Consider the following 72,089-nt stretch of genomic DNA (forward strand, 5'->3'; position numbering starts at 1 on the left):
GCTGCTTCCCTCTCTGTGACACAGTCAGCTACTGCTTGCTTCTCTGCATAAGCTCAGAGTTTTACCAGTTTGGGGAAAGAAAAGAGATGGAGCAGCTTGACTGCCAGCATTTAAAATTGTCCTCTGCGGGTGCTTTAAATTCTTCTGAAGGATTCTTGTTCTGGATAGGCTAGGTTTGCTTTCTGAAATCATAGATCCCCAAAAAAGTGTGTAGAGGCGCATCAACTGAGCCACACCTGGCTTGCTCCTGTTTTGCCAGGTGTAGACACAGTTCAGCTGTGCTTTTCAAACAATGGTTTTTTTCTCTGTTGGATTAGCTTCTAGGACTGATCCACCTGGATGTCAGCTAGACATGTCTGAACTACCCAGTGCCTTTTCAAAACATCATTAGTATTGGAAGTGCTTGTCATTCATAGATACGTACAGTTCAATATTATATTCATACGTCTTCATATAAACAAGTGATTTCCACCATTAAAATGAAAGCTAAGCAGCTCACAGATTTTTTTGAAAGTCCTGTTTTCCAGGAACTTGAATTTATGAAATTACTTGCATTATTCTTAAACTTCGGTAAATTTGCAGCAAAAGTAGTGCCTGGGTTGCAGCAGGATAAAAATGTGTATTTGTACATGCGTGTTGCTATGATTGCATTACTGTCAAAAAGCAGACTCCACAACAGTGGACCAGGAGACAGCCTGCCAAGTAAGATGGTGACGTCACTGTCATTGGAGATACTCCAATCTATAAGGTTTGGGCTGGGATTAATATGGGTAAACACGCTGCTCTTCAAAGGTGTGGAATAAAGAACTGCAGAAAGGTCTTCTTCCAGCTCTAATGCTTCTGTGGAAGGCTGTCTGGAAAGTAGATTAAATGGCAAACAACCCAGTGTACTCATGGTGTTGCTGAAAATAGCAAACGGTGTATGGTTTCAGTTAAAAGCTACATGGAAAGTTGTGTATGCTGGAATTGTGGGATTATGGTTGACAGCAATTGCTCATCCCAATGAGTCTTGAAACATCTCTATGTTGGAAAAAATAATAATCTTATACCCTATATGTTTAGTGCCTAGCTGTATGTGCCAAGAGTAGGCAAGGTTGTCTGTCCATAAGCATTTTCCAACAAAAGAAGGCAAAACCTTGGGTTGTCTGACTCACATCAGGCTCCTCAAAGGCAAATAAAGTGTGGAGCAAGTCCTGTGAACTGATGTAACTTAGGCTAAGTATGTGTGCAGAAAAGGATTTCAACATTTAGCTGCTCAGGATTTTTATCTGTAGAAATTTAAATTGAATTATTAATACATTTTAGAAGAAGGGGAAGATGTGTTGTGACTTCTTTCTGGAATGGCCCCATTTCATCTGAAAGGGTATCCGCTGTGGAAAGGAGAAAGGAAATCCCCTTTCATGTGTCCTGCTTGGCAGAGCTGTGCAGTATAATGTCTCTGGCTTAAAAAGATTTGTGGCAAGCAGATAATTTCTTCAAGGGGAACAAGTAACCTCTTAAAAGATGCCCTTTATATACCAGAACTCTAAAAAGCCTTGGCAGCACAGCCTTAGCAGCAGATGAAACACAGGCTAAACTGTGTGCTAGCAAAGGAGCCTGAGTTGATTTAAGGAGACAAAGATGAATTCAGGTAAGCCTCGCAGAGGCTTCAAGTCACCAGCATCACTTTTTCTTCTGTTTAAGGCTGTTTTTTATAAGTTGTTTTCTTCACCAGTCTTTCAATGTATGGAAAATGCAAGATATTGCAAAATGTGTGGCCAAATACCATTTATTTGCAACCTTCCTGCAGCAACTGCAGCTGTTCCTTATGTGGAAAAGTGATATATCCTGTTAGCTATGCTAAATCTGATGTAACTAGGGGAAATTCTTCTCAGGCTGCCAGCAGCATATAAATGTCCTGCTCCAAGGAATGAAAGAAAATACAAAAAAGCTGGGAATGCCTCTGGTGATAGCCAAATAATAATAATAATAAAAAAAACATTCTCCAAAACATAAGTCCCTTTCATACATGGTTTTCCCCTTTCATCACGGGTAGGGTTCAAAACTCCAGTAACAACTGTTCCATCTATTCTAGTGATGTCAGTAGATTTTGCTCATTGTTTGTATGATCTGCAGAAGCTGTTTCCCAGCTAATTTCTCTGGAGGTTTCTGAAAATCAAAGTTTTATAAAACTGTGAGCTGACATGATTCTTACTCTTACCTTCCATGCTGGTGCACTGACATTTTCACAGTTTCTTCACCTAACTCAGCTGATAAATCCTCAATGTATGAGGTACAGTCAAAAAGTGAGCTTTAGGGCAGACAGATGTTGATACTGTGGATAGAAGTACTGTTTGAGATAGATCCCAGAGGCTATTATAAATAGGCCCATCAACAATTTGAGTACACAGAGGTAGTGAGTGTGTTCATCAGCTGTTGAGCACTTGAATACCTGAATGGCAATCGAGAGTACAGGAACATGGCAATGTAATTTTTAAAAGGCACTGGAGAATTTCAGCAATTGGATCTTTGTCGGTTCCTTTTGGAAACCCTTTGAAACCTATAAAAAGATGGAATTTTGGCTTTGATCTCAAAGAAATAAATGTGTTTAGAAAAGTTGCTTTCGTTAAAGACTGAACTCCTGTAAAATACAGGAATAGCTGGTTAATTGTTGAAATCACAGTGGGACCAACTTGGATTAATGGCATACTCTCTTCTGTTTTGGTAAATTGAAGTAGACAGAGAGCTATTGGTCCTTCTTTTAGCCTGGGGATAGAAGTTTGAATTGCTTTGTCTAGCTGGAATGTACTGTGCATCCGTAGGGATAAAACAGAAGTGAATAGAGAAAAGGGAACTGTACTAAATAAATAATATAATATGGCATGTTTCATAGTGATCACAGTCAAAGGTTTATATATAATGTACAAACTTGGACTATTAAAAAGTGATGCTGGAGTGGTATGCTTGCTTGACTCACATTGATGGCATGTTTATCTTCAATGTGTTTCAATGGTTCTGTAATTTTAATGCTAATAGGCCATTCCTGTGGTTTGCTTTATTATATGGAACCTGAACAGTGTTTTATAAGTCATTTTGGCATGTATTCCAGTTGGACAAGAGAAGCTATTCCAGTTGGATGAGAGAATTGATTGAAAGCTGAAAACCAAAACATATCGGAGAAAATGCCAGCCAGAGAACACAGTGTGAGTGATGTTGAAGCCAATATACTATTGCTACAGGGTTAATACTATTACTAGGGGTAATGAATTCTGAATGCTGTTCATTTTTAATCTCTGTCTTCTCTGAGCAGTGAAGTGCTTGGGTCAAAGTCATAAAGCGTAAGCATAAAATAGAAGGAGCTTGAAACAGAATATCCTGAGCTAACCCATACATGTATATGCAGAAGAATGAGATAATATATGTAGTTGCTGGAACTATTTGCATATTTGTATGAAGGATTTTATATAATGTTACCAGGAGAGACTTGTTTGATGTCGGTCTTAAGAGCTGGCAAAGCATGGGGGCAGGTTGGCTCTAGTTCAGGAAAGTGTAGCATTATGCATTCAGGAGGATTTACTTGCATCCTTAAAGTCAAACACATGTTTAAGTGTCCTTCTGGCCTGGGGCCCATTTGTTTAGTACCTTGCAGAACCAACTTCAAAATGGTTGAGTGGGCAGAGGAATATTAGCTAATGTTATCGCAACCAATGCTTGGAAATAGATGTGGTATACTTGCCTTAAGTCCCAGCCTCTTCTTTCTTTCTTTTTCTTTTCCTTTCCTAAGCCAAGGACTAATCTAGGACTTTTCCAAATTGCCTGGGGAAACATTGTAGGACTGAGCCCTGTATCTTCATCTTCCAGGCTTATGTAGAGCTCTTGTTGACTTCACTGGGGCAGGGTTTTCCAGTTGGTGTTTAAAGCTTAATCAGAAAGGAATACTTATCCTGCAAAAAGGGAAATATTTTGGTGCCTGTAACTGTCTATTGGCTCAATGAACTTGTTCTCCTGCTGATGACAGAAGATCAGCTGCTCTGTGGGCCCTGGGGTGGTGTGCTCTTACACAGCTGGCTCTTGTGGGCAATAGTGAGCATGGGCACTACCCATGTGCCTGCCACCAGGTTCTGCTGCCCTTGCCTTTCTAGCTGCCACTGCAGCCATACCACAGACACTTGGTTTTACTGTGGCAAATCTACACGTAAACTTAAAAACATTAAAAACTTTCCCAGTGATAGGTAGTTATGTGCTGGGTTCTGTGATCTTGTGAACCTGAAGCCGAAAGTTTACCATTTCTGTTATGGCTGAACAATTATGCAGTGGGATTTTTGTTCTTGTTCTTTTAGTCTATCAGGAGATTGCTTCCTTTGGTATAACACAATTGCAGTGTTCTCCATGGAATGTTATGTCTGGCAAGAGTGGAAATGATAGAACTGAGGTTTGGAGCACCTTCTATCTTCACAGTGGGGAGGCTGAATTACTGCTAAAGGGAAAAATCTTTATTCATTTATTAATGTATTTTTGTCAGATATAGCCAACCACAGCTTGTTTTCTCAGACACGTACATGTGGAAATACTCTGTTTTGAATATGCTCTCACATAAAATGTGTATAACACTGCACAAGTACTAATAATCCAACTAAAACCAGCTTCTACTTGCAGTTCTTTCTAGAAGGCCATTTGCTGTTTTATGTTTGAATATAATTTTCCCATTTGCCAAGGGTGTTAAACACAAAACTAATCTAGCTCTGAAAAGCCCAAGCTTTGATTTAATGGTCGAGTGAGCAGAGTATGGATTTGAGAGAGGAAATCGTCTTCAGCTAGTATCTCCTTTGACTTCAGACAGTTCCCATTGGCTCTCAGAGTCTGCATGTTTAAATTGCATGTAATTAATTAGTTTGTGAAATTTTTGATACCAGAATATTTTATAAGAATTCTTGATTTACGGTTTGTCTACTTATTGAAGAGAATCATACTCTTGCTAAGGAAATAAGTCCTAAGTTAACTGTCTTTCATCATGCTGTATAATCACATGTTCTGGCTTTGAAAGTCTAAGGATGTTCCCAGAAGGCTGCATATTAACACAAGTGCAGTCCTAAGATAGCTCAAGGGTGGTCAAACCTTGAAGATGTGAGTAGCAAAATGATCACAGATGGAGACTGTGGCTTCATGTGTCCTTGGACTGTTAATCCTCTCCACCAGTTAAGACATCCCATTACCTCAGACTGCTGCTCTTTACTTGGCCTGTTATTTAATGCAGCCCTGGAGGAATCACCACTTTCATTCATTTGCAAGTCTGTTTGGTGTAACAACTTTGTAAATCCACATTACAAGATATTTCTAGTCGCTAATACTCCTTTTTATGTGTCCTTTTGCTCAACCCAAGTTTGAGAAGGAAAGCACAATTTTAATTTGTTGATTATTAAGGAGCATAAGAAATGAGTTGGCAAGAAAACATGCTAACTTGTGAGTTAGAGCTCCTTGTGGGATCAGCTTGAGCAGTGTTATACCATAATACCAACATTCATCATGTGCTTTCTCATCCAACTGGTTTCCTCAGCCTCCCTGCAGCCTCGGTGACTCTTCTTCCACACTTTCTCATAACTTTTACAAAACGTTATGCCAGTGGGAATTTTTTTGTTGGTACTGACAGAGAAAACAGGAGTTTTTTATTTCTGCTGTTTTCTGATCAGAATTAGGAGGACAAGAGATGTTTGGAACATTCTATTGAGGGTGACCTCTTTCTTTGATGTGGTGTACGATGTTTTTCTTATGCAGCCATCTAAGCTGCAAAAGGCTCAGTGCACCGTTTCACTCTCCCATGATGCAGAATGGAGATTTGCAAAATATGCTAACCGGAGTAAAGCATGAGTGAAGTTGTGGGGTGAAACCTGTTTCATTTTTATTTTATTACTTTTTTTTTCTTTTTTTCCTTTTTTTTTTTCTTCTCCAAAATAGAACTAGAGTATGTTTTTAAAAGTTTACCCACTATTTTTCTCCAGTCAAAACAAGCTAATGAAGTTGCCGTGCATCTAGAAAAGTACTTAACCAACTCACATCAGCATTTCTGATGGTGTTCAGATTTTTCATTTTGTTCTGATCTCTGTTTTAAGATTTAGTTATTGAACATTTCTGTAAAGATAAGCTAACGAAGATGATAGAGTTCCAGTTATATCTTTTAAGACTTGTGCAAATAGTATGCTATTCATAATTATTTTTCTGTGTAAGAATAAATCCCAGGCTTGCTGCAATGTTTTTACAGTGTTTTAAATGCAGAAAATGAACCTGTCAATCCAGCATTCTTGGAGAGTCTGTACCTTTGGAGTTCTTGTCATTTCTTCCATCTCCTGAAGCGGCAGGCATGGCCTCTTGGCCTCACTCTCTAAACAACCTAAATGGATTTAAAACAGATTTCAGCATGGTCAGTGTGCATTGTTCCTTGCCAGTCAAAAAAACAGAATGATCATGACATAACGCTCTTATCCTGTCTTTGCTTTCAAAGGTCCCTGTGCCTTTTACCTGTTCCTTTTGTGGCACAAACTGTACAGCATGGGTGTCCAACCTTTTGGCTTGCTTGGGCCACACTGTGTGAAAAATTGCCTAGGGCCCATCTACAAAGGTTGCTCTGAAAGTAATGTCTCCTAATTATTTCTGTTGAAACTACAACCAACAGAAAGAGTACAATAACACTAATAGAGCAAATTCTCAGCTACAAAACACTCTTTCAACACAGTCACCACCATTAGCTATGTATTTTCACCACCAATGAACTAGAGTCTGCATGCTACACTCGTAACAATCTTCACCAGTGAAGGTGATCCATTGTTGGTTTTGCCACTGCTGAAATGGACTGCCCACTGCCTCACTATGCTCACATCCATTGTTTGGTCTCCATAGATGTTTGGCAAGTGCTGATGAATGTCAGTAAGTGCCTTTTTTTTTTTTTTTTTTTGGCATGAAGGAGTTCAACGACACGCATCCCTTTACTTCATACACACTTCCATGTCAGATGCCATTCCGCCAGTCTGTCCCTCTTCTGTCAACTGTCATGCAGCAAGAAAATGTAATGAGATATTTGTGGGAAGGTTCAACCTCTACTGCCATGCCACCAACGTCCATGTCTGACATCATGGGCCAACATCATTAAATAGGAGGCATTACTTTTGAAGCAGCCCTCATATAATGTATCACATACTTAACATATGTAAGTGACAAAACATAATTTTAATTTTTTAAAAAATTAAAACGTAAAAAATTAAGCAACAAAACCACAAAACTAGTGGGATATGTGACTTTGTTTTTGTGAAACTGATGCCTCAGTCTGGTTCAGTGGCAATGGCTGCAATTCTCAGTGAGCTCTCAATGTGTTTCTTACAGATTTTTGCTGAAATTTTACTCTCTCTGCACCTCATCCTTGAGAAGAATTTTTCACAGATGTATGTATTGCCAAAAAGCAGTGACATGAGTAAGGTGTGATTGTGAAATGAGGAATATTTCTCTCTGGTAAGAGAAGGCTTATAGAGGTTGGGTAAAGAGACATGGTCAAATTCTGTACTGCAACTGTACATTTTATCTGAAAATTTGCAAGTAATGTATTTATGTTGACTGAGAACAGAAAGCACAGACATTATTTTTTGCTTTCACAGGACTGTTTAGCCAATCTATCAAAATCCATAAACTTATCTGCCATAACTTGAGTCAGCACTGCGCTGCACTCTCCTCTGTCCCGTTTCAGTCCAGTATGTACCAATTACACATGAATGTTTTGTTGTTGTGAGTGATGGGTGTGTGCCTGGGATCAGGCAGGGCAGCTCACTGGGGCAGAGCTGTTGCCATGACGGCATGGGGCGGCTGCAGAATGAGCTGGGCCAGGCCACTTGCAGCCTGCGGGCTGGGTTGGATGTTCCTGCTGTATGGCAAACTATATGGTTAGTTTTCAGCTAGAGGGACAGTCTTTATTAACACAACTGAAGAGATAACTGTCCCAAGAAAATGATCAGCAATCAGCTCGAGTTGGTTGTAGGACAAAAATATCCAAGCTCAATTGTCTGGAAAAGAGCTGAGATGATCAGAGTTTGGGTCTACTAATAAAGTGTTGATGCAGGGGTTCAGAGTACTTCAACACTTGCTGAAGGAAGAAAAAGTTGTAACAGAAAGTGTTTGCATAAATATCACCTTTACCTGAATCTGTTATATCAACTAAAATGAAGCATTAGTTTTTCAAGGTGGATTATTGCCCCAGAAGTAAGAGGCATTCTTATGTTACTTATATTCAATTAATCTGTATGGCTACATCTCTTCAACTTCCAGTAATCTGCAGTGAAGGGAAGATTTCTTAGAAGAATCTGGGAAAGCTAAGATTAATCCAGAGGTTAAATTCCATTCTTTTTCCTTGCTTGGTGGACATGGCAAAACGCACATTTAATGAGAAGACTGATTTTCACCACAGAGTGGAGGTACAGTTCTATGAACTGAAAGAACTGATATCTCTTGTACCATAAGTAAAAATGGCCCTGGTTTGACTTTTTAGTATGTTTATCATGTAGTTTAGAGAAGCAATTCTTGTTTTTTGAACAACAGAATTTTAAAACGTTAAATCCTGATTGGTGTCATTGGAGTGAATTTGTGTCTTTGCAGTTGGTTGGTTCTGTATGTGCTGGTGTAATTGGCTGTAAATCCACTAGCTGAAACCAGCCTATGCATTGGTTATTGAGTTATTGTTCAGTACCATACCACAGAGATCACATGAGGTGTAATCCTAAATGATTTATCATATGACACTGTATTGAGCTGTAACTGCAATACTTTTAGAGGAACTATTGTTTTCATGGTATGTTTGTATATACAGTAATAAAATAATTTAAGGAAACTGTGCATAAACAGGTAAAAAGGAAAAAACATGTATGTTGTATTAGCATATGTGGTACCATTTGTCCTACTGATATATGACAGGACTGTTTTCTAGTCTGGAAGCTGAGATGAAAAGTGAAAAGCAGTGGGGTTTTTTATGCCTGTGGGGAAGAGTTTGAACACACATTCTGATGTGTCTTCTGCTTGCCAAAAGGGTGATCATTCTGTGCAAAATGTAGGTAATTGTAATAAGACACTTTCTACTTTGATCAAAACTGTATGCTATTAGAAGATTACATTCTCCAGTGCTGTCAGCCAGGCTTTGCTGATGTCAGCAAAATTTGATTTACTCCAGACGAGAATCTAGAACATTTTTGGGCTTTAAGGCTGAGTTAGAAGAATTTATTTGACAACACATCCATTTTATTAGGTATCAGTATGATTAAACAATCCAAATACAGCCTATCAGCCAGAATTCTGACAGGAAGAGATGGATGAATGAAAAATCAACTGGAGATGGAAATGAGAACATTTTTTTCATTGGGATTTCCAAAGAAAAAAAATAAAAAGAAACGTAGCTTGGGAAATTTCTCAGTAGAAAGCTAAATGCCTAATGAAATACATGTGAGAGACAACTGTCACAGAGATCTTAAATGATGTAAACAAAAAGTAACTAAGATTGAGCCTTGAGATTCATTCCAATTTCCATTTGAGTCAATTGAAAGACTGCATTGAGTTCACTGAGAGATGGCCAGAGTCCAAACTCTTCAAATATGGCTAAGGGCTCTCAGTGGATAACTCTTGGCTTTTTCTAGCCCATCACTAACATCTGTCCATTGGGATATCTGTTCTATGGTGCAAAGAGCTCTTCTGTCAAACGAAGTGTGGGAGATCTGCTCGTTTCTCTGTCCCTCTGTACACATGAACTTGTACTTGCTAAGCATGAGACCTCTGAGGACTCTGTTTCACCGTACTGAATATTTGTCTCTTTCTTACCCCTTGACTTTTCACGGAAGGATTTCCCGCTCTCTCCTGCCTCTTAACAGTGAGACAATATAGCATTACAGACTGATTATGGAAACACTTTGGTGGTCACTTTTTTAGGAGGCCAAATTCACTGCCTGTTTGTAAAATGTAGTCAGTTTTTGTTTCTAAGACGGACTTTGTCAGATTTTATCATCTTTATACATTGCATTCCCTTGTGATTAACCAAGAGTTTCAGTCTTTCTCCTGCCTGTGTCATAGCTCCAGACAATAGACTTGGAAATTTCCATCCACGCGAGCTTGGAAGTGGTGGAAATTACCATTTTTGAAAGGGGTTAATAATATCTCAGAGAGTCCAACAGAACATCTGAAACATTTGCCAAATCCTTGCAGAATGGCTGAAACACTAGCTCTCCCAGGGAAGCATTTTTACTGAATCTCTTCACGTCAAATAAAACACACCTCTGGGTAAGCTTGTGTTTCAGTATTTTTAATAAGAGTAGATATTATACCCCTGCTGAGGAAATAAGGATTTAGTGTTTTAGAACAGTCTGCCAAAAAAAGAAAGGAGGAGGTATTAATAGAACTCTCTTCAGGACAAAAATGGAGAAAACTTAATCAGAGTGAGAATTTTGGCAAATCTGAATAAGGGAACCTTAGTAATGCTCATGGTTAGCTTGGGTGGTAGGAGTAGTAATCTCATATTAGGAAATTCCCATGACATTTGATTGGAATGAAAAATTAGATAAACATATTTAATTGAGCCTGAGAGGATTTCATTTTTTTCTTGCTTGTACAGTTTGTAAAATGATTCTTGTCACCTTAACCAAAAGTAGAGGAAAAGTCAGAACCAAGAAAACAGAGGCTTGGAATCTCTCCTCCCCTACAGATAACCTTGAATGCCTTAAATCAGTCATTTATCATTTGTTCTCCTGAGCTCTTCTTCTGGGGACTTGAAGTAGACTAATTGAACTGTCCATATTCCCAAACATAAGTGGAGTCTCTGAAAAGATCACAGATAACTTTGGATACATTCATTCTCTGATGCCTCTTCCTGCCAGGTCTCCTTTACCTCATTCTTTTTATTTATTTATTATTTTATGTATTTACTTATTTTTATTCTGTGGGTGATGAGATTAGAAAGTAGAAACTGTTGTTTCTACTATAAGAATGCAGAATGAAGAAGACTTCAGAGCTACTGGACACTTCAGATTCTGTCTGTGTGGCATGGGTGGGACATAGATTATGTGCATGAAGATGTAGGAGGGTTGGTGATGTGGGTTTGCATGTCCAGATGAGGGAGACAGTTACCATTCTAAACAAAGGGCTAGATTTGAAGAGGGGAAAGCCATCCTCATCTGGAATGAAGGTATGTTGCATGGAGAACTGCTGTAATATTCTCGAAGGTTAGATTTAAGAAGTGAACCTGGCTGAGGTTGAGCAGTTCATTTTTCATCCTAAAATGCCCACTTGAAGAGGTCAGCAGTTTTGCCTTCTTCCCAGGCTATGGATTCATTGGATTCAAGACACAAATAAGCAACAGATCTTCAAGCTGAAATGCTGTCTTTTGGGACGTGCAAACACTGCAAAGACAGGATGATTTGTTCAACTGGTTCTGAAAAGGGACTCTCCGCAGGCCAGAACTCTGAATCTGAATCAGGCTGAATTTGAATGAACTGTAGGAGCAAAGTGATGCTCCTTCCAAGAAAAAGAGCCATGGACCAGCAAGGCTTTCAGAGCATTTAAGAGAAGTTTCAGGGGTGCTTGAGATTTTGCCTAGGAGTTTGTGATTTTGCAAAACCATTGTAGGAGTCAAATACTACTAGAATATGGAGTTGAAGTGTCTGCAATCATGTCCCTCCAGTAATTCCTTCCGTTCAGCTATCCTGATATAGTGCCAGTGTCGATGGGCACTTGTGAACTTGAACCAGCTTTGCTATACAGAGAGTTTCTAGAATAAGGTGAAAGCATTTCCAGAGATGGCAATTTCTTACTAACAGATTTCGAGTGTTTTCCAGTACTTTCCACAGTTTTTCATGAAATTGAAAACATTACAAGTCTCCCTTTCAAGTGCATTTTTCATGACCATGTGAAAAAAATCCAGCTAATGTGGTTCACATTTTTATAGTAATGAGCATAGTATTAAAATATGCATGTCTCAAAACTGCATAATGATCATAAGAATTTTATTCAGAGACAGACAATAGCAATATTAATGAAGCTCAGACATCTGTCAAACTAATCTGCAGTTTAAAGTTCAGGAAACAAAGGCAGGATTTACATTTTTTTTAGCTGTGATTTCCCATTTCTGTCAAATTCTGATTGACTGTGAGTTGTTCAAAACAGATTAATTTATATTTTTCAGGAGTTTGTAGAACCATGTTAGTGAGGAACTTAAAAGAGTTGATATAGTGAGCTGTCAGAGGAAACACTCCCTGAAGTTGCCACATTGGTATGGGAAATCTGGAGCAGTTCATACAATGTAAAATTACAGCAGAAATGTTGGAAGTAGCCTCCATGGGAATAATGCTGCACTAGTGTGTAGAAAAACTTGCAATCATTCAAATTCAAGGGATATCTTCTATTAGTTTCCTGGAAATGGAGTTTCACTCTATTCCTATAAAGGTTGTCAGTTTCTCCTCTTAGAGTTCTGAGGTTGCAAGGGGAGAGGAACAGCCTGCTATTCATTTCACAGTTTAGAGTTAAAGCAAAATCTGAATGTTGAGGATGAAGCAAGACATTAGCATACATATTTTCTTTTGTCTCATTCATTTTCCTTGCCTTTTTTTTCCTCTTTATCAGTTCTATGAAACTCTACATACAACGTGAGAGGGGATTAAGTCAGTATGGCTGTAAAATTTAGTGTGAGCACTGGGAACTGCAGATTAAGGTCTCACTAGCTCTAGCTGAGACAAGGAGAGACTGCTGCAATGCACATCCCAGCACTGCCCAGAGCAGCCTGGGGCTGTTGGACCCAAGGTATGCTCCTCTGATCCCCTAGCGATCTCACAGCCTCCTGATGAACAGCCTGTCTGGGTAATAAATGCATGCACCTGTTAGAGTTTGGGAAAGGAGGGTTTGAAATATGATGCATACATAGAGCCAGTACCATGCCTTGAATGGAAGATTTAGGGCTGCCTGAAACAGAAGAGTGCATTAAATTAATGAGCCTTTAAAAGCCCTCCCTTTGCTGAGAGAAAAGTTTCCACCAAAGTACCTCTGTTACCACCAGTGAAATGCTCTCAGTTTAAGCCTTGCATCCTTTCAGTGTATTATAAGGATTTATAGGATTTCTACTCTCTGATAGCCTCCTACATACTCTACTTTCATTGCGTGGTGTAATTAATCTAGCTCTTTCATTTTTCTCCAATAAAAATAAGTGACATAGCAAGGACGTACAAACTCAAGAAAGTAAGAAAATCCTTGACAGAGCTCTTCAACAGTTGTCAGTTTCACAGAGTGTGGCCACTATGAGTGCTGTGGAAAACTATATGAATAATCAGCTCAGAGAAATCACAGGTCTGACATGCCTTGAAAATCAATTTGATCTTGCAGGGCATCTCTGCAGCCTGGCTGGGTTTGAGTTTGCAGTCATAAGAACACAGCAGAGGTTCCTCCAGCACTAAGTGCCGTGCTCTGCCTCTAAAATAGGCCGTGGGCTGAGAAGTGAAGCTTGTTGGAAAAGAAGCAATAACATTGGTTAGGTGGGTTCCACACACATTTTGTAGATTTTTCCTTTGGCAGAAGGCAGGAAAATGACTCTCTATCTTGAGGAATGCAGTTCCTGCTTACACAGCCTTAGTTTTGCAAGTTGACAGGGAGTCATCCACTTGCACACATGTTCAGATTCAGCTTCTGAATTTAATGCATTCTGTTTGCTGGTTGGATATATTGCCATGAGCATCCATTAGATTACCCGAGGCACTCAGGGAGAGTGGAAATCATTCACTGAATCCTATTCTGAGCAGCTGTAGTGCTACACATCTCTTGCAGAGCTGTACAAAGTAAGTTGTTAAGAGGTCTCTGTTTCTGTTGAGTCAGAAAGTACTGGTTTATTGAAAAAAAATATCACAGAAGATGTTCAAAGGCAAAGTTCTTCTGGGGTTCAGGCTTGAATTTTTGCTCAAATTCCATTAGCATACCTTTGAATGAATAATTAATGTTACTCTTTTTGAGAAATCAGGTTAGCATGCTACTCAACAAAAAGATTTTGTAGAAGTTTTCATCCACCTGAAAGACTTTTGAGTGATTGACTCTTCTTTACTTTCACTTATCTCCCGTAGCTCTACTCTTCATTTTGGTTATTGTTTGGCTGCTACTTATGTTAGTGTGCGCCTTCTTTTAAATAGTACTCAGACTTCTCATAGAATCATAGAATCATAGGATGGCTTGGGTTGAAATGGACTGCAAGGATCATGAAGCTCTAACCCCCCTGCCACAGGCAAGGCCACCAACTTCCGTATCTAATACTAGACCAGGCTGCCCAGGGCCTCATCCAATCTGGCCTTGAACACTTCCAGGGATGGGGCATCCACAACCTCTCTGGCAGCCTGTTCCAGCACCTCGCCACTCTCTTAGTGAAGAACTTTCCGACATCCAACCTAAATCTTCCCTCCTTCGACTTAAAACCATTTCCACTTGTCCTGCCGTTATCTACCCTTATAAAGAGTTGACTTCCTTCCTGTTTGTAGGCTCCCTCGAGCTACTGGGAAGCTGAAATGAGATCACCCTACTGCCTTCTTTTTTCTAGGCTGAGCCCAGCTCCCTCAGCCTGTCTTCATAGCAGAGGTGCTCCAGACCTCTGACTATGTTTGTGGATCTTCTCTGGACCCTCTCCAACAGCTTCCTGTCTTTCTTTTATTGGGGGCACCAGACCTGGATGCACTACTCCAGATGGGGCCTCACAAGGGCAGAGTAGAGAGGGACAATCACCTCCCTGTCATTGCTGGCCACCCTTCTTCTGATGGAGCCCAGGATCCCATTTGCTTTCCAAGCCACAAGGGCACACTGCTGGCTCATGTTAAATTTTTCATCCACTAGGACCCTCTTCTCTGCTAAGACTGTCTGTATAAATAGATGAAGTTATGATAAAATTTTTACAAAGAATATTTGATTCTCACATGCAATCCTTCTCTATTTACATGTGGAATAATCAGAGTTGAATTACTGTTCTGGAGTTCAGACATCTGGAAGTAAAGACAGGTTTGCTACTTCTCCTGGCATGGGAGAGTCACCAAGATCAATGAGGTTGGATAGAAATATTCTGAGAAGTCCTGTATAAAATAATTATGTGGCGTTATTCAAATGTCCTGGTAATGAGTATGTTGCCTATGGCATTATTTTAGTGATGCAAGTTCAAAATACTCTGAAATCATCCACTGAACTTTGCTGAACTACAGTATGGCAATTGCCAGAAAGAGATGCCTGCTAGTTGCCATCGTCAGCTCAAAACTAGTCACCTTGAAGAGATGTTTGTGCTCCACTATTCATCATTTTATCATTTTATTGGCCTTTTGTGCTTCTTTTTTCAGATTAGTTTTGCAAGTGAATTGATAATAAGTTATGTCTAGCAGTCTCAACACAGGATTTAGCAGCCAAAGCCTCTTGGCCTCTAGTCACTTATCTGACAGTGGGTACGTTTCAGTTTGAGCAGTTCACTCAATTTCTTTGAGTTACAGTTTTTAATATACTCTGTCTTGCTTAGCTTTGCTTATCATGAGAGTATAATGGAAAAGACTACATTCATTATTTATAAAAACTGCAGTGTAATAAATGTTAATTGTAGATTCCAAATATTTTTTCAGGTAGGATAACAAATAATAATGATGTGGTTATATGTGAAGGAAATGATGAAACACAAGTGATGACTTTGAAATTAATAGTGTGTGAACACAGGAAGTTACAGGAGTGGGGAAGAGGTTGGAAGTAGGTTAATCATAGAATCATTAAGGTTGGAAAAGACCTCTAAGATCATCTAGTCCAACCATCCACCTACCAACAGTGTTGCTCACTAAACCATATTCCTTAGTACCACATCTACACATTTCTTGAACATCAAGGGGGATGATGACTCCACCTCTGCTCTAGAGTCCAACCACTTTGAGAAGTTTTTCCTAATATCCAATCTGAAATTAATGTGTAATTACTAATTCTTGGCAGAAGAGAATTTGCAGTCATTTAAATAGCTTATCTTAGCTAATAACTTGTAGTCCATAGTTAACTTTTTGGTTGTTTTTTTGAAGTCATTTGCACGGACAATATAGTGACTAAATGGCCATAACTCAATTTCTTTCTTGATCCTGGTTGTTCTCTTCATTAGAAAGTGTATTACCTATTAGCCATAAATCATCAGCACACACTTGTCTGTGTATGTTCTTAAACACACACATTATTGAAGTCCCTGGGTCAAAATTTGCCTGCCTAAGATGCCAACAGTGTTTTTTATGCAGGACAAATATTTACAGTGACTATCTTACTTTAGACATAATTAGGTATACATCAGTCAAAAGCTGATGAGAACAGTATTTGTTCTATTTGATACCTACTGGATGTACATACTAGAACTCCTATTCCTGCATCACATGCTCAACACTGAAGGTGTCTACGTTGTGGGTGCTACTTCCTCTAGACTGCATCAAGAACATCCCCAGCAATATTTAAATAATGATTTACCCTAAGTCCAGCTGTTAATATGACAACTGCATGTTTTTCAGCCCCACTCCCAATTTAGCTCATCTAGCAAAGTCTGCGGTATGCAGTAAATAATTCCAGGTCACTAGAACATGTTGTATATGTATGGAATTCTGAAAATCAAACAAAAAAAAAGTTAATTCCAAACTAATTCAAGACAACATTAAAAAAAATCTAATATATTTATAGGAGACAGAGGCCTCTGAAATATTTACCATCCGATATTGTATCAACAGTTAAAAATAAATTTGATTTCTCAGTTTTTAGGCACTCTTCTATATTGATCCCCCTCCGTACTTTGTCATGATTTACTGAAGAAAGACACCTCCTTTGCATTTTTTCTAGCTCTTTAAACAGTTAAAACTTAATCTCTCTGCCAAGAGAAAAGAGAGAAAGATAACTCCTAACTTGCTGAATTGTTGCCAGCAATTGGTAGCTTGGCTGAGCTTGGCAGTCAGTGCAATTGTTACTTTAACCTCCATTTTATTACATCCATAGCTCCAGCTTTGCCCTAGTAATGACATGAAAAGATTACACATTTACTGTGTTTTTCTTCACAGGTTTTCTGTATTTTTCTTCCTATGAGTTATTTTTCAGAACATACTTTCAGGGAAACACCACAATCAGGCCTGATCCATCCATCCCTGTCATTCAATTACAAGACCCGTTAAATAAAGTTTCAGTAAGTTGGCAGTACAAAGATACCCTTTCAATGGTTGGACTAGATGATCTTAGTGTTCTTCCCAACCTTTCAATTCTGTAATTATAGAGCATTTACGTTACTGCTTTACTGCTTTAGGAATGAAATCATAGGTGTTTCTAAAGATTTTACCACAGTCTTGCCTGAGGTTCAGAACTTCAGAAAGTAGAATCTTGTCTGTGCAACTTTTCTCAATTATTTGAGTATATCTTTAAAACAAACAAACAAACAAAAAAAAAAACTAAGGAAAATAGGACATCAGTGTTTCTGCTGGGATCAGTCATATTGTGAGATGTTGCTGGAATTAGAAGGTAGGGTTTTTTTTGTTTGTTTTCATTTTTGTTGTATCTTTCCTCAGCAGAATAGTCATTGCAAGCCTTAAGGTTATTGTGGTTGGCTTTTACAAAGCTGTTATTTATCCTTAAAACAGTTCCATAAAATTATTATGTGCTCACCTAGGTCTGCAGGCTTGACTGTGCCAAAATAAAGGACCTATGTAAATGATTGAGCAGTGACTGCATGTGCTGGTGGCTTAACCTTTCCACTGCAAAGGATTCAGCTTTTTGTAAACTGTTTAAAAGCAGCTATGAGTTGGGTACTTCTATGAATTACACTGCTGCATTAGTCTGACATCTAAAAAACAAACAAACAAACAATCAAACAAAAAAACAACTCAAGAAACTGTCAGAAAAAAAAATAAATAAATAAAACCTCAGCCCCCTTAACCTCTCTTAGTGATCTAAGGTTGGGATTGCAATCAGAAAGATTTAGTAAGATTTACTGGGTGACTGGATTGCACCAATGCAAGTAAAATAAGGAAAATGCAACAACTTCCATGGAAGTTTGTGCTTGTCACAATAGTGCCTGGGGGCATTGCTGAACAGTGTGTAAACATGCAGCTACACTACAGTCCACAGGCTGGAATGAGTAATGGTAGCTAGCTGCAAATGGTGTCTGGGTTAGCCTCACTCTCCTGCTGGGTATTTTCTGTTGGAGCTTTCAGCACAAACTCCTTATTCAGTTCCCAGACTGTTTGATTTTTCTTCTATGATAAATATGATTGTGAAGTAGAGCAGAAGGAGGACTTCAAGTTTGTTCAGCTCTTCCTGTGAAGGAGTTTGAAGACATCAAAGATGTTCCCATGGCAGACAACTGGCACAGCCTGTGTTTAGTTTCCCTGGCACACAGAGGAAACTGCCAGATTTTGGCTGTTCACTGGTGGATTAATTCATAACCCTGCAAGCCAGGAAAAAGTTAGCAGAAGTCAGTGGTCCTATGGCAGTATAAAACCAAAGCAAAAAGAAAAAGTGGACCAGAGTGAATACAACTACAGGATGGGATGTTTTATCAAGTCCATTCTCACCCTGACAGACCAGACTAGGAAATAAGCAGTAGGTATCTACAGTATCTGTTTTCAAAGTACTGGCTCTGTGTCAAGGACTGGCAGTGGACATTTCAAAGAGGTGTTGTTCCAAGGTAAGGGCAGATCACGGGAGGAAAAATACATAACTCCTTTTTATGTTACTATGGTTTTATGTGAAACTAGATCAGAGAGGCCTAAAGTGATGTGTCCAAGGACACTTAATGAGTAAGAGAAGTCAGCAATAAGTCTGGCAGAACTTTCTATCCTCTGCTGCTCATGAAAATGCCCGAAATTTGTCAAGAAATAATTTCTGTGCTTGTTTTGGACAAAGGTTAAAACCACTCCTTCTGTCAGGTCACCTAATATCCATGTGAGAATCTTCCCTCAGGAGCAGCAGAAGTATTCATTTGGGACACTGTTTTACTAGCGTTCTGCTGTTTCTGAAGTACAGAGATGATTCCTGTTTACTGAAATACTGAAATATTTTGATAATGTAGTAACAACGTTGGAGCCATGATCCCTTCCCCCTTCCCCTACCCCCTCCTCTCCCCTCCCCTCCCCTCCCTTCCCTTTCCTCCCCCTTGTAAGTCTTGTACCCAGTGAGTTTTGGTACATCTCCCTCAGTCTGTGTCCTTAAGGAATTCTTGGACATATAAAACTGGATCATGAGTTCTTTGGTCTCAGCAATCTGGCTAATTGCTCTGATTAGGAGTATTCAACCAGCCATGACTCCATAGTTGCTTATTTTCTCTCTCACCTTCTTTGATGTGACCTAGAATCCTCTGGGCTTGTTCCCTCAGAGCTTCAAAGCATGCATGCAGGAATAGGTGCTATGATTTATAGAATGCTGCTGGTAGTGGAGGAGGACCAAGCAAGTCTGTTTCAGTGGAAGTCCAGAGATGGTGAAAGGGTTTGAGATTTGCTACCCTCAGGCAACGTCATGACCTGTACTTTTATAAACTTCTGGCTTAAAATGTTGCTGGAATGTACAAGGTCTTAGCAGGTATTTTAAGAGATAGGAGATAGTAACATGTTTGCAACAAGAAAAGCAGACGTTATCTCACTTCTGAAAACACACTGAAAAGAGATAATAAAACTCCTACACACATTGTAACTACTTTTGCTTCTCTAGCCTGCCTTCAAGACTTGTGTTGCCCTCAGTGTGTTTTGGATTAGTATCCTAGATAAGGAGGCAAATCTCAGCCCAAGGAGAAAGAATAGAGAGTATTAGTGCAGGTTACATTGTTAGAAGTTGAAATACTGGGGGGAAAAAAAAATAATACAATTCTGTTGTAGTGATTGCACAAACTATAAGTGAGCCTCTTCTAGAAGAGCAAACATATTTCCTTGTTTCGCCTGTGCCTTCCTGAATTTTGGTACTGTGTTTAGCTTTCAGCCATGCAGCCCAAATGAATTCCATATTGTAGGAACTCAACAGTTACAGTGAGAACACATCCACTTAGTGCTGAAATTGGAAATAAACTGTATCTTCATTGAGTTGGTATGGGGGATAGGGATCTACATGGTACCTCCATGTGGTAAATATATATCCAAGTAGCATTTAGCATAAGTGCATTGAGAGAATATTGCAAGATTGGGTTTTGTCACTAAAGGACTATGGTTATCTTTTTCCTACTTTACCTTCTAGTTTCCTGGATATTTAATTCCCTATAAAATACTCAAGAGAAATAAGATCACGGACCCACAGATGATCACAGTTTCTCTGTACTGATTAAAGGAAACTTTGAGTCTTGCAACAAGATACACTGGTCTCAAACATGCTTGATGTTGTTCCACAGAGTCAAACCAACCTCTGGCAAGACCTATCATGGGCAGAACAAAGATAGATGTACTGCATAGAATCTTAGCACTGAAGCCTATCTGATCACTACTGTCATACTGTGCTGTAAACACACTGTAATATTGAGCAAAAACAGCACACTGCAAAACACAGCAATGAAGAATGGGAGACATATGCACCATTTAAATCCTGCTCAGATCCGCTTACTTTCACGCAATTAGGTGGGCTAATTTATGTATGATTTGTTGCCAAGCCTCAGCTCCACTGAGGAGAAAGGGGAAAGATAAAACACGAGTGCCCTTTTAATTGAAATACTTAGGTAGTACTTAAAGACTTTCCATGTTGAAAGGAAGTCCAGAATGCCTCAGCCAAATGGAAGGTATTATTTTTCATGGCAACTTCTGTGTTTTGAAAACTATTTTCTTTCTTTTTGAAGTGAAAGCAAATCTATGGTATTTTTGTGAAAAAAAGGTATATCTTCTACTGATGTTTCATAGCTGCTGGTACTAGTGTAGAACATAAAATATGCAGCCTTCCATCACAACTTCCATCACAACTTCCATCACAACATCACCTTCCATCTAACAAAGACCAAAACTCAACAGTGCATGCAGCAAGGTCTAGCAGTGGGTGCATCTTCCCAGAAAAGTGCCCAAATCTGGTGCCAATCAAACAGGTGTGTTTTCTTTGTTACCTCATCAAAAATGTCCTCCTGTCAGAACACAACATTATTTTAATGGAAAGGCTTTATTGTGAAAATATTTTGACAATTCTGTAAATGTTCCTTTGAACTTCCAATGACAGTGTGGGTTCTGTATGTTCCCAATAACATCAGAGTAGTTAGCTACAAATTTAGACAAAAGTAACTCACACAATGAAACATTGAATTAAGCTTCTATTTACCTCTTGACAAACTGCAACATCCATATTTGACTGTAAAATGTTAAAATACTTTTGTAATTAATTTTTAATTTAATTTTGCTTTTGTAACTAACTCCTTTGTTTTAAATTACCTTCTGGCTCATAGAATCTGCACATCTGCCTATAGCTCCCTATGCATGGCTAATAAGCAATTTCCAAAGAGTCACAAAATATCCATGGAATTAAACATGAGAAATGTACTGCAAATAACCAATTAAATTAGTACTAATTATTCAGATTATATGATTATTTTCATAATGAGTCTTCCCTACACAGCTTAGTGAGGACTTCTCTGGCAATTTTTAGTGGTTTCTGTATTCTTCATGGCACATCAATTTTCAGCCTCCTGCAAACCTAATGAAAATTGAACATGTACATATATGTACATGAATGTATGGAAATTGGAGAAAAGATGCAAAAAATAATGTTTGCTGGAGCTTCCCCAGTTATGAAGAAAATCCCTGATTACATGCAATCTGTTCACTGAGGTGCACTTAAAGTCATTCTTTCTTGAAACAGAGCACCTGTGTTGGCAGTATGACCCAATCTGAAGCTCAGCGACTGAGGAACAATTCCACTCACTAACATGGCATTTGACACAGCAGCCTCCACAGCCTCTGCTTTTCTGTTCACTGCTTATCTGAGGATGGATTTTCAGTTAGTGATTTCTCCATCTTTGGTGTCTCCAAAACTGCATTGATTGCCTTTCTGCTAGGTCTGCTACTCTCCAGCATTTGTTACTGGTTTTAGCACAGAAGGAACCTTGTAGCCTGTCCTAAACAGGAGCTCAGGTGACAAAATCAATATAGTTTCTTTTGATTTTGCATTTACAAATATTTGTTTTACAGTATTCACTCACTAGAGAATTCACAGAAATTATTTATGTTGTTGTTTTTAATAAAATCACATCTCTCCAATTCTCATATCCTAGTAATTAATCCTAATGAGATATAGTTCCAATTGTTTACTGAGATTTTTGGACTTAGCAACTCTTAAGCTGTATTTTATTAGAAATATCGTTACTTGCAACATTGGAAAAAAACATTTTCATGATCCATTTGATACCTATAGTTAGCGAGAGAATTTATCTCATTCCCTGTACTTTTTAGAAGACGGCAGTTTTGGATCATGATGGTGCAGGGGGGCAAACTTATTATATTAAACATGTAAGAAAATAACATTAGGTTGTATTTTTCAGTAACATGACAGCAAGAAATACCTTCAAAGAACCTTTCCTGGAGTTTCTGGTTTTATCAGGGTATTTGGTCTCCCTGGTTCAGTGCCTAGTAAAAATAGTCCAGCTTTAATAAAGCACAGATGTTGACATATTCACTCACCTTCATCATTGCATGGATGCATTTCATACTGAATTTCACCTAAGGAATTTTAGACTTTACAGATAATAATCAAAAACACTTCTGACTTCCCTTTGGGATCATTGCTGTTTTTTTCAGATCAAAGATGCCCCATCAACATAATGATTTGAGATGGAAAGTTGTGATTTTTTTATGTACTAATGAAAAGATTAATGTGGCTTAAGTATGGCAAGTTTAGCACCTCAATTTCTTAACCTTGTTTAGCCCTTCTGCTATCAGACCATATTTTTGCAATTCTTTTCCCCAAATCCTTCTTTGTCCTTTGCTATCAGCAAGGGTAGTCATCTATAATAAAGTTAGGATTCTGTTTCAATATAATTAAATGCATTTTCTTGCTGAATACATTCCAAGCATTCCTTGGAATACTTCCTTTTTCATGTAGAGAAAGCCTGGTATGTTTAAATTTCAAACAGTGCCATTAGTATACAATCCAGTACTTTATTTCTAATGATACGTCAGATCTGGAAATTCCTCAGCCAGTTCAAGACAAGCAAAGGGGCAGGTTTTCAAAGAAGCATGCTGGAGGTACACCCACAAAATCCTTATAATTGTTAGCAGATTTTTATATTTTGCTTTGAAGATTTATCCCTTTCATACTGAGCATGCTCTGTAGACCATAATAGATTGTTAGCAGTGATTAAAAATAAATCCCATTCCAATGGCATACTGCCTTTAGCAGGAAGAATGTTTTAGAGTGGTCACTGTAATGGACATGTTGGTGAGGGATAGCTGAAAAGATGAAGTGAAATTATCCAATTCTGAAATCATGAGAGATTTGGATGTTTTACTTTGTATGAATCCCTTGCTCATGAATCCTCAAATACTGACTCAGAGAGAATCTCCATCAGACAGTGGAACAAATAAATAAAGATGTTTGTAATATTATATATATATTATATTTGTGAAAAAGATTTTTGTTCTCTTTTACCCCAACAGTCACGTTGAGTTCAAGCTGAAATTTCACTGAATTCACTGAAATACAAATGAGAGTGTATAATTAAGCAGAAGCCCCAGAGGAAGCAGTCTCATTGCTAGGCAGGAATCTGTGATATACAGTTGTACGTTCATTGCTATCAGATTTGCTTATGGCCTACATGGACGACCACATAGCGCTTCTAATTAAGAAGATCTAGTCTAAGATCTGAACATTAAAAGGAAGGTATATTGATCTTATTACTGTTCATTGCTTCCTAAGCAGTTTGATTTATAATTCTATGATTCTATGATTTCTTTCTTTCCAGACCTCTGTTTCCTTCCATCCTTCTGATGTCAAAGTTCAAAATTCACATTGGTAGATCAGGGTAAACTATATCACACAAGTGTGATAAGTATCTCAGAGTGCTGTACTGGTAGCACAGGAAGTTGAACATTAAGAGCTGAATGTATAAACTACGGATATTTATATACGAATTATGCTTAATCATATGTATGGTGATGAAGGCATGAGGCATTACTGCAATGCAAAGTTTGTTGTCCAAAGTGAGACTGTCCTCATTAAATGGGCTGTTGTGTTTTTCTTGGGAGGGAGAAGGCAGCTATACAAAAATGCTCACTGACTCAGGATTGTTATAGCTTCAATTCTTGCTGCAATAAAGGTGAGCATTTTGAAAGAGGGTTGCTTGTTCAACCTGTAAAAAATTGTTGTTGTTGTTGTGAGCCACATGTAACCAGCATTAGCAGCAGTATCACCAGCAGGTCAAGAAAAGTTTTATGCATCTTTAGCGAGTACTTATGGTAACCCTCCAGTGTAGCAGGTCCAGGTTTGGGTAAACCAGTAGCATAAACAGCAACAAAATGGAGAAAGCAGTGGGCTTCTAGGATGGCTAAGCAGCTGGAGGTTATGATTGTTCAAGGACAAGCTCAGGGATTGGCATTTGTTTAACCTGGGGAAAAGAAGGCAGATGTGTGAGCTAATCATCTTTTATAGCCTAATACGGGAGGTCTTGATTAGCTGAAGCCAAGTTCTTTTAGGATGTGCAAAGTGAAAGGACAAGAGGTACCAGTCATGAGTTATTGCAGAGGAAAATCTAATTAGATCTTAAGAAAAAAAAATTACTTGCCAGAAGAGTGGCTCAGCACAGAAGATTCGTGGAGAGGCTCTGAACTCTCCATCCTCAAATATTTTCAAACATTGCCTAGATGACATCCAGTGCAACCTCATCTAAATGGTAAGTTTGCCTGTTTGGAATAGAATCTTGGATGAGGTGATCTCCGGAGATGTCTTCCAAACTAAGTTTGTCTGTTATTCTGCAAAGAATGGGGAAGGAGAACTGATTGCCAACATTAGAATTAGAACTTGCTGGTGTGTAGCCTACGTGCAGATGCCAATGAATGAAAACTGTGATGAATCTGAAGGATACATTTTATTCTGGCAAGATCTTCCATGAAGTTTAGATGGCACGTCTCACAGCACTGAATTTGGGTAATTGTCTGTTTTAATTTTAATTGAAATGGATTCATGGTGCAAGATTTTGTATGAATTTGTTTGGCTTTGGGAAGGTAATTCTTCACTTTCATAATACTGTAACACCCTAGAAGATATATGGGGTTATCTATATGCAACAAGACAAGTAAAATGTGGTTCTAAATGCAAGACTCACCTATACCATTCTTAAGAGTGCTTTGTCAATACAATATTCTTGAAATAAGGAGAGATTCTCATTCTCCTATGTTGGTTTCTGCCTTGTGCTTCCTTTCTTGTTGTTTTTTGTTGTTGTTGGTATTGGCTGAGTATATGTATACTAAAACAAAATAAAGGATTTATCCTTCAAACTACTGGCACTGCAAGGGACTGGCACAACTTCCTGTGATTCCTTGAGACCAGTCTGTCGTTATAGTATTTTGTTTGTTTTACTTATTATTAGGCATTATTCTCTGCATCTCTCTCAAGTCTTAGGACTGCTATGGCATAGCAGAACAAAAAAAGCATTTAGAAGGTGTCTTTTTAATTACATACAGTTGTACATTGATTAAAGATTCCAAATGTGATAAAGTCATAATAATAACAGCAAACAGTAAAGTCTATTATTCAGTCTATTAAGTTCAAGTAAGCTACTAAACAAACTAGGAAAGCCTGCAGATAATAAGATCTTAATGTTAAGAGAACCCTTGCAATGTCACCATACCCATTTCTCCAACTGTGGTAGGATCAAACTGCTTTTAAAAACCCGCAGGGGTGGATACTGCCCAGTTCTTCTGGCAAGCAGTTCAATTGCCTGGCTACCCTTCCATGAGAAAGTCTTTCCCAAGGATACAATCTGATTTTTTTTTCTGCCATTTAAGCCTGCTACATTCTGAATATCTTTGGAAATGAAGAACAGGCTAAACTCAACTGCCATACTGTAGTCTTTCACAAAGATGAAGACTTCTAGCATGTTTTATTTCTTTTTGCTACCACCTTCCTGCAGTTCTTGTTCCTTCAAATGCCACATATTTAAGCAAATTCCTTTTGTTGTTTTTCTGTATGTGCTGCAATTTGTCTGCAACTTTATTTAAGTCTAGTGTCAAGCTGGAGAGTGGATCTCACTTGGGATCCTCCCAATGCTTAGCAGAGTAGAAGGATTTCCTCCTGTTCCTTGAATCAGAATCTAATGTTCAGATTTTTTGCTATTCCTTGGAAATGATTTTTTAAATTCTTATTTTGACAACTGAACAAAATGAAACCCACATCCATTTGTTTTCTCCTATAGAAAAAGCTCATTTCTAATGAACTGCCAAAACTTCACATGGAAGCAAGTTTAACAGCCATACTCAGCAAAGTTTTCAGAAATTTTAACATCATATATGATGTACTCGAGATTTGGCCCTCAGTAGACATTAGTTCTTGATATAATTAATGAGTTCTGCTGTCTGTTATTAATTGCAGGACATAGCAGTTTGCAGGTCCATGGCTAACCTTTTGCCTGATTACTCAAGAAGAAATTGAAGTAGGATGCGATTATGTAGCTCACAATAGCATGCAAGTCTTGGAAGAAATGCCTTCCTTCTAGGAAAATTAGAATAGATCTGCATGAGAGTCAGTCTTTTCTGCTACGCAAGGAAAATCCTAGCCTTGAACATATAGGCTCTCCCTTGCAGTGAAGCTTGAATTTCCCTAACTGAGTAGTCCATTACTTTGATTGTGTTCCATGTGTACAGGACAATCCAACCAATCTGTTACTTGTGACTTAAACCTTGAGTGTTATAAATAAATGCAGTGCAACTGCTGGCTAAGGGACAAATCACAACATTAAGACGATTAAGAGAAAGCAGAGCGTCAGTCCAACTACAATAAAGCTAATATCATTCAGTCCACTGTAATCTAAAACAGCTGTCAGCTAGTCCTGGCTTGTGATACAACAGGCCGAATTCTTGGACACTGAGTTATTCTTAGAAATATGCATACAGGCATTGGCAAGTCATGCTGCAAATTGCCTGCTGCCAGCACCCTGTCAGTTCTATGTGCCAACAGATATAAAAGCTATTGTTCTAGTTCATGAAAAATAACTTCAAGTTTTTAATTTCAAATTACTCAGAGGCTGGGGGGAAATGGGAGCCAATGCATTTTAAACTGAATCTCATGCAGATGACAAATAATTTGACAAATTCGATTCATTCAAACACTAATGGAGGTCCCATTCATTCATTGTAATGAGCGGTGTGTGACCCAGACTGGTCACCTCAAATGAGGGATGGGAAGAAAGGGAGAAGGACTGCGTGCCTCAGAATGAAGAATAACAGCGCTGCAAAATAAGTAGGCATCATACCTTCCATAATAGTTAGAATACATATTATTTTGATTCTGATGTGTTGAAATGTACGCTCTCACCTACTTCATCTACACTTTCTTCCAAAGATCTATGCAGCTACCGGCATGTCCTGTGTAATATCACTTAGGAAAGTGAAAACATAAGTGGAATTTTCAATAAAAATATTGTTTGATATGGAGTTATTCCTACATACATCACACTTTCAGCTTGAAGATTGGCATCACTGTCTTAGCTAAGATTTGTATTAGGGATTGAACACATTTTTCCTTTGTCTTGTTCATGGAAATACCTGATTCACAGCATTTCACAAGTCCTTTCTCCTTGTTTTTGTCCTTCTCTATGGCTCCTTAAGTGCATGCTTGTACTTTTACATTTCTGTGAGCAGTATTTATGATTTGGGAAATAGGGATGATAGGAAACGTATCATTGTAGTATTCACAGGATGCATTGATGAAGTAATGCTGAACACAGGAATATTGCAATTTTTATTATGTTTTTCATGTAAAGTGGAATAGAAAACTGGTGGCTGTTAAAAAAACAAGAAATGCTGTTGCACTTCATGAGATATCCAGATTCTTTCTTATGTTATGTATATTCTGAAACTGCTCAACCTTCAGTAAGTGGAGGAACTTAGCTGCGTTTCTAGGTGTGGGATAGAATGATGCTCAGTTCTGTCAAGGATGTAACACATCACATTTCTATGTGCATGTATGGACTCCTGGGAAAATCTGGGGTTAGAAACAGCGGAGCTGTTGAAATTTAGGCACCTCCATGAGTGACTGATCTGTGGTTTTGGGGTTGCAGTCCTCCTTTGTCCTTCAGTCTAAATTCCATTTAGTTGTAATGGCATTCTAACGCCAAAGTAAATAAAAAGTGGATTACAAACAGTCCTCGTTGTATCTGAAATATTTTTTTTCACACTGGTTTCTAATTATTTTATGGTCTGATGGCTTTGATGGTTTCTTTTCTCAGGACTGATGAAAAACTTTTGTTCTAATCTGTTTCTATCACTGTTTATTTTGAGGATTAGGCTTGAACAAAAATCCCTCATTTGCTGAATTTCATCTGGTCTCTCTTATGATGCAAAAGCTTCAGACAGCAGCCATTATAAGTACCTGCAAAAGTAATAAGCAGGTTTATAAGCTGTCAGGCTTAGAAAAAGAATAATCTTGTTGCTAGCTCAGAAGACAGTCACAAATCAATCACATGTTGTTTGTTTATAGGGTGCCATTGAAGGCTTTTAGACTAATTGGAGTCTAGTGTATCAAATGTGAAAAGAGATTATTTTCAAATGCAAAGAATTATTAAGGCTAAATTTCCGAGCCCATGACTGAATGAGATCTCTTTGGAGGTGGAAAAAATGATAGAAATAGTTGAACTGTTTCTGTTTTGTAATAGTACTTACAATTAGTAAATGATCATTTGCAATGCTGCACGAGGGAGTCTTTCTGCTTCACAAGTGTGTGAAGTAAGGCTCACAACATGAGACATTGCTCTCATGTGGCAGATGGAAGAAGCTGGGTGTAGAGAAGTGAAGTGCTCCCACAGGAAGCCTTTGGCAGAACCAAATGAGAAGAGTCCTGATTCATGGTCTGTGCAACAGTTGCTTGATTACATTTTTCTTTTCTTCTTGCCTTGTTTGCTGGTGAATCATGATTGTGGGTGACCCCAGTTTTATACTGCAGATGGTAACATTTAAATCTCATGAAAGTTTTCATCTAATGAACTTTTTTTTCCCTCCCCTCCCCTCCCCTCCCCTCCCCTCCCCTCCCCTCTCTCTCCCTTTCCCCCTTCCCCCTTTCCTTCCCAGAAATATAGCTGCAAAATAAGGCACTTCCCTGTATATTATCATGAATCTGGTCTACTGGTTTTATATTCTGCACTTGGCTAAATGAATAAGCCATTTTGAGAAATTTTATCAATTTTTTCCTCCATTTTTCGGTCATGTTTCTTCTTCCTGCCTTTCCTTTCTCTCTCTCCATCTTTCATAAGGAAACCACAACTATGGTTATGTTGTGGTCTGTCCAGGTAATATTTTAACAGTGAACTTCCTGATTCCTCTCAAAGTCATTATTAACGAATTAATAATTTTCTTTAAGGATTTGTTTTCTTTTTCTTTGCTATCACAAAGTGACAGTGAGCTGAACTATATTTTAACTTCTACCATGGTGGATTCAACACTATCATACTGATGGCAATTACTTTATCTATGACTATTAGGTGAGGATAGGATTTTCCTTAATAATTTGCTTATAAGCTGTGATGCCACAGTAGTATGAGGGTTGATTCGGGCTGGATGGAAAACCTGAAGCTCTGCCCACCTCCCAGCTGGAGAGTCATGGGCATAATCACACCATAGATGCTTTCTATATACTGTGAATACCACAGGCCACTTCATGTTCCTGCTACTGAAATCCTTTGATTTTCTTTGATAGAAAAGGAGTCTCTCTACATACTTTCTAAAAACTATGAACTCATTGCAAAGAGAAAACAAATGGATGGCATAGAACATTTCTTAATAGCTTAGTTGAAAAGAGTTTTTCCTCAAAAAAACCTTTTTTCTAAGGGAAAACTTTAAGCTTGATTGCAATACAAGCACAGCATGGAGCAATTAATGAAGATGGTTAATACTGGCACCATTTAAACAAGGTGCTATTTTGTCCTTACAAGCCTTGTGGGGAATGAATAAGCATAAACTCTGGTTTGCTGGCTTCCTGAAAAGCAAAACAGGCAGCTTTAACAGCTGAACAAGAGCTGTGGGGATAAGGAAAGTAACAGAGGAGATGGGCCACTTTGAAATTACCAGTTATCAGGTAGCATTTAAAAAAGTAAACATTTATCTACCTTTGTGAGGCCCCATCTGGAGTACTGCGTCCAAACCTGGGGTCCCCAACACAAGAAAGCCATTGAACTGTTGGAACAGGTCCAGAGGAGGACCATGAAAATGATCAGAGGACTGGAGCATATCTCCTATAAAGGCTGAGGGAGATGGGTTTGTTTAGCCTGGAAAATGGAAGGCTCTGGGGAGATCTTACTGTGCCTTCCAGTGCTTTAATGAAGTTTATAAAAAGGAAGGAGATAGAATTTTACAGAATCTGATAGGATGGGAAAAAGGGGAGCAGTTTTAAACTAAAAGAGGGGATATTTAGATTAGATATCAGGAAGAAATTCTTTACTCAGAGGGTGGTGAGGCACTGGCACAAGTGCCCAGAAACACTATGGTGCCCCATCCCTGGAGGCTTCAAGGCCAGGTTGGATGGGGCCCTGGGCAACCATCTGAGCTGGTGGGTGGCAGCCCTGCCCATGGCAGGGGGTTGGAACTGGTTGGGCTTTAAGGTCCTTTCCAACCCAAGCCATTTTATGATTCTGTGATTGATCTCCTAATTTTCATTTATGAGTTTGTAACCTAATGAGCAGAATAGTGGACATTTGCCCTTACTGTGTCAAAATGCTCCTTCTGAATGTAGGTGATGAAAAATACTTTGAGGAAAGAGGTTTTGTGAGGAGACCTGTGGTCTACAGACACAGTCTTTGTGGAGCAGCATTTCTGTGCATGCATCTCATGGGCAAGAGAAAGAGAATGTGAATCAGCCCTCCTCCATGCCCGTGGAGAACACCATTTTAATTGCAACATGCATGACTCAGATCAGACACTAGAAAAAATTCTTTAAAGGCCAAGAGACCATGACATGAGAGTAGATCACCCAGGGATGTTGTGGAATTGTGTCTGGAGGATTTTTGAGCAGTTAGACAAGCAGCTGCCAGAAGTGATGGTAAGCATAGCAGATCCTGCCCTGGGGCAGAGGGATGGACTAACTGACCTCTCAAGGTCTTTTCCAGCCCACATGGCTGTGATTGAGGGAAAGGTCCAATTACTTATGATGGGAGCAATGGAGTGAGTTGACAGCGGAGGAAATTCATGATGAATGGCACCTTATCTAGTTCTCTTATCATTTTCTCTGCTTGCAGGCCTTTTCAGTATGGTGTGACTATACATTTGATTGCAGTGCTTGACTATATTTCTCTTCACACAGTTAAAGAGAAGAACATACCTTTTTTAACTTTTAAATTTTTGTGGTAATTTTTAAAAACATTTCACTTTCTACGCTAAACATTTTCTCTTGCAGCTGATTAATTTTGAAACTTTGTTCTTAAAGTCTGTTGCTGGGGGCCTGCAGAGATCTATGTATCTATAGCAGCTGATGAGCATCACTGAAAACTTTAATAGCTTTTCAAATCCAAATAATAACCAACACAATTGATTTAAAAGCATTTGGTTTATTTCTCTGATGTTGTTAGTAAACTAGAAAAAAGCATCCAAAAACAGGCTTTGCTCTACAATGCTTCTTAAAACATCTCTGAAATGCAGTGTGCTTGAGAAAGAGAAATCTCTTTCTTAAAAGAAATATTTTTCCAGTGTTTGCAAGATGTCACAAACTGTTTTATGCATAGAGAAAAATGGAACATCTGTGCCATTCATATTTATTTTCCCAACATAGCCTACCAGAAAATAAAAGAGAAGGGGGAGGGTTTATTTTGCAATTTCTCCACAGCTGTTTGTGTGAATGTCCAAGGCTGCCAAAAAAGAAACTAAAAGAAACAATCAAATAACTTCCAAGATTTAAACAAAATGGAGAAAAATAATTTAGAAAGGAGAACCCAGCATTTATTTTCTAACATTTCATGTAATTTATCAGAGCAGCTACACACGGCAGCTTGACTGTCTATAGTGCTTTCTGATGCGGTGTGGAAAGCAATTCTGAGGAAGGTTTCCAAAGAGTAGGTTAGATGACCCCAGACCTGCAGATTCATTTCTAATGTTCCCACATAAAAGGCTATTGTCAACTTAGTCCTCCACATGCTCCCCTCCCCTCTCCCTCACACCTGTGATAACTCTATTATAAGGTTGCACCCCCCCTTGAAGGTTGCTCATCCCTTTTGATGTTGACTGAAAAGAATCACTGAATTATTCAGCAGTGAGATCATCATGGCAGATCTCGTATTGCGTCGAGCAATTATTGTATGCTGTCCCTGGGAAAGTCCTGCTTGCACAATGGCCTAATTCCATCCTGATGGCTCTTACACCCACTTTCGTGCTGTCTTGCTAAGGCTCCAAAGAAGCAAAGCTCCTGCTATTAGCTCTATAGTAAGTGTGGCCTCCAGTCTCTCAGTCTGGAGCTGGAGGAAGATGCTCTGACTTCTCACTGACCCATGAGTAGATGAAAAGCTGGCTGGTGTGAGTCCCAACCCCAAGCCTCTGCTAGCTGGAAGGAATGCATTTCTTGGCACTCTGTATGGTTGATAGACAATGCCCTCACATACAGTGGGACCATGAATACACATTGGAATGGCTTGAGAAGACAAAGAACAGATGTTGGAGCATAACAAACCGTGCTGCAAGAGGCACACCTCTAACACATCAGTAACTTTGCATCTATTTTCGCTCAAGGTGAGGGTAAACACTAGCATCTGTATGGCACGGGGAGTGGCCATTAGCTCTGTATCAAACCCTATAGAACTATCTAAACACTCTTGTCAATGCTTCATAAGATGAATTTTTGCGTCCAATAGCATGATGACTTTTTTGAAGTCTAAAATGGGTAGCTTTTGTAGAATGAATCACAATGTACTCAGATTAAGGAAAAAAAAAAAAGAAATGAACATGTCTTGAGAAAGAAAAGAGTGCTTCCTCAGAAGCAAGCCGAGAAGGACAGTGTAAATAGTCTGTTAAAAATACACAGCCAAGGTATTAAGAAGTAGCAGCAGAAGAATCTCACGTAGACGAGGTTTATGGAAGTTGTCAGGAGCAGAGAATGAGACTGAAAACTGAGAAGCCAAAGTGAGAGTGAGAAACTAGTTCTGCTGTGATTGAAGAAAAAATCTGAGGTGACATCAGTGACTTAAAAAAAATAACGGGCAGGAGGGGATAAAGTGAGGTAACAGGAGTTATTTTAAATTACTCAGAAATTGCAGGAATTAGTGGAAATGTGGAGACCAGATGCAGCTGTACTGCAAAGTAACACTCATAAAAATGACTTCTTGGTGTGCTAAGGCACCATTCAGTACTCCTGTTGGCAAGGAGAATGTAGATTCAGGTCTCTTCCCCAGGTAGGTCTCTTCCTGAACTGGCCTGGTTGGCTGTATTTTATTAGAAAATACTACATTTCTAAGGCTGACATTCTGAGGGTGACTTTATACACTGGACTTCTTACAGTACTTCTTCCAGGGCCACAAGGGAGGCTTAAAGCTGAATGCAAAATTTAGACTAAGGATTGCATTGTGTTGGTTCCAGTGAAGATTTTCTACTAAAAACAGGATTTTAAGATATATTGGTAGTTCAGGGACAGACAGTGGGATACACAAGCTAGCAGACAGGGTTCATAAACACAATGCATCACTGCTGCCTGCAGGGACTGCTCTTGGCTTGAGGCTGCCCAGGAGGAGGCAGCATCGTCTGTGGGGTGGCCAAGTGTCCTACATCTGGGGGCAAAGAAGGGGGATGAGCAGTATTGTTTTCTGTCCTCATGTCATGCTGATCTGGGCAAGGGATGGAGCACACCCAAAGTGGTGGCATTTGCACCATCAGCTGCTGCAATCCAAGAGCTAAAGAAGGTTGCAGGCTCTGAGCTTCTACTTGTCCCTCAGTCAGTTCTTTTGAGTCTACAATGCTGAGGACTTAGGGCAAAGTCATGGCACAGCTACAGCTTCAGCTGTCCCAGCCCCTTTTCTCTTGTTCTTAGGAAGTCTTCAACTCAATTATAAGCCATGACAGCTGATGTCCTTACAGGGCCACTGGTTCTTTGCCTTTTTGCATGTTTCCAAAGTCCCATCCTTTTAGCTGGCGTGCAATGTGTATGTGTCTATGTGGGCTTGTGAAGAGGCCCACTGGCTCCAGACATGCTCTGGGTGGAGGGAGAGGAGGGTGTACCTGCCCCTGGGTGTTTCATAGCTGGGGCCAAATAAGCCCAGCCCTAAGCATGGCCTCTGCCAGGCTGCCCAGCAGTCTACAGCAGAGGACATGGAGGACATCTTTCAGAGAATACAGACTGTTGGTACAGCAGCTGCCTGAACTAGCAGCCTGCTGCTCTGGTGGTGTGGCAGAGACTGGTGTAAAGAGGGGCATCACTGTAGGGTACATTGTTTTCCTGCCAGATGCAATTTGCCTGGGCTGCACTGAAGCTTGAGATCAGGCCAGCACCCACAGGTATGTGTTTAAACCCTCTTCACGGAGCTGCAGTCAAATTGTAGAGATAGCATCTGTATTTCTCATACTGTGACAAAACTTGGCTTCATATCCCTGCTATAAGAAGACTGAGAGGAATACCAAGCTCGCTCTGATGTAAATGCAACTGAACCCACAATATATGTTGACTGAAGTTCTGTGACTAATAGTGCAGAAAGCATCTGATAGGAGTGGAAAACACCAGCAATGCAAAGAATGAACAGTCTTGATGACAGAGGGACTTGGGGCTGCAAGTGCTAGGGCAAACCACACTGGTGTGCCAAAAGCGTCATTAGAAACTTATTCACAGAAAAGGGTGTTTTGCACCTGTGTTATCTGAACTCGAACCTTGCTGGAGCTGGTCAGCAGTCATCAGGTCACCTGCATGGCCTGGTTTAACTGGGTGACTGACCAAGCTGGGCCGCTTGCTGTTAGGCCTTCCAAGTCCACCTCATTTCTCCGAGGGCATCTTGAACATAAATCCAGAGAGAGGTTTAATGCCGTCATCCAGACAGCAAGCTGTTTCACTTTCAGAAATGATTGCCATGAGGAAAGGGGAGATTAGGCCCTGCCAGCCAGCCCTCCAAGTGGTTCTGACACAAAAATGTTGTTATCAGTGCTTTTAACCAGGCTAATTGATCACTTGTTAACAGTGGCCCTGACCAGTGAGGTCTGGGAGGGGCAAACTTGTTAAAATGATGGCTGCTGATTGATTTTTTAAATTTGGGGTAGATAAAGCCAATTTGCCCGTGACACAGAGCTTAACATTGCATTGTTTTGAGAAGTGCTGCGGGATTATTGGTGACCTCCAGGGGTCAGAGCCAGTGGTTTTTCCATGTCATCTGACAGGGAGAGACCTCATTAACACAGACCAGGCAGCTTCTACATGGATGGTAAATTAATGATGATACAGAGGAAAGAGTGCTATCTGCAAAATGCATGCTGTCATTTCCTTTGGTCTGTGGCATTTCCTTTTCCATCTCCTTCACAATGTTCTTTAGCTTTCAGCAGAAATGGCCTACCATGGGCTGTGTCCCACATACATGCAAAACAGGTAACGGGATGTGCAAAGGAGTTTTCCAAGGCTGGGTGTGCACTTTTGTGCTATCTCCATGAAATCTAAGGAAGATTGACAGCTGATGGATTGTGATAGGTTGCTGTATTTTCTTTTGCTCCTCTCCCCTTGCCACTTCTAATTATCTGAGCTGTCAAGTCTGGGATCCCTCAGTCTGACAAAAGTGACACTGGGAATGGAGAGGCTGAACAACTTGCTTACATGCAGCTCTTCAGGTGTAATCAAAGATTGGCTTTTCTGTATCTTTCACATGAGATTGTTTGACTCAAAACAGTGGTCATTTAAGCTGAAAGCAGTAGCGAGAAAACAAATAAAAAATAAGAGTTGTAAACAGACCTAAGTTCCTCCTCTTGACTCCTGGGTCATCTCACCAGCCTCCAGGTACCGTGGGCTGTTTACATTAGTCTTACAGAAAAGAAGCCAGGAGCTTGCGACTCCCTACCATTGCATTCCCATCAGTGTTTGGCAGAGTCTTTAACCTCTGCTCCTCAGGACAGAGAGCAGCTGGCTGATATTATTGTGCATGTGCCAGAAAGTGTATGAAAAAAAGCACTGAAAATTTGGTGGGATTATACTTGGGTCACTGAGATGAGGAAGGTAGGGGCAATATGAAGAATGGTGCTGGAGCAGGAGATGGGGACAGGAAGTGAGATGCAGAAGGAACAGAATACAGAAGAAACCACGCTTGGGTGGGCCAGAAACAGGCCTGGGGCCTTATCCACTAAAGAGGAGCTTATGAAAGTCTCTCCTCCTTAGTGGGAAAGGACAGTGTAATCTTGTCTGCCTGTTTCCCTGTTGAAGACTTACCTAGAGGTCAGAGTGATTCCACCTCAGAGTGTAACAGGGCTGAGAGGTTATCTGTACCATCCCTGTAGTGCCTTGGTTGGAACTCACTGGTATGTCTGCTTTTTCAGATAGTTGTTTTAAAAGCCCAGTTAAGTGCACACCAAAAATACATTAGAAGAATGCCGTGATTGTCAAGCTGTGGTCTCACAAATTAGGAAATAACAACACTACCAATCTGCAGCTTGAATGCACACTGTGGGGAGGCATTCTGGTGCCTGTCTTCACCTATAGTATCATAGATACATAGACATCCCTTTCTGTATTGTTAAAAATATCCTTGATTGTTAATTCAAGGCCACGGCCTGGAAAACAAAACCCCTCCCAAAATATAACTGCTTTAACTCTAATTCCATTTGTGTGGTGCTGAAGGGCGCACAAACAATATTAATCCACAGAATAAATAAATGCACTCATGTGCCAGGCTGATCACATGTATCATGTCTCACATCGGTACACAAACAGTTCTGCTTGCAAACACAGGCTCCCTTTTCCACTGGGGAATTTCACACCATTGGCTGTGCAAGACTGAGTCCTTGTAATGTTCTTTCTAGGCAAGGAGAGGCAACTGTACAGTTGCTAATACACTTGGGCAGTTTTGTAAAGGGTATATATTTATGCCTTTCCTCTTAAAAAGAAAAAGATGGTTACCACAATCTGTGGAAAAATTATCTGTGAGACTTCTACACACAATGTGGAATATAACAGTGAATTGGGAACCAGATTATAGTCACATACCATGACCCATTTGAATCTATTCTGTGTGCCTGATCCCAATAAAAAATGTATGCTCCTGTCAGATATAATAACAGTTCCTTTTCTCTCCTTCTCTGAAAGGTCAAATCCAGATTGCTAAAATGTGGAGATAGGAGTGCAGGGGGCAGTGCTGTCACCTTTCTGAGATCTTGAAATGGCCTGCCATGAGTGGAAGCGCCGTTACTCCAGGTGAGGTGAGCCTTAGCCAATGATCACCCACTCAAGCACGTAGGCTGACTGACATATGAGTAAATCTATACTTAAGTGTAAAACGCCTGGTGCACGTGCATTTGTCAAACCTTCAAAAGACAGCAAAAGCAAAAGTGTTTAATAATATAAGCATGCTGGTAAAGATAGGTAAAAGATAAGGTGAAACCTTATGTTGAAGCTGCAGGGTATTTTGAGTTGTAATGACTGTCTCCTTGCTATTTAATTGGAAACAATCTTTTCAGTTCAGCATCTTAGACACAAATATGGGTCAAAAATAGAAACATAGGCAATTGTAGATACCTGAAGACATGTTCATTAATGTACCATTACAACATGCGGATGGTAACTGCAGTACTTGCTTTGGTGAATATATACAGGTTCATTGTACCCTATTAGGTGATTTCTGTGTCTGGCTGGGCTTTGTGAAGAGTGCAGATATTTGAAAAGCTCTTAAATCAGAAAGTGCTGTATTGTACTTACCTAGATTCAAGTCTAACGTGCTCTCCTCAGGCCCATCATCATGTTTTCTGAGAGAGATTCTTCCTTCCAAAGTCATGCACATGATCTTTTGTTTAGCATGTCCAAACACTTGAGCCTCATGACACTTCTAACATTTTTGGAAAGGCTATTTACAGCTCACCAAACAGAACAAATCTCTCTCTATCTGAAAGCTAGTATGTACAGTTATTTATTTTCTGTAAGGAAACATCCTCAATCAGCCAAATGATGAATGAACAGCAAAACACCTTCTCTTTGTCTCATATGCACCTAAAGATGAACTGCATGTTTCTTCCTCCTGAGAGGTTCAGGTGGAACTTTCATAACTGAATTGTCCAATTTTGACCTGTTTTGTGATGTTTCTCGTTCCTTACTTAAGGCAAGGAAAGGGAGCATGTTGAGCGCTTCCAACACCCTTTCACATGGGGCCTCATGTTCAGCTATTCCAGCTCTGCTGCCTCTGGGCTGCTCCCATGGTAGGCCAGGTGGACAAGTGACCCTCAGAATTTCATCAATTTTGAACGTCAGAGTAGGTGAAGGGAGACATAGGGAGTGAGAGTGATAATGTTCAGTTATCTCTAGTGAAGTGACGTGAAGAACATGAATGAGGGCATTTTAAACACCTATCCACACATCTTTTCAGCTCTGAAGGAAGTTAAAAGTGCTATTGCTCAGGTAAAAAACATGCTGGTGCAGTAGCACAGAATTTCCAATATTTACTTATGAGACCACAGCAAATTCTTCCCAATTTTGGATGTTTTAGGCAGGCTTGTACTGCTCTTGTCCATCTGGGCATGGCTGTATGTTTCTCCAGCAAAACAGCTTCAACACAGCAGCCTGTCCTCTAACCCTACAACCCCAGACAAGCTCACTAACAGAGAAAAGGACTTGTGGCTACTTGTGCGTTACAAAGCTGCAAAAACAAGCATCGTCCCCTATTCTGATGACAGTGCCTGAACTCAGTGACATTTGTATAGAGCAAATAACCCCATGGAATCCATCTGACTTACTCCAGACTTCTACTAACAGTCACCAAGTTTGACATCTCCTTCTTAGCTGATAATCTGTTGTGCTTGTCAATTTAGTTATCTGTGAACACAATTGACAAGAGCACTCAAAGAGACTGTTTTGCAAACTGATAGTATATCTCAGAGGAAGCATTTGCAAAATGTCAGTATCCCAGTAGAGATCCTGGAATAAACAGTTCCAGTAAAGTAAATATATTCCCCTTGACAGCAAGCAGTGGATGTATGGCTGGTCTAGGTTTTTCTCATAAGCTTCCTGAAATGTCAGACCTGCTACCACGTTGAATTCTGGGGACTGTTCTTTTAGTGCTTGAGAATGGGAGTATTGCAAGGGCTAGTTTGGAAAAGTTTGGAAAAGCCAGAAGAATAGAGAATCCTTGCTCCGTGTCTGTCCCACCAAATACCTGTGTGTATTCGAAAAGATCCCACCCAACGGCACAAAATAAGTAAGTTGTAATTTGACCATCTCGAGAAGGAGGAATGGAAAGGTCTGCTACTAATACAAGGCAGACAGATAGCAGTCCTCTGCATTCCCTAGGTGAGATTGAAGGGACCAGTCTATTGCTCATTCAAAGCTGACAAGAGCTAACATTATCTTGCTCATAAACTGTCCTAAACCAAGTATCTTTATGTAAAAACACAGACACACAAAATAAACCAACCAAACAAACAAAAAAACCAACACAACTGCCTACATCATTTAGCTGTCAAAGGCTTTTGCAGTCATCCTTGAGCATGAACCACAAGAGCCTGTCCATGCCTATCAGTTGGTTAGTCACAGGAAACTGGGTGCATTTTAGAGATTCCATTGTCCTTTCATTCCTGTGTTTATTTGTCTTCCTCCACAGTGCCCTGAAAGTGATGGATAGTTTGTTGACTTCTGAACGCAAAGTTAACTTTTTGAGTTTGTCTCATGTTGGAGGAGAAGCACGTAAAGGGGAACGGGAAAGATTTCAAAGATTTTGTGCAGCGGAGGATGGCAGCAAGCCATTAATTATGTGCAAAGGAATAATAACAGATAGGCTTTTTATTTTATTTTTTTGCAAGGTGAGCTATTGAGTGAAGTGAATAGCTGCTGCAGAATGACTGCAGCCCACGTAACCAACTAGGATTTTACAGTCTTTGTATGAAGATATTTAAAAAGATTAGCACAGCTTTGGTAGGATACATTGGTATGCTGGGATAACAAGGCCCTTTGGAAAGATTTGGAAACTTCTTCCCCACCCCCCATCAAATTACCTCCAAGTTTTTATTTATTATTACTTAGAGAGCGCATTAAGCGCACAGTGTGCGCTGTAACAAAGTCATGGCCCCTGCCCTGAAGATTTTACAAGTCTGAGGTCTCGATCTAATACCCACTTAAATCTGTGGGAGTCTTTGCCCCGACTTCAGTGTGGGTTGGATCAGATCCTTATACAGCATTTCATGAGACTTAGCAACAGTTCTTATTACACTCTAGCATGCTCAGCTAGTTCACTGCAAATTCATGGCTGAACAGTTCCCTGCAATAGTCCCACTAAATGCAATGACAACATTTCCTCCTTGGAGCACTTACTAGCCTGGGCAACTGCAGACGCAGGGAGTGGGAAAACAGAAGATGAAAGGGTGGAGGTGAGCGTGTTGGTTGCTAGTGGATTTTTACCACCAGGAGAAGCATGCACTCATGACAGTACATAAGGCTAAAATTCCTTACCCTTCCTTTCTGCCTGAGTGTGAGCTGAGTAGTGGGGAAATGTCAGGGGGTACAAACCCCCCCACCTTTAGCCCCAGCCACCTTCCATAAGAAAGCTGCCTGTGCAGTCTTCACCCTAGCTTTACTGTGGTTTACTGGGGGGAATTTACAACCCCTTTTCTTTTATTACCATACCAGCTCTGCAAGGACTGCGCTTGTCACGGACATTTGTGCATACTTGCTCAGAAAGACTGTTTTTGTATGGTTTAGCTTCAGTACAAATGCTTTATGCCTCAGTGCAGCAAAGTAATTAAGTATATGCTTGACTTTAAGTCCATTAATGATCTCTGAATCTGCCTCTTTGTACTTAGAACAAAACCCGTTAAAAAAAGGAATAGCTTGAATGCCAGCAGCCCAGCTGTTCTTGAACAACCCTCCAATAACAAATCTGAGAGCATTTGCATTGGTAGAAACAAAAGTTGGATAAGGAGGCTGATTCACTGTCTGACTTCTAGAGACATTTTATAAATAGCTGCTAGAAAAACACAGGAGGTTTTTTTATTATTATTATTAGTTGATAAAACATGTTGACAGAGTCCTTTTCAGGATTGTAACTTGGGGGCAGCATGTCTTTTTTGGACAGCAGACACATGGCAAACAGTTTATTTGCTGAAGAAAGCCAGATGCTCTGTGTCCTTGGCAGGCGATTTGTAAGATTAAGGGAAATCAAGCTAGTGACTGGAGTGTGGTAAATAAGGAAAATAAATAAATAAAGCAGTTGCGCTGCCCACAAGAAACTCTTCTGTCCTTTTTGAAAGGACAGCTGGTTTTCAGCTACTTCGCTTCGCAGTGCGCGGCTGATGAGGGGAGAGAAGGCCACCTGAGGGGATGAGTGTTTCTTGTTTGTCAGCCACTGCCTTCCTAGCCCGGTGCTTCGGTGTGAACAAACTCCTGTGCCTCTGTGGAGTCTTACAGCACATCACATGGAAGATCTATGGGCATGGCATAGAGCGGCTGATATGGTGTGAGATGCACATGAAGGACTGGCAATGTACGTGGCAGGCATCGTCCATCAAGCAGCAACCCAGCCTGACTTTGAAGCTCTTGTTCTGGCAGATCTCTGATAAATAATAACATGGAGATCAAGGGCCAGAAAACAGGAAATACAGTGCATCTCCTCCATGTGGGGCTTGATCCATAGCTGACACAGACCAGAATCATGCCACTGGAAGAAGAGAATTTGTATAGACTCAGACCAGCTGAACACCAGAGTTACCAATAAAATAAAGTAGTTCTGTGAATAAACAGAATACTAGTGGAGGAAAAAGCAGAGAGGATAAAGTTTGTGTTGTTTATCCTTTATGCAGCTGGCGTTTTCTTAATTTTTCTTTAGCAGATGTTTGTGCTGTCACAGCTTTGAGATCAAGATATACCGCTTTCAAGCTGGAGCACAGAGGGGGCAGGAGTGCTGCAAAATATTCCCTGTGCCATTAGAGTTCATCAACCAATGAGCTAGAGAACCTGTGTAATAGATTTTTGAATGTCTTCTGATCCTTCTGAATTGCACACGCTCTTACTCTTGTCGTGCTTCTGGGTATAACACTACCTCTTCTTTGATCAGACTTCCTCCTCAAGGGAAATACTGACACTACTTCAAATACCATTAGCATAATTCCTCTGTCGCCCATGGCAAGGCAAAGGTGGAGAGAGAAATATCCCACTTGTTTTCTCTCTAGTAGAGGCTGTAGAGATTACAGTGTCTGAGCATCTTCCAGCAGCACATTGCCATGACAGTATCTATTCCATGGTGTCATTCTCTTACCTTCGTTCTTATAAGAGGCTTATGGGTGCAATAAAGGCATTATGAAGTGAGAGGACTTGAGATAAAAGGCAAACTGTCCTGTATCATGAGAGCTATGCTCTCATTCATGCCAGGCTTATTTCCCTTTACATTAGCACTAAGGGACAGTGCAGAGAAATTAATTATCTAAGTGCCATTACATCAGGATAAACCAGAAATGAACTTGTGACTTACTTGAATAACATGAAGGAGACCCTAGAGATTGTAAAAGTTCTTGATTTTAACAAATACCCCCCCCCCTTCCTGCCTTGCCAACTAAATCCACTTGGAACAAAAGGGAGAGGGAAAAATGTGAACGGTGCGTTATGTGGTCAGCAGCAGAGTCAGTTTGTGCTGCCTAAATCCTCACAAAGGAGAGGAATTTGGGGGGGGAAAAAAAAAAGGTTAGGGGGAGTTCTAGTATGAGTTATACTTCAGACAAGAGATTACATTTACAGTCCCTCTTTTTGTGTGGATGGACACCTCTTTATACCTCTTCTGGTCTGGGGGGTTGACGTGTTTTCTAGTGACTGAGGGCTACAACAGTTGGTTAGGGCAAGGAATACTGACTGGGAATGCTTGGGAGAGATGAGCTGCTGACTTAGGACCTTGGAAATATCTTGATTGTGTTATTGTGGTTTTTTTTTGTTGTTTTTTTTTTTGAAAGGCCTATTTTTAATTACTGTAACATTCTATTAATATTCAAGGGAGATAAATTAGGACCATAATTCTATTTTGAGATTGTTTTTGTCTGAGTATTGGTTTGGACTGCAAATCAGAACATTGGCAAACTCACACTTTCCTGCATTATGGGAGAATAGTCCTTGGCTGGACCAAGTGGGACTGGAGTTAGCATTGACTGGACACGCTCTGACTGGGTGCTCAGTAGGATTTTGGTGAAGCTGGAACCATTTTGTGTGAGGCTCAAGTGTTTTCAGTTGCTGGAATCTAAGGCTAGGGATTACATAGCCTCACATAAAAGAATACAAATAGTCAGATGTTGGGATTTTGAAAAGTGTTTAATGTGACACTTTGAAAAATGTGTGTATTTCATAATTTCCCTTGAATTGCCTAAGCCTAATCTGATGTGGGTTGTGTTTTCTTTAAATTGCCTCCCCACAAAACCATCCTCCATAACAGTGTACCAGACTATTTATTCCTGGGATGGCTTGCATCACCCTTGAAAGAATTTAATAATAGCACTTGGATGGTGTACTGTTATTTATGGAGGAAAAGGTCGTGTTTTGTGCCTACGCTGGCAGTGAGTGGCTGCAGCTTTTGGTAGCGGAGTTTTGGATCACTGTGCTGCTAGCAGATAGGGGAGTGTGTCTGACAGCCAGCCCTGTTGCTGTCACCACTGCAGAGCTGGGGCATCCTGCTCCTCTCTTCAGGCTTTGTTATTTATATTGTTCTGTAAATAAAACTGCTGCCTTTTCCCTCTGATAAATGGTGAGGAAACCACTGCAAGTGAATATGAATGGGGGAGTTAAGTGGGAGTATCATACTGTTGATATTTACTGGTATCCTGCTCCGCAATGGAGAAACTGGTGCCTGGTTTTGTTTTCATTTCTGGAAAGCAGTCATTTTTTATCCCTAGTATTATTCCCTTTCCATCCAGCTCTTGTATTGTTCGCCAAGTTTTGCTTTCAGAAGTTCTGGAAATGCCCTTACAGCAGCAGGAAAATTCAGCACTGTCAGCCATGCCTCATGCCCAGCTGCATGTTCTTCTACCCATCTCACTCAACTGTATGCTCCCCTCACTTCTGCTTCATCTCTACATCCCTCTCTAACTTTTTCTTATTTTGGTAAATATAAATAGCAAACACTGTGGTTTCATTTCCTTCTGGTGTGGGCCTGTAAGCAGAACATACGCCTTTTTGTTTGAGTATTCCATGCATGCAAATTTATAGCATAGTATTTTGTATACAAACAACCTTATAGGAACAAACCATCTCTTTCCTCCTGGTTATATATGCAATTAATTACTCTTTTTTTTTTTAAGGAAATGAGCAATCAAATCAAAGGTGATATTTTGCAGATTCATCTTTAGAAAAGGTTCAGGTAGGAGGAAGAAATCAAAGCTTACTCTTAATGAAGAAAATAGTACACTGTTCTAGAAGTTCTGTTAATGTCTGTTGTTTTGTGCTGAGGACAGGACAACAGATCTTTTGGGGAAAAAAAATAGCAATACGGACTGTACATTTCTAAGCCCAGATTAAGTGTGGTAAATGGAGCAGGCTAAAGGCTTTCTGCTCCATTCCCTATACTTCTGTCAGCCTTGTTAGCAAAACACTACCACTGGCAGTTAAGAGTTTGCCAAACACATTCTCAGTTGCAATCATTTCTCTTTCCATTCTGGAATTGACTCGCATGTTTCCGGTGGCTCTTCAGTCCTAATAGCAGCAACCAATATATATTGTTGCTGGAGTAAGCATGGCAGGTAATGAACAATGACAGGAAGCAAGTTTTTTCAAAACACTTCACTAAGTAGACATGAACTTCTAGAGAGGGGATCGATCCTCTCACTTATCATCTGTGGGGATGGAAAAAAAAAATATTTGGTCTTCAATTTTTAACAGTTTCATGTATTTGTGTGTGTGTGTGTGGTCTAGACTCCTGTGCAGTTTAGTCATAGCCTAGCCCTGATTTTCCCATTGTTTTACATCTAAGTCATGCTTAGCACTTTCCAGCCCTCTTGCCTTTCCCCAGTAATGTTTATAATTTACCACCTAAAAAGGATAAAGGTTTTAGAGTAAGTTTCAATCTCTCCCTCACTGCTAAGCATCCTGATGGAGTACAGTCTTGCCATCACCTTATAAATCAACTGTTCCAGAGGGGAAAAGGGACTGTGAAGATAATTACTCTGAAAAACTTGAAATGATCTATGCCTGAAACAGCTGGGAAGATTGCTAATGTGTAATAGAAAGCTTTACAGAAAAGAAGTGGTGATGGGTTATATATATGTATATATATATATATATGTACACATCTCTCTCCTCCTTTTCTCAAATGCTTGCAGATGCTTGTCAATACAAAATGATGTCTTCGAGTTGTTGTGCATCCACACAGTCACTGACACTGATAAGCCATCTGGGGTGAGACAGAGCTTTAGAAACTTAAAGCAGAGTAAATGTTCACCTTTGGTTCCTGCTGTTCCAGCTTCATAAGGTGACCCCCATCTGGCATAGTGGCCCATAGTCCATATGAGAACTGTGAAGCAAGGGGACCAAGTCTGCCTGTTTTGCTGTCCCTACGCCCAGCACCATCCTCTGCCTCACCACTTTGCTTTGAATTTCGATCCTACCTTCTTTTTATTTTCTCAGTGATTGAGTTAAGGTCCAGGATTTAAGCTAGTTGGTTTAAATTCAAGCCATATGAGACAGAAGTGATTTTCTTGGACAGGAAAAATAATCTCGGGGAGTTTATAGGACTTACAATTGCTCTGTATTTTCATGGAGTATGAACACAATTTGTCTCTCTACTTCTCAATCTCAATGTCTTATTGGATCTTATTGGATTAACTTGTTGTTCTTGGAATTTCCATTTGCTGGCAGGGGCTCAGAGGGCCTTTTTTCACATTTGGTTAGCCTGGAGATTGCAGCTTTTCTTCTACAGTGTGAGATTGCTTACACAGATGATCTCTGCTCATCATTTTCTCCTCTCTGTATTTTATTCAAATTCATATCTCTCTGTCCATATCTCCATCCTCCTTGGACTGGGGCTGACCTAAGCAGAAACCCAGGACAAAACAGTCATGGTTAGCCAAAAGATGATATTAATGCTCCTGCTGCTTGCTTACATGCAGTAGTTTCCCAAAGAACTGGGCAATGTTTTGGCGAGTGTGGGAATTGCCAAAATGAAGAATGGTGTGGTATGCACAGCTTTGAGTGCTTTATGGAGAATTATGTAGCCTCTGAAAAACCTTCTGGTCTCCAAGTGTCATGGGTAGATGTATCTGAGCAACTTGCTATAAAACTTCAGACACCTAACGTTGCCACACTCTGAGTGAAACAGCAGCCTGATGCAGCATGGTTGCAGTGCAGTCCTTCCCCCCACCTGCACAACAGTGTCTGCGATTCTTCACACAGAAGTCAGACCCTTCTAAGACCCAGACATTCATACTCCTATCAAAATCTGAACAATGGTTTTATTCCATCAACGGTTTTAGGCTTTCAGCCTCTGCTGTGAATGAAAAATTCATCAGGCGAAGGCTAAAGAAGTCACACCTGTCAGCCTGACACACTGTTTATCTCCAAGATTTTACTTCAGAAAGTATAAACAGTAGAATATTTATTTTCCTTCCTGCCATCTATGAGGCCATTCAGCAATTTGAGTGTGCTCATGCACAGCTTTCATGGGCTAACCTTAATTGCACAGCAATGTGCCATAAAAACAAAGATTAGACATTATTATCTAGCAACCAATTTTACATTTTTCTCCTCTGACTTGAACTGTTTAAAATATAGGGCACTATCTCATTTTGGCTCTACATAAATATCTCAGTTGTCAAACTGCCCTTACTTAACCAGCCAACTTTTCTTGGTGGTTGAAAATCATAGTGTTTAATTGTGTCAACTGAGGTGAAAAATGTTATTGGTTCACCATCTGGCTGCACCATGTAGTTAAAAAAATTAACCAACACAGAATGTGGGATTTCAGGGCCTGAAAAAATATTTTAACCATTACAAATGAATATGATGCAAGGACAGAAGAAAGAAAATATACAGCTTATGTGTTTCTTTATCCAGGTGCATTCTTGATTTCTCCTTGATTCTTCCCACCAGCATGTAATAAACTGGGGCATGATAGGAGCCCAAGGCATCAGTAAGAAGCTTCTGACAGATTTCAATAAGATTTTGATTAGTCTGTATCTGCAGTCTTGAAGATATTCAATAGCCATTGTAAACTATATAAGCAGAATTAACAAGTAAGAAGCAAGATGGACTAATGTGAAATGCAGTTTTTCTGTCCCCAGTATTTACTGTAATTCTGGTGACCACCTCTATTTCACACCAAAGATGGAAGTGGCTCAGTAAGGAACCTCATAACAAACTGCTGTGTGCAGGAAGAAAAAGCAACCTACCAGATACTAACTTTTAGCACCTACTGAATGCTCTTTGTGCTGGACAAAAGTGTTGGCATGCAGTGTAATGCAGTGTAGAGCCATCTGCTCCTAGCAATAGGTTCTAAGGGGGTGGTTTATGGTATTTGAAATCCTTTTTGTACAACTCTTCACCAATGATAGTGCAACTGTGGCATTAGCTCTTAGCTAGGAATCTGTCAGAGAGGAAGCTTGAGGGTCTGGACAAGAGGTGAACGCTTTGACCTGTATCAACTCTCATTTTCAGATATTGCCTTCTGCGCTGTGCACGTATAATGCTACAGTGTTTTTAGCAAGAAAAATGTTAATGTGAATTATTTTTTTTTCAATAATTGAGCTGCTTGAAATCCCTCTCCATAGCTCACCCTTTGTCCTATTTGGATGTAACCAGAGGTGCAGGCTCTAGCAAATTTAAGGGACAGTTAGTTCCATTAGCCTCTAATCCTGCATTACATTCCACCCAGTGACCCACACTCAGAACCAAAATATTTACCTTGAAGAAAAGCATTTGCATCTTCAGGCAATAAGGATCTTTTATACTGGAGGCAAATGGCAGGAAAGACTGAGATAAGTACAATTTGCATTATACTGGAAATGATAGGATGAAGTACGCACTCATCTTCACAGCTTCCTCTGATAAGGTGGGAACACTGCTGAGTCCTTGGGAGGTTTTCAGATATGAACCAAGAGGGCAATTTTCTGGAGGCAAGGCCATGCTGGAGAGCTGTGATACAGTTCTTGGGCCAAGGAAAGTAATCTGAGAAGCAGGCATTGACTCCGCTTGGATTGAATCACCTCAGCCGGTAGTGTTTATAGTTATACAGTTAAACAAGACTTTAACCTCTAGGACCCCTTACTGCGCATTACTCTTCTCCAAGAATGGAATCTGATTTGCTGTATGAAAAGGATTTTACTGAAATTTCTCATCATTTTTTCCGCCATGGAATCTCAAGCATTAACTACGATTAAAAAATCAGACACAAGGCTTTACAACAATCTTACAATACTTTCAGGACTGTTGTGTAGTTAAGGCTTTTGCTGCATCAGTGTTTCCTATAAAAGTGGAGATTTTCTTGGTTATACCCCATATCAGGCTGGTCAGTCTCCCATGTGCTTCAGGAGTTGCCACCTACATTTTTGTGAATGTGACAGTTCAGCAACATGTTCTACAGTAAATAGCCTGTTGGACAGTTGCTCAGTAGGTGTTTCTAAACCCTACTTCTTTTCTGCTGAATATTTGGATTGAGATTCTTCTGCAGAGCTGGGAAGACATTGAGAAACAAGGTATGAGAGAATTGCTTATAGCAAGATTGCTTGGATGCACAGAGCTCACTTTGCCAGGATAAGTAGCCTCTGGTCTGCTCACAAACATTCTTTTAATAGGAGCCAGTGAGACAACACAGTGTGAAGAGTGTGAATTGCCATGAGATTGGCAGTCTCTCTTTTCTGACCTTGGTTTTTCCATAGGGTTGACTGAAACCCTCCTCATTTTGCCCAAAAGCTGCAGGCACTGCCTTGATGGAAACCTGGCAGTGGTGGCCTTTCTGTGCAACCAGGGTTCCAGTGGGCACCATACAGCACTCTCATACTCACAATTGCCTTCCCCTGAGTTATCAAGGAACTTATCCATGGGATGGGGCTGCCATAGGGGGCTGGCCAGCAGTGAGAGCTAGCTGTGGGTTGAATGTACCAGGAGAAAGGCTAGTGATGTGCAGGGGCAGAGTTATTGTCCCAGCTTTCTTTTTTCGTTAAAGAATGAGGCTTTTCTCTACATTCCCCCGACATCTCACTGGTAATTTCTTCTTCATTTCCTGCCTTAAGTTGTCTAATACTATTATGCCAGCCCAGTGGAATAGAAATTTTGTTTTCCAGTCCTAAGGCAAGGTTTGCTGTGAAATAAAAAGACACGGTTCAGCTTTAGTTTTAACATATTGTGCTAGTAACAATTCACTGAGCTCTGGCATTCTGCTTGGTCAAAGGGCATTTCCTCCCCTCCCTTCTTCCTTCTTCACTCCCTCCCTACTAGCTTCTTATGAAAATAATAAAAATAGAGTGTTTGTTGACTGGGTGGAGAAATTGCATTCAGATCACATAATGTCTGAGGCCTGGCAAGACTTTGTGAATCTGTTCTGGTCTTTGCTAAGTGGATCAGGGTGCCCTCCAGTCTAGTAGCAAATATGTTAGGGAGGGAGAGGAAAGAAAAAAAAAAAAGAAAAAAAGAAGGAAAATAAAAGCTTGTAGTACTATTAATTAAAGAAATGGGTCAGTATGATTTGCAGCCCTTGACCCTTCTCTTTGTAACTTATTTATTTATTTAGAATATAAGAGATTCTGGTCCTCATCACGGTGGAAAAATAAAGTCTTTGTGGTTGGAACCACATTACATAGTAGTCACTAAAACTGGCACTTCTACAGGTCTTTTATAATGTGATAAATGTGTCTGGGTGAGGATCTTTGTAGGGTCTTGTAAGTGCGCACATATCAACCCGTTCCCTACTCAAAGGGAGATTAACGTATCTGAGCACAGATGGACACTCAAGCCAAAAGATAGGAGCCTTAAAGGCACCAAATACGCATCTCTCTCAGCTGACAGGACACTGATAACTTGCATCTTCCTAGTCTGTCACTGAGAGGTCTCAAACTGTTTGAATTAACTGGGTCTCTCCTAAGGCCTTGTCCCTTGCATTAATTTTGGAGTCAGTTTTGTGCTGATGTGCTGGACCTGCTTTTGCTGAGGCTTATTTCTCAAAGCACTCAGCTTCTTCACAAGCCTGATGGTGGTGTCTGAGTTTGCTGCTTCTTCTCAGTTACAACGTTTCCCTTGGGCTGCTATCAAAGACTACAGCAGCATGCGCCTTCCTGTTTTTTTATTTGTATGTGTACGTGTGTTGTTCTACTAAACACGAACAGGAATTTCCTTTCCCGAGTCTAGACATCAACCACTCACTATTTCTGTAGCTTGCAAACAGACTGTCTGCTGCCCTGGACACTTTAATTTTTCCCATGGGAGCAGCGAATTCACCCTGGGCTGATAGAAGAGGCCTTGTGCGATACCTCAGTGTATGGTCTGGTTTGTGTTCATGGTATTTTGACTGCACTAACACTCCCTACACAGCTCTGCTGGCACCTAATAGCTTGTTGTTTCTCTGCTTCCTGCTGCAGAGCCTTCCCTTGCTACCCTGGAGCTGACAGAGCACCTGTCCTACTCTGGAAGGGAAACATGGGAACCCCGTGCCTGCCTGCAGTCCACTAGCTAAGATGGCTGCCCTGGCACCTTGAGGCATCCTGCTCTGATTTTGTCTCTCTTCTTTGTCTTTGGGGGCATGTGTGGCTTAGAGGGTCTGGAAAAAGGATCCTCAGGATGTTTCCTGGTTTTGCAGGCTTGCAGGACACGGGATACTTCAAACAAGCAGATTTCAGTGGCCTTTCAGAGCAAATTAAGGCTGTCAGTACTTTCCTGGGATTTGCTGAGAGCAACAGATGAATCCTGAGAACAAGCAGTAGTCACTTTTTATAGGTTTTCTTAGTGGCTACTGTAATACGAATTTACCAGGAACAGGGGTAAGATAGAAATCTCAGAGAAATGACTTCCAGGAGGCTCCAAGTGCTGGTAAAATTAGTCCCGGTGTATATCAAGGGTGAGCAGCCCATGACTGAGAAACAGATACTGTAAAGCAGAAGAGAAAAAGATCAGTGAGGACACTGGGAGTAAATTCCCACAACACAAATGATTTATCTTCCCCCTTTTCAGCCTGTGACTGTCCATCTGCATAAGTGTCTGTCTGTCTGTCTGTCTGTCTGCCCGCCTGCCTGCAAGTCATTCCTCTTCCCTCAGGAGCTTTTGAAGTGGTTGGCTAATTTCAGCCAAATTAGTTGAGTGAGAAAGATCTCAGCATTGCTAAGATCTCGGGAGTTTCTGGAAAGTAGGCTTGGAGAAAGAGCCTCTGCCAGAGCCTCGGCTAGAAGGGTCTGCGGGATGGACTGAATCCTTGTGGCATTCTGTGGGATTATGACAGGTCCTCAGGCAAGACAGCAGAAAAACAGACTTTAGTGCTTCTGCTTTTCATGCTCATCTGTGCGTTCATAGTAGCCTGCTACAAATTCAGATTATGCTGCACTGCAGGACAAAAGGAAAGTAAATATCTAGCTGTGGATACAAACAGTTGTGCTGAACTGTTTAAGTCCTGCAGTTTTCATACATTCCTTTGTATGTCTCTGCACAGAAACACACCTGTAATAGTCACATCCAAACAGCTGTGGAAGTGTGTAGAGACAGTTAGTACATGATTCTCAAGATGTCTCTCTTTGGGCTGCCTTTTGCAGCCTCTCAAGGATATAAATTGAGAAAAGAAAAGAATTAATTACCATAAGCTTTATGTTGTAAGAAGGAAAATCCAAAGTTTCCAGATGATGTGGTATTTCCTGTGGAAATAAATAGCCAGAGGCAAACCTGGAGAGGTATAGCCAGCATTGTTGAGGAAGGCCAGAAGAGTTAGAGATTAGGCAGATAAGGAATAAACATTGCAAACTGTGTACCAGGTGAGGAAGTAGCATGTCCTGGGAAGTGGTGACAAAGTGCTGTCAAGTGGTGAGTAAGCATGAGGTCTCAGTGGGGCTGGAAGAGTCTGGGCTGTGTCTGCTCAGGAGCAGACATCCCATGCTACTCAGTCCTGTTGCCTCTTTTATTGGTCTCAGCACAAATGCTGAGGACCTACAGAGATATCAGGGAGGAATTAACGGAGTCAATTAGTTGTTAAACCCACTCCTGACAGCTGGAGATGCAAGGAACTCCAGGTGATGGGTTTATCTGAGCAGGAGATTGAGAGGCCTCCTGGATCTTGGCATGAAGTCTCTGCTTGTGGTAAAGGATGGGATACTGAAGGCTCTTGTTGTGCCTTGAGCACAGCAGGATGTAAGTCTTGGAAAGTTGATAAATCCAGAAAAATCTGAATTGGAAATGAAACTTAAATGTCTTAACTCTGAAGGCAACAAATGTCTGGAATAGCTAAGTGAGGATGTGGTAAATTCTCCAGCATTCGGAGACAAAATCAAGATACCCTGGATCTCCCACAAGGTACAAGGCTTGATTCAGAGATCAGAGGGTGAAATTCTGTGGTGTGAGTTATGCAAGAAGACAAGCCAGATGATCCATCTGGTCTGCTCTCGCCATCACAAATGTGAATCAATGTTGTAGCAGGGATATAGAATTACCAGGAGACAAGAAACTGAATAATTAAATAACCTCAGCATATTCAAGTGTTCACATCAAAGGGTGGAAGGGTGGACTTTTTTTTTTTTTTTTTTTTTTTTTTAAGCAGCAGTACCAATTCGGAGGAAGATCTTGGGGATGGAGGAGGTTGTGTTGTTTTCCTACTTGGAGATGTGCCTGCTGTCCAACTCTGACCCTGGGGATAAAGTTAGTCTTCATGCTGGAACTTCATATGCTTGTTCATGGGCAATGTTTGTAGGAAAATTACTGGAGTTTCTAGATGGGCTTATTCTAAATCATAACTTCAAGATATATTTGTCAGTCTTCAGCATTACAATAAAGCATGGTCCTGCACAGTACAGATTTATCCAAATGGGTTATTAACCAGCATTAGGGCCAAGCAGATGTCAGTATGACTGATCAGCTCAAAATAAACAGACTCGTGAGATAAGAAATATCTCTGGTTATGCTGCTTCTTCTTCTTCTGGTTGTGCATACTCAATAGACGATGGGAAATGACACGTTAGGTAGGAGGTAAAATGACTCATGCCCTGCTGTAATGTGTAGAAGTCAAAGCAGAGGAGTTCAGGAATTTTCAGTCCACGGGTATAATATGAGCAATGGCCCAGATCCAGGAAACTCTGCAGTGGAGATGGATCCCCTCAAGGTGTGGAGCCTCTCTGTCTTAGAATTGTGCAGGTGTACAGATTTATTTTGGCAGCTGAAACTCTCTAAGCACTGACATTGCTATCATTTTTGTTATGCCACACACATTAAAGTTCTGATAGCCAATAATAATAGAGAAGAGAAACTGTTGTTCTTCCATGTGAATATTAGTTGGTCTTGCCAAATGAGGAATACAAAAAATTTTAATTCATTTTCAGTGGCAGAAGACGTTTATATTACTTTGTTCAGTCCATGTGATCAGCATTCAAAATATTTAAAAAGTGCAGACCAAATCAATTGCAAGATATTATGGAATTGTACTAAACTAAATCCATCCACGTACACTGAAAACTGTTAGTCCAGTCCATTTGCAACACAACTTTACAGAGAACTTGCAAGTCAGAGTAAAGCTGTAGAGATGAAAATGGCATTGCCTTTTGTAAAAAACATAATTGCTTGCTCAAAGATAGTAGGAATTCCCAATTTTTTTTAATGTTTATAGCAAAAAAATGGATTTTGCATTACAAAGTACTCTGTTTCAGTAAGTGAGTAGATCCTTGAAAAAAAATTTCTATTCATTGAAAGAATTATATTCATGTTATCATTTTCTAGGTGAAACACTGGTATTTTTTAACTTAATTTTCAGTGCTTATTTTTCATTTCAGAAATTTAAGAAAGAATTTAGCTGTCCAGATCATTGCTGAGTGAATCCTTGTAGTCAACCTATTAAAGGCTCTAATTTCCTCAAGCACTTCATTGTGAAAGTGAAGCGTCTGGTGAGAAGGAAGAGCTGGTTTAGATCAGTTAGAAATTAATTCTTGCTGAATGCTTCTTATGATTGTTCTTTCCAGTAGGCAAACGTACCAACACAGTAAAAGCTCTACATAAAAACTTCCTTGAAAACTTGATGATTTTTACTATGAATTGCAGAGTTAAGTCTTTCAAATCACTGCTTTGATCACTTTGGATCTTATTTTATTTGTTGTCAGACTAAAGGTGACACCATTTATTTTGCACTACAGGAATATTATGAGAATAACATTCTGAAAATAGGAAAGATTCTCCTTTTTTTTTTTTTTTAGCTACAACCCTACTCCAATTCTCGTGTCTTGCGGTGCCATTTCTCAAGTTGTTCAGGCAAAGAAATGTGCAGAGGCACAATTCCTCCTCCTGTCCTAGCTTGGTATCTTCCCAGTTTCTTTGTCCCTGTGTGTGCTCTGGCTCAGCGACTGGCTGATCTCCAAAATCAAAGGGAAGGTCTTCTGTATTTATGGCTTCTTTCTGTCCCATTTTCTGCCCTTTTCCTGCAGTGCTGCCTCTGCTTTCCCTCTCTGCTTTTAGCTAATAGCGAGTGTTAAGATAAAAATTCACTAATTAGTGTACTCCCACTTCTTGTTCTTCTTGGGTCCTCTGAACATTTTCATATCGTTACTCTGAGGCATATGGAATATCACTGAGAAGCAGTTAAATCTAATCTAGTTCCTAGAAATGCATGGGCTTATTTTTGCATATTTACCCTTTTATTTTTTTAATGATGTTCCTTAAAAGTCTGATCCTTGAGCTGGGGAAACTCTGATTTCTGAGCAAGAATGTAAGCAGTCTCGAGGGAATGGGAAGCAAGGGTTTAGGATAATTAGGTTTGAAATTAATTTAGATACCAAACTTAAGTGCCTTTTTTGGGAGATTTGGTGCTCTGAAGTCCTATCTACTCATGTGAGATGAGCATAGCACATTCAGCAAATAATTCAGTTCTTAGCTGGACCCACCACCATCATTTTAAAACAGAGAAGTGGCTTATAATATACATCCTCATCCATATCTCCACTGTTGTGAACCAGTAGCATCTATTTCATGGTGAATGGAGATGTATCAATTAATCTCAGCTTGTCCTTCCAAATTTTCCTGTGGAAAAGATTGATACTCCTCATTTTTCTCTCCTCAGTCAGAGCAGTTTTGCTGCATTCATTGAATTCTCCTTATGCCATGATATTCTCTTGTAGCCAAATTCTGGTGTACCTCTGAACCTGACAAAGGTCTGTAATGACTGCTCTCCATTCCTTGCCATGATCAGATTTTATGCACCTGTTGGAAAGGGCTTAGAGAAACATAAATATGTGGGCAACAGAGTCTTGCTTTGCCTGTGAGGGTGGAGTGAGTTTTGAGTGCAGTGAGGGTCCTGAGTCAGCTTTAAGGTTTCCCTTCACAGAGTGGTATCAGAGAGGAGATAAAAGCCCAGTAAGCAGGCAGACAGAAATAAATGCTTCTGAAGAGAATTTGCAACAACTTTGCAACCCACGGCAGTAACGGGCTTTAGTCAGGGACTGCCTTGAGAGTTCTCTCTGAGTGAAGGCCAATTTTACTTTCAAGGCACTGTATATTTAGTTATTTAATCAAGCCAAATTATTCTTTCTCTCCTCATCCACAGTTAGATCACAGCACAAAACTGAGCACAGTCTTTCATTCTACCTTCTCTTGCTTTTCTGTTCAACCTAGACTTTGGGGAGCCATTAAATTGTCTGAAATATTGATTTAATAAAGGTAGGAGAATTAAAAAGGACAAAGAGACACCTGACTAATTGGCATTTCCAAGAGATTTTTGTAATCAGCCAATGGGGATTTTATAAGGTAAGAAGTATTTGCTTTCACATAAATTTCTTCCACATTCTTTCTCTCATGTTTGCTCGGTAAACCTTCTGGAATAAAGATCACATCTGCCTCTGTGTAAGCTTTATACTTGGGAGGTAATTGAGTTGGCTCTTTGTTATGAAAGCATGTACTTGTTTAATTGCACATATGTGTCTGTGAACACACTATCCCTTCTTCTCTCCTAAATTTGATTTGGAATGAATCCCACGAAGGCTCTTTTTCAGTGTTAATGGATAAAAGGTCTTTACCAAATGGAGAAGTATTCAAACACAAAATTTAATAAAGTTTAGTTTGAAAATTATCTTTGAAAATGCACGGTTCTGAGAGTGATTTTTTTTCTCCCCAGAGTGATTAATAGCAAATAGCTTCCATTGGTTGTGATCTGCAACCAATCCAGTTTTATTTTGGAAATATGGCATAAAAATGTGACAGCCTAATGGTATGAGAATAACACATTCACACTGTTGTAAGAGTTATTTGTTACATCCTGCCTTACCATGCTGATCTGTAACACAGAACTCCAGAAGATAAGATCCCTGCAATGAAATGAAAGCAAGCGCTGTGGTTACTTTCATTCCATTTCTGTGCTTAAGATGTTGACCGAAAGGTAGTAATGCAAGCAATGCAATTCATCTTCAACATGTTGCTGTCAGGAACAGTGGAACAAAGTGCTAGGAGGGAGGTGATATGAAGACCTGGAAATCTGTCCCTTAGGCTGAGTAGCCACATTTCTCAAGCAGCATTAGGCAGTACAGATTAGGTAAACTATACTTACAGCAGCAGTGTGTGTCAGTTTGACAGATGACTATCCTGTGGGCTTTTAATCATTTTCCATTAATTTGAATTTTATTGTATGCCAAAGCTCAGCAACTTGTTGTTATGAGTTGACAACCTGACATTTTTGTTCCATTTCTACTTAGCAATTGTTCAACACTAACTCAGATAAAACTTACAGGAACTGAGCTCTGCTTGTATGAGGACAAGATTAAGGTCAGCTGAATGATGCACATTTGTCACTCAACTTATGTCACTCAACTTATGGCTCCCTCCAAGCTTAGGAGAGAAGGGGTGGGGACAGAAGAGTCTGTCTTTAAATGTGGCTGGTGTTTCTGCCACAAGACATACCATCATACATCAGCAGCTCAAGCATACTGTTTTGTGCCAAGTAATGCTTCTGCAGCATGTGGAGGAAACAAGTCTTCTTTTGTTTACTGATTCCTCAGTCATCCTCTGGCTGTTCCCTTTTCTGTCTTTTCTTGGAGGATTTGGATACATTTAGGTCTTGGGTTTTTGGTCTATCCCAGTGACAAGACTATAAAAGCAGCACATGTTTCCAAATATCTGTATTTTCCAACCAAACTGCTTACGCTGGATTCATAGGGTGTTTGTAACAGAACACTTGATACTCAGCTGGGTGGTTAAGACCAAGTAAAGGGTATGAAAACAGGACTCTCAGCTGAGTGCTTTAACCACTGTTTCATTAGGCATAATGAGGAGCCAGACTCTAATTTCGAAGAGCAAAAAGACATTTATAAAATACTGTCAGCAAAATTACAGTTCTGATTTAAAAAATTATTCAAGCTGTACTTGCCTGTATTTACAGATTTTACTTGGGCACCAGTTTATTCTGTGTGCTGGGGCAAATAATAAAGTAGATGGGGTGTTGCATACTACTATTTGTCGTGTTAAGAAATTAAGACTTGTCTTTTCAAGAGCTGCACATTTCTCCTGCGTCCTGGGTCACTGACCAATGGGTAACTAACAAGAATCTGTTGCTTAAAGAGGTAGAATCTGATCTTGTAGTCTTCTTCAAGCAAAGCCAAGGCTGTAGCTAGAGGTTAGGATAAAACCTAAGGAGAAAAACATTCTTTGAAATTTGGTAGGCATTTGTCTCTGTCAAGGCTGTGAGGTTTGTGACAAAATTCAGAGCTAGACTAGATTAATACTTTCATGCCTTCCTTAAATTCTGGCTTATGTCTTAGTTCTATATCCATGCTCATAAAATGGCTACTGCTTAGGTATATGTAAGAAAGCAACGGCACAGATTTTTTTTTTATAGATTTACCCAGGTGGAGACTATCAACATTTTTCTTCATAAATTTCAACTTTGACAGAGAACTGGAGTTTCTGTAATATTTCAGTACCTCTGAAGTGTCTACTACATAGGAAAGTGCTTTACATTTTTTCCCCTAGAAATAAAATGAAAACTGATATTTTTAGTTGAAGAGGACATCCTGAAGTCTGCAGGTGCTTCAAATTGTGCCACGATGCTAAAGTTTTCTGATGATGTATTTTGCTATACGCACATTTTTGTTTTCATTTGCTGGTAACTTCCTAGTATGCATAAAAAAGCAATACTGTTCAGCTGACCTATGCATGGGCCTGGCACATTGCTTGACTGGTAGAAGATAAATCTGTCTGGGAACCACTAGTTTGCCTAGGTAGAGCAGAAAGGAGGGCTGTGATTTTTGACTGGGCAGCACTGGGATGGCATAGCTACAGAAGGGCTGCAGAAGAAATAAGGACCTCCAGAGCTTGTCACAAGGCTTCTCAGGTTTTTCTTTTATCCAGACTTGATTTCATGATTAAGAACATCATATTGTATTAGTTCACCACTAAGAGGATGATAAAGCTCTCAGTACTCATCTTGTGTCAAGCAGGCAGAATCCTGATTCATCAAAGGACACATCAAAAGAACAAGATTTGTTCTGCCCATCTACAGAGATTACAGAAGCGTAGTGAGAAGACAAACCCAACTAAGTCTGTCGGCTTAAATATAAGGAATAACAGGCCTACAAATTCTGAACACCAAACATCTAGTTCAGAGAGTTTTGAAATTGGGCCAGATGCTTTGCAAGCATTGCATTGCACTGCCTTTGATGGAGTGATGCTCATTTACACCAATAAAGAGTTTTGGTCTTGTTCTGTACTTTCAGAACCAACGGCGAAAGCCAGTTAGGAATGACGATTTCAGAAGTGCAAGGCATAACAGAGGGTCTGCTTATCTGTGAGTCAGAGCTCCCCTTGTAATTTATGTTGTGCGAAGCCTGGTAACAGTGCTGGGGAGCCAAGTACTTCCTGATAACCGCACCTCCCGGAATTGTGCAGTGCTGCGGCTAATAAATCTTAGCGATGGCACACAGCTAAGCTGGGAAAAAATGAAATCAGCCACTCGGGCAGCTGAACAGCCGTCTCAGCAGTGCTGATTCACCCAGAATGATGCACTCCAAGGGGTTTTCACCACCTAAACAGATGTTCCCCTAGCACAGGATGCTTTCCATTTTTATATTGTTCATGCTGGATTTGTGTGTTGTAGGTCAGATCTTCAGCTGCTTGTAACCAGACCTGTCTAGTCAATTGCTGTCGGGGCAAGACTCATGCTCTCAGACCCCATCTCCTGCTTCCGTCTGCAGTGCAGGCCTCCGTCCTGCTGCAGGCGGCCCCAAGCTGGAGGGAAGCCATGGTGCTGTGCTGCATGCAGCACTGCGTCTGCAAACAGGCTGTGCTGGAAGGTGTGCTTCCCAGCCGGTGGAAAATCGCTTCCACCAGACGCAGCTGCCTGACCCCACTGCTGAGGAGGGTGGTATGGCATATCCCCTGTAACCTGGAGGCCCTGCATTGCCCTTCTGGGCAGCAAAAATATTGACCAGATTGCACTGCTATTGGATTTTTTTGTCATCTCCAACTTTCACGTTGTCACGTCTCAAAAAGGAAGATTTTGTATTTCAAGGTTTCGTAGAAAAGTCTGAAACATGCCCTTTCCAGGTGCTAAGCTGGGACATGACTGAGAGGCAGAGAGGGCAGAGGAGGATCACATAATTTAGGTATTAAGAAGAGTATGGTACTATACAGTGCCAAGTGTGCTGAAGTGCTACTCCCCATTTGAGACTACCACAGTGCAATACAATAAATAACAATAATAAGGAACAATAGCAATTCAAGATTTCTGTAAGCTCAGAATGCAAATGATAGAGCAGACTCTTCTTAACTTGTGCTGCTTCTCAGATATTGTGGAACTCTATTCAGTGTCATATGAAGGCAGACATGCTCTCTATGATGTATAAAGGCAGAAATTTACATGGAATTGTGTCTATTAACTGCCAGTATTTAGCAGTGGCTATTGTACGCTGTGATGTGAGATATGTGTGTATGATTTTCCCTGTTCTAGATATGAAGGAATGAAAGACTTATGTAAAGAGTAAGTGGTACCTTTGCTGTCAGAGCACAGTGATCCCTGGCAGATGATTCTTTGCTGCTTGTCACAGTAGCACTAAATATAAGATTTTCAAGTGTCCTGTCCAAGCACCAGTCCAGATTTGAGAATTGAAATGCCAACATGGCATCTGTTGTGGGCTCAGGGCTTTGACTAATGGGATCAAGGGCTTTTGTTATTGTATAATGTGGATTAGACCACTGACAGCTTTGTTTCTGCTTTGGGTACTAGTTCATAGGGAGGAGAGTCATAGGAGAAACTTTCTTTCACACAGTATTTGTGGCTGCCACCTGAAGAGCTTGCTGCAACAACCCCTGCACTGGAACTTCTCTCTTCCAACAGTACCTGAGACCAACTCATGGCTGTCCCAGGCAGTACCTTATCTAAACCATTGTCACTGTTTTAAGATTACATGTCATGATACCTAAGGTATAAATTAGTATTTATTTACTGAAATTAGGTGCAATTCTGAGGACACTGGCAATGTGCTTTGTTTTTCTCCATTCGGTAATGTCAAATTAATCCCAGCATTCTGTGTTTTCCTGTGAGCTTTCTGCAGCAAGGTTTCGGATAAAACTTCCCAAAAAACCTCAAGGCTTTTACTCTGGTACAGTTTCGTGTGAATTTTCCCCTATCCTTCAAAAGATGCTTTTCAGGTATTTTGGAGTCAGTGGACCCCAAAACAAAAAGGGAATACTTGTGCACAACTTCAAGATTTTAGTCTGATTTAATCATTAATCACTTGAGATTTGTTGAAATGTTTATGAACTGAGTACTACTGAACTGTAGAAGAATTCCTACTGAAACCCACACCCAGGTACATTTTCTCATGTTACTGATTTTATGAAAACAAGGTAAATTTGTCCTGCACAGTCTTAAAGGATATAGCCATCTCCTACAGAAAATGTGGTCTTCTCTTACTGTGAAGTTGTAGCAATCTCATAAGGGTGACAGATAGTTTCTGCATGGCCTATGAGATGAAGAGTGAGCAGCGGGATGAGTTTTCTTGAATGTCAGCTGATTCATTGATGTGATTGCATTACAAAATGCTCTGTTACAGTGTGAAGGAATATACCAATAGCTAGAAATATTGCTGTTTATTAAGTGCATGCTTTTTTCCTCTGCTATTTTCTGTAGCCTTCTTTTGGTTGACAGAATAACATAAAGCTTATTAACGGGAGCAGACACTCAGGACCAGTATCGTTCTCTCTGGAATGAATATTCTGGAGCCATACCTTCATGTTATTACAGGAAGATAAGCAATGTTTTTCTGCAGCATGTGGCAGAAACCCTTATTTAGGTTACAGTAGTAGAGTTGAAACTCCTTAAAAGTTATTCTCAGCAGTGGATATTTAACAGGGTTCTCTGTACATAACTGTGTTCCCAAACAGTTCAATATTGTCTTAGGAAATCATGAAGTGAAATAAATTCTTGTGTTCCATTAGGAAAAGAACAATGAACCAATTCTACCCACACATTCAGAGATTTTAAAATTTTTTTAAATCTATGATAGGTTATGGCTGTCAGACCGACCTCCGGAGGTCTGACCTGTGGAGGAATTGGAACAGGGTGCCCAAGAAGGTGCTGGAGTCACTGTCCCTGGGGGTGTTGAAGAGCCGTGTGGATGTGGCACTGAGGACGTGGTCATAGGCATGGTGGAGGTGGGCTGCTGGTTTGAATAGTTGATTTTAGTGGTCTTTTCCAACCTTAATGTTCCTATAAGTCTATAAAATATCAGCAAACTTAATTGCAACGACTCATTATTTTTTTTCTGTCCATGTTAATGAACAGATTTCCTTAAAGACTTTGTTGGGTAGAGCATTTGGTTCATCATGTTCAATTATTATACCCTTCACAGTTTAAAGAAAATGCATGCCCTGTTTCTGTTTGGAGTCTGTCCAGCTTTGGTTTCAACCTAGTGGATTTCATTATGCTTTTTACGCTATATATGACACCTACAGTTAAAAATCTCTTTCTTATGGTTACACTAGTTACTCTACCATCCAAGTATCTGTGAGCTGTGATCATATTACCTCTTAGACTTCTCTGGGATAAATCAGATTAAACTTCTTTAGTCTCAGTCTGATTTCCAGACCACAGGTCATTCCTGTAGCTCTTTTCTGAACGCTTTCCAAATTCTGAATACACTTCGTAAAGTTTGGATGCCAGAACTACATGTGTTATTTCAGCAATATTCTCACTAGAGCTATATACTGACTCTTTCAAACTCCCTTGCTTATTTATCTAAAGACTGGAATTGCTCTGGAGAGTCACGTTCAACTGATTATCTAATGTGAGCACGAAGTTGTTTCAAAGTTAATTACATGTGAGTTGCCTGGTTCATTGCTAAAAGAGTGACATAAAGCTTTTGTTGCAAGATGTATGAGCTTGCTCTTTGTTCTGAAAATGCAAGTAATACAGTTGACGGGGAATTAATCCTTATAACAGACTTGTTCCCCACATCACTTTTATCACCCTATATCCCCTTTGTGTTTAAAAACTTCTCCTGCAGTGGTTTTGGCTTTGTTTCTACCTTTTGTTTTGTTCTGTTTTGTTTTTGCTTGAACTGTTGGCTCAGACAAAACTGGTAGCTGTGGCAGGCACCAAGAATAGAGCTCTCCTAAATTCCAGTTCCTTGAATGATAGCTATTCTGCTTAAATTACTTTTAGAGATCCATTTGTTAACCAGCTTTTAAGCCATTTAAAGCTAATGGATCGTTATGTGGGAGTGAGTTAAACACCTTAAAAGGCCTAAATATTTTTCCCTTTTTCAGCTACTTCTGTCAGCCAAGCTGGCAATCCTCACCAGGACTGTAATCAAGTCCTGTGAGTTTACAAATGTTATTAATGACTTCTGTTTAACATCATCCCTAATTGCCAGTGGAACAGCAAGTATCAAGTTAGGGTCTGAATATATAGTGTTTCCTTCTGAATCAGAAAGAGAAACATTTGTCAAGTAATTCTCCATTTCTCATGTTATGATTGATAATTTTTCTGTTCTTTACCAGTATTGGATCCATCCTATGCAATCCAGGATATACCAAGATCAACTTTTTCACCTGGAAATGTTGCTTCTCTGGAACTTGTTGAGAGAATATGTCTGTTTCAACTATAGGATCAGCAGAAACCTTCATAGGTTGGTGGGGGAACTGTGGGAAAGAAGAAAATGAGTCCTATCTTGGAGACGCCTATGTCAACTTCTCAGCTTACTTAAATTCTAGTGGGAGAGAGCCTGTGTGGGGGCCTGCATGATGCGTCTGAGAGGAGGGGACGTGCTTATCCATCGGTTCACTTGATGACTCTGGCACACCGTCTAGACTCCTGCCTTCCAATGGGTTTCCTTTCTGAGAAAAGCCCCCCAAAGAGGCATATCCCCTAGGCCTGGCTGAGTGCTCCAACCTTCCTCCCACTCATGTTTCACGTGTGAGAGCTGATTGATCTGCCAGGGGTTAGAAGGCTTCCCAGGGAAGTGTGTCCCCAGGTTCGGGTCCTCACTCTGATTTGGAGTGGTTCCCTGACCACCGAAGTATACGGGCCGTTTCTCTTTTGTCCAATGAATGCTTAATTGAAATCAGCTTCGAATGAGATGGAGCAAGAACTTGAATCTGCAGCTCCCTTTTATCTCCAGGGAACTTCCTAGCCACTGCACTGCATACTCTCATTCTCGCTAGCTCAGTTCATATGTAATTATTTATGTGGAGTGGAGAGGCTCCAAGGAGATGGGGGCAGAGGGTGAGAGAGAGTTAATGAGAGGAGTGTGCATGGGGAGAAAACCTGGCTGCCCACGGCCTTCTGGCAGGGCTGTTCACATTGGTGTCCCTCATCTGCCTGATAGCGCTTGGGAGCTGGGCCTTCTCCTTTGGAAGGGAAAACCCAGGTGCTGACCTATTTGCTGTTTGGCTTCCTCTTCTTTTTCCTCTCTGGCTCTTATGTGTGAAGGTTTTGGAAGCATGATGGCTTTGTTCTGGTGCATAATGAAAACAGATTTGAAAAGTAGCCCCTTCCCCCCCAATTTTTTTTTTTTCCTTCTGAATTGTGAAATAAAATTCTTGTTTTGTGGCCAGCCCTTCACATCACATCTGAGAGACAGAAACGTACAGCAGAAAGATTGATGGAGTTGAACCTGACAAAACCTGATTGTGCATTCCTTTTACATTAGTCAACAGGCTCTCCTATATAATAGATCAAGACTTTTTGGACTTGTTGCTTGTTGAGGTATACTCTTTCATTTGTCCCCTTCAGGCATGCTGTGAAAGCATGGCTCTGATTTTCTCAGCATTGTCCACTTCTCCCATTCCATTTCCATCTTCCCTGCCTGGTGCCAGCTCACTCAGTGAAGAGCAGATCAAGTAAGAAACAGTCTAAAGGTACCAAGGCCTTTTCTCTGGCAATTGGTGTTAAAGCATGTGTCAAGACAAGGGATTCACAGCTTTGTTCCACTGCATATGCTAGGTCAGCCCTAAGATATAGCACTGACTTCACAGCATGTACTGTGCTGGGGAGGTGGGACAAATAGCAGAGCATTTTAACATCAGGGTTACAGCTCTTAATTCAGTAAAGCTGGACTAGCACAGTGGAGAACTGTAGCCTACTGCCAGAAACTTGAAATAGCATCTGTTGTGGGATTCTCAAAGTGACTGAAACCTCCCAGCATAATATTTTGACTGACTTTTGGGACTTCTCAGCACAGGTCACTCTTTCAGGTTTTACACTACTACCATAAAGGCTGCAGGCCTGCTCCTTTCACTCTTTGAATTTTGAAAATAAAAGCAAAGGCTTTTTGTTATGAGAGAACTGTTCTACTTTGCCTGTAGCAAAGAATGAAAGTGATATGCTGGAAAGTCTGTCATTGTGTTTGTCATTGTACAGATGTGCTCATCAGCAAATGTCTGCATCAGCTCTATTCAATTTGATTTTGTCTTCACTTTTTATTCTTTATTTCTTCCCCAGAGCCTCCATACTATCCCCAAACATATTTTTGCTTTTGCTTATTCTTATTCTACTCTGTTAACTTACACCAATCTGTTTATACTGAGTTGTTAGTGCATGGCTTCTGAACACTTTTTAAAATATCTATGTCATAGAATTATAGAATCATAGAATGGCCTGGGTTGAAAAGGACCACAATGATCATTGAGTTTCAACCCCCCTGCTATGTGCAGGGTCGCCAACCACCAGACCAGGCTGCCCAGAGCCACATCCAGCCTGGCCTTGAATGCCTCCAGGGATGGGGCATCCACAGCCTCCTTGGGCAACCTGTTCCAGTGTGTCACCACCCTCTGTGTGAAAAACCTCCTCCTAATATTTAACCTAAACCTCTCCTGTCTCAGTTTAAAACCATTCCCCCTTGTCCCATCACTATCCAACCTTGTAAACAGCCATTCCCCTTCCTGTTCATACGCTCCCTTTAAGTACTGGAAGGCCACAATGAGGTCTCCCTGGAGCCTTCTCTTCTCCAAGCTAAACAAGCCCAGTTCCCTCAACCTTTCCTCATAAGAGAGGTGCTCCAGCCCTCTGATCACCTTAGTTGTCCTCCTCTGAACTCATTCCAAGATCTCCAAATCTTTCTCATGCAGGGGGGCCCAGGTCTGGACGCAGCACTCCAAGTGGGGCCTCACAAGAGCTGAGTAGAGGTGGACAATCCCCTCCCTTTCCCTGCTGGCCACTCCTCTTTTAATGCAGCCCAGAACACAGTTGGCCTTCTGGGCTGCAGGCACACACTGCTGGTTAATGTCCAGCTTTTTGCTCACCAGGACCCCCAAGTCCTTCTCCACAGGGCTGCTTTTAAGGGGTTCTTCACCCAACCTGTATAAATATCTGGGATTGCCCTGACCCAAGTGCAACACCTTGCACTTGGCTTAGTTGAATCTCATTAAGTTCACATGGGCCCACTTCTCCAGCCTGTCCAGGTCCCTCAGGATGTCTTCCTGTCCTTCCAATGTTTCAGCTGCACCACTCAGCTTGATGTCATCAGCAAACTTGCTAAGGGTGCATTCAGTGCCATCATCTGTGTCATTGATGAAGATGTTGAAGAGCACTGGTCCCAATACCAACCCCTGGGGGACACTGCTTGTGTCTAGCCTTCACCCTGACATAGAACCACTGACCACAAGGGATGTAGTAACAAAATTATGGAGTCAGACTTGGCAATTTTGGTTAAATGGACTTTTTGAAGCTTCATTCAAGATCCTGTATTCATAAGGAAAAGCTCTAAGCTAGGATTTCTGAACCACAGAACCATTTTTGCTCATTGGAAGTACTAGGTACAGTTTTCAGTTCGGGCTGGATATGTAGATTTCCAGACACCAAAGCTCACTGTAACACAGAAGCATGGAGTAGGGACTATTTTCCCATTGCAACTATTGCAGGGGAAAGGGTAAATATGGCATTGCTTTTAAGCAAATGCTGGCTTAATGCTCTGGGCATAGTGTGTGCTGTGCATGATCTTTTTTGACAGGGATGATGTTACCATGAAATCGGTCTTGTCTAGTTCTATCTTGTGTTCCAAAATACAAAGAACTGGTAGTTGCTTGGAGTCATACTTATGTTAGCAATGACCTGGAAGATTTCTTTTGTGAAAGCTGCCCTTATTCTAAGTGTCTCCTCATACCTTCAGAACAGTAAGTGAATTATAATACATCTGTGACAGAATGACTGCAACTGGACCCAAACTGAACACATCATACCTAGAAGTTGAGGATTTGGTTCCAGGGATTTAACTTGTTCTATTACAGAGAAAGGAGCAAATGAGAAACTCAGTTTTATTCTGAAGGCATCCCATAGCCTGGTTAGTTGAAACCTTCAGTGCATAAATCAGGGTTTAACTCAAGCCTCAGGTTAGCTTTGCTATTGAGCTTTAATGCTTATAAATGCTTTTTACAGTTTAAATGATGTCAGCCTTCGATGTTTATGAAACCGTGGAAGTGCTGAGTCGAAAACATTCACATTAATAAGGAAACGCTGGGAACCACTGGGATTGTGCCAGTGTCAACCAGTGTTATTAAGCTAAGAAGTTCTTTGGCATGGCTGAGCTAGGGAACATCATACCCAATTTATCTCTTGTGGTTAGTCATTTGATTCATGGCTTCTGAGTCATGGCTTTGTCTTGAACTGAAAATACCAGCTTTCTTATCAACCAGCTAAGAAAAATGGATTTTTTTTTTTTAACAAAGGTTTGGCCATACATTCATGCTAATCGGAGATGAGCCGCTCATTTACCAGGACCATATCTTAGTAGCAGCCAGTGCCTTACTGATACATCTTCCAGTCTACAGTGACTCTGACTGATCTGAGTTTAAATAGCAAGATTTATTTCTTTGAGGCCCTGGATATATTAGTGAAATGTTGCTGTTGTTATCTTGTGCCAATGGGTACCTGGTGGGGACCAAGGGCCCACAACACTGCCCTTTCTGTGTTGTGCTACAAAGGTTCCCTTACTTCAGTGTTATCCTCAGGTGCTGCATTAAGGGAAATGTGTCTTCCACATAGCTTTGAAATTATCTCGTCAGGCAATCCCAAGACATGGAATATGAAAAAAATAAGTGACTTTGTTGGTCCTGCAGTCACTGCTCATCAGCTTCATGTAAAATGAAAGCACTAGAATGAAATCACTCTTTGACATCTAATTGCTGCTGATGATTAATATGATTCCATTTAGTTTGTTAAAAACAAAAACAAAAAACAACCACATACTCTTTTCCTTCAAATGGGAAACTTGTTTTCATCAGGGTTGCTAAAAGCAGCTGCAATTTCTGGGTGACAGACAGCTTGCTCTTTTTCAACGCTCTGTCTTGGATGTATCTCCATCATTTCCCACACGAGTTTTTCAGCAATCACAAAGCTTTGCAGTAAGATACAGTAAGAAGACATTATTGCTGTTTCATAATGCAGCTATGGCCACTCATGACTAGGGGGCAGATGGAAGCTCTCTGAGTTTTCTCTGCTCTGAGTCTTCACTGCTAGGAAGTGATGCACTTCCTAGCAACATAACATACTCTGCATGTCTCAGCCTGAAACACACAGATGAGAAGTGAAGAGCCTCAAATTTATCTCCTGAAGCTGACTGACAGCTATGTAAAGCAAGTCTTATTGGTTGCCAATTGGACATGTACAGAAAGCCACTTTCACAGAGGTCCATAAAAGCTCACTAAAACCTCAGGGTTTTGTGCTGCCTTTTTAAAAAATTTATTCTCCCAGTGTTACATATCATTTATATATTTTGACTCAAGTAGCTTGAAAACAAAAGTGGTTTGGGACCTTCTTTATTCCTAATCCATGCTCAAATCCTTCCCCCTTGCCTCACAGAAAGCCCAAGTTGAAGAGCCAAATTCACAATTGTGCTGTTCCATTTAATGCTAACACAACTCCTCTGATAACAAAAGAATAGGACAAAAGCAGGGAGAGTGATTCCTCAGCCCCAGAACAAATATGGCCTTCACTAGGATGCAACATGATAGGAGACTTCTCATTGTAGCTGGAGTTTGCATCACTGATGATATTTTCCTCTTAGGAAGTCCCCTGGCAAATAAAATATGTGGCAAAAGAGAGATGGCAGGGTATAATTTTTCCTCGTTATGACTTTTAAGCAAAAGCCTAGTATGGAAAGTCAGGAAGTCCAGCATTCTGGAGAGAACAAAGGAGTGGTTTGGGTGAGGCGGCATTTGCCACAATTACAGGAGACGATTTTGGGGTCGGGTGCAGCTGTTGTGTAGAGGGATGCAAGTACAGGCTAACACCGCTGATTACAGTGGAGCTGTGCCAGATGTGCATCAGCCTATGTGAGTGCACATTTTCATGTACAGCCTTTTTATTCTAGCTCATGGCAAGCTGCTTTTTCTTTTATTCCAGCTTTCTCTCTCTAACATTTATGATGAACAACTGTCTGCTCCTTGTAATTGGGAGGGCGTTACAAGTCATGAACGCCTTTGTTGCGGTAAACCACTTCCTCATCATGTCTCTTATGTCCTTGCTTTGTAAGAACAAAATAAGCTCTGTTTGGCATCCTAAAATGGAATAACATTAAGTTTTCTGCATCTGTCCAACTGAGCATCTGCAGGATCTGTTATGCCGGATGCGTTTAACCTGGCCTGGCACCACAAACATTATCTATGTTCCCAGAATGCCCTGGGATGTAATTGGATGTCAAGTCCATATACATCATAGAGGCTCAGCCAGGCTACTGCAGCTTGCCACAAGCTTGCATTGTCTACTGACTCCAAAATTAAAAGCCACAGTTACATTTGGTTAAACTTATTGCACCCCTTGTAACAGAAATGGCTGATATCCTTGTCCTAGAACTTTTCAATACACCAGTTTACATTGTTTTTTTCTTAAAGCAGTTGCAAATCACCTTACACTTTAGCTATGCAAATTATTCTAACTGGTGCCTGTTTCTGCAAACAACCATCCAAATGGCAATAGTTCTGATGTCTGCTCCTCAAAACTGGCATCATACAGTCCCTTAAAAAGTCATTTAGGCATGGTAGCTGAATACACTGATGTTTGCCATTGTCTGGTGCTAACAGGAATTTCAGTGCTGTGTGGGAAATGCAGTTCCAGGCTGGGGGTTGGCTGCCCAGATTGCAGGGAGCAGTCCTGTTTTTCTGATTTGTGAGTGCCTGTACATCTGTACCACTGAAGGTGGTAGTCCTAAATCAAAAATGTGAGCCTCACTTTTCTTACCTACCTTCTAAAAATTGTTTACAAAAAGTCTCATCTATGTAGTCATAGAATCATAGAATCATATCATAGAATCATAGAACAGCCTGGGTTGAAAAGGACCACAGTGATCATCTAGTTTCAACCTTCCTGCTGCAGGCAGAGTCGCCAACCACCAGACCAGGCTGCCCAGAGCCACATCCAGCCTGGCCTTGAATGCCTCCAGGGATGGGGCATCCACAGCCTCTCTGGGCAGCCTGTTCCAGTGCGTCACCACCCTCACAGCAAAGAATTTATTCCTGTTATCTAGACTAGATCTGCCCTCTTCCAGTTTAAAGCCATTTCCCCTCAATCCTGTCACTACATGCCCTTATAAAGAGTCCCTCCCCAGCTTTCCTGTAGGCCCCTTCAGGTACTGGAAGGAATTATCTACTTTTCTTTTTCAGAGAATCATTACTGAAATCTTTTATTCACTGCAAAATTAACATGACTAACAATTAGCACAAGCCATTAAATTAAGTGCTATCTCTATATGAAAGCTGGTTGGGGCTTTCATGCAACCTAGTCTACAGGGAGGTATTCCTGCCTATAGGTGGGGCATTGGAACTAAGTGATCTTAAAGGTCCCTTCCAACCCTAACCATTTTACAATTCTGTGATATTAAGTGTATGTAAAATCTAGCATAACAAGATTTGCAGAATGGATGCTTGCTTTTTTGTTGCACCAATGGAATTCTCTAAAATAAACAGAACAACCAATCTCAAGCAGATGCATGGAACAACAATCGGGTTTCATCTCTGGTTTTAATCTTTTTAAACCACAGCATCTGGCATTCAGAGCTCAAAAGAGCTGCGGACGGAATCAGGAGTTTGCCGTAACTTAGCAGCTTGGAGGAAGCAGATGCACGGCTCTGTAACAGGGAGAGATGAAACAGTTCTGTTCAGATAATTGAATTATAATAAAGTATGCAAGTGTTGGAACCTGGAGACAAGTGAATGTCCAGAGCCCATGAAATGTTATCAGATACAGCTTGGGAACAATAGAACAGAAAAGTCAATGCTCAGCTCTAACACAGTGTCTGAAGTGATGAAACTGAATGCCCGAGTTTTATTGGTGGTTGCTATACTGTGTGACACATACACACACACAAAGTGGAGTGAATCAATGTTAAGCGAAATCTAGGCTGGGCTTGTGAATGAAGAATAGTGTGATACCAGTTCTGCTCTCTTTCTGACTATTGAGACAGCCTTCTTCTTAACAAGGCAGTAAATACAAAAGAAAACTCCAACCCATGAAAGCCACATGGGTCTAATTTCCCATTTCCCTGCTCACTGTGCCATCATTTACCTCAGAGGCTTTGCATCACTTGGTGTGACTACCCACATCTCCTGGTCTCGTGGGGCTGAAGTCATTCTTCAGACAGCAGCTGGCCTTTAAGGACTCAACGGAGGGGGAGATGATGCTGGGCAAAACAGCTAAGCCTGCACAAAGAAATATCTTTCAAATATGCTGGAAGCTCCATGGAGACCAGTCTTGTGACATGGTTACACCATCACAGACATGTTCCCAGTGCAGTGGTTGGTGGGTGCCTCTTGCCAACCTGCCTGAGACAAGAATGGAACATGTGTGTCAAGGTTGCCAGACATTTGTTGAGAGCAGAGATACCCCAAAACTGTTGGAGGGAAGTTTCACATCTGTACTGGAACCTCATCAGGGTCATTGTTTTATTACTTTTTAGTAAACTTAGCATTACATAGCAAACAATTTTTTTCTCATTTTGCTATCTGCCCTCTTCTGCTCCTTCCTTTGCTTTTTTTTTCTTTTTGCCCTTTGTGAGTGATTTACCTTGAAGTGATTTTGCTTAAGTGCCCCTGTAAGTAGACATTAAATAGCAGTAAAAATTCAAAGGCATTTATGCCGTGGTGTCTAATGAACCACTACTAGTCTGTAGTAAAGACATCTACCTTGTCATGTTCACAGAAGGCTCATATCCTGATTCAAGCTGTAATCCACTGATCTTTTTTTTCTTCCTGGATTTACAGCTCTGAAT

Source organism: Tetrao urogallus (assembly GCF_951394365.1).
Source record: "Tetrao urogallus genome assembly, chromosome: 1".
Classification (NCBI taxonomy): domain Eukaryota; kingdom Metazoa; phylum Chordata; class Aves; order Galliformes; family Phasianidae; genus Tetrao; species Tetrao urogallus.